The following is a 72,089-nucleotide window of genomic DNA, read 5'->3' on the forward strand; positions in this document are numbered from 1 at the left end:
ATTTATTTAATATTTTTACATTATCTTATCTACTCTTGGATCTCTGCCGACGTCCTCAAAGAACGGACCCCGAGCAGAGGAGCGTCTTCAGTCGCCTCGGCGCAAGGACGCACACGGTACAAGGTACCCATTTACTTAATGTTTCTACATTATCTTATCTGTTTTGGATTTCTCTGCCGACGTCCTCAAAGAGTGGACTCCGAGCAGAGTGTTTTAGTCGCCTCGGCGTGAAACACTCACGATACCAACAAACTTGGTATAAACAGTCTGTTGAATCCCCGTCATGAGCTGACGAGCATTCGACCCATTCGCTGGAAAAGAATCCGACCCGCCCCGGCAATGTGGGGCTCGGACCCAAAGTTTACTAACTTTGCTAAAAAGTTGTCCCAGTGACCGCTTTAGGGCTTGGTCGAAATCTGGGCTAGGCTCGGAAAGACTCTCCGAGCCCAAATCCCTTAAGCACAAGCGTTGCTATACCACTGGTCGAAAGGCCGAGCAATGGAGCTCGGCTAGCCAAACCTAAAACCAAACCCTGTGGTGGGTAAAGCTGAGGCCCTAGAGCCCATGTCCTCGGAACCTAAAATGGATCCGAGCAGAGAAACTTGGACTACAACAGACGAGTTTCCAAAAAAGTATATTCATTTCAAAAAGCCCGTAGGCTGAGTACAAAAATTCGGGTTTAGCCCCTACAAGTATGGGGGGCCATCCCGACTTTACAAAAAAAAAATATAACAAAAATTATACTAAGGCTCGAGCTCGACCACTTCGGCTTCGGCAGTATCGGGAGCGGTAGGCTCAGCAGTCGGGGATTCAGTAGCCTCGGCAGCAATGGGAGTAGCCTCAGGGGCGGCTTCGGGGCGGCTTCGGTCGCCTCGGCTGGACCTCCCTGGTCGGCCCCCGGAGCTTCTGCCTCCGCCTCCGACCTCTCGACCCCTGCTCCCGGTTGGAGCAGGTTTACGTCAAAATCCGGGAGGAGCTGCCGCAATTGATTGCGGAAATCCCGGAAGCCTTGGATTAGCCCATTCACGCCCTCCTCTGCTAGGAGGTCGTGAAACTCCTCCGACTCGCGGAAGAGCCTTACCGCGTTCTGGGCTTGCTCCCGAGCCTCGAGCTCCCGAGCCTCGTGGTATGTGGCCTTCCGCTCGAGAGTTTTTATTTCCCACTCGAGCTCCAAGTGTCGGAGGCGGGCATTCCCCACCTCCTGCTCGCGGAAGGCCAACGCCAGCTCGGCTGTGGCCAAACGAGCCTCGGCGGCGCGCACTTCGAACCTTGTTAGTGTATGCGCGCCCTTCTCTTCATCGAGCTCGGCGGTCAGAGCTCGAATTCCTTCCTCGGATGCTCCAATTCTCTCTTGGAGCACCTGACGTTCGGCCTCGGAGGCCTGGTACCTCGCCTCGGCGGCCAGGTACCTCGCCTGGGCCTCCTCGTAACCGCGCTGGCACCTCCGGGCCCGCTCCCGGTAGTCTTGGACTATGTGCATCAGCATTTCCGTCTCGTGCAAGTGCTGTAAAAGAGACGAAAAGAAAGACATAAGGCGCTGCGAGTAAAATTTTTTTACAAATTACACAGACGAAAATTTTACTTACCCGGACGGCGTTGCAGCGGGTAGCGTCCATGAAGGCATTGAAGCTCATGGACTGTATCATGGCCCGGTCGGCCGGGAGCAGCGCGACCCGGAATATTTCGCACGCCACTCGAGGATTTTCGAGGGCTGAATCGCCCTCGAATACCGACCAGGTGAGTGCAAGAGGCACTCGCTCCCCCGAGCCTGATGGGCCCGGAAGGCCAGCATCGGCTGGCCTCGGCGGAGCCGACCCCGAGGCTCCCTGACTGCTCCCCGGCTCGGAGCTAGGGGGCTGGGGTCGGACAAGCGGCCGATCTGACTGCCGCACGACTGAGGCGGGGCGCGCAAGCGCGGGACCCGCGGAACTCCTCCCCTGGTCGGCAACTGAAGCATCCTGCCGACCAGGGATTTGTGCCAAGGGCACCGGGCATGGAAGCACTGCTGAAGCTCCCCGGGAGCCCGAGCCCATGGAATCCGCGTCCTCCCTCTGACCCGCATCGGAATGCGCGAGGCGAGAAGGACCCGCCTCGGCCACTGCTGTCGCCGGGGTCGCTGAGGTCGCCGAGACCTTCTGCTTCTTCCTCGGCTCGGCGGGCTCGCCCGAGAGCTCGGCTGCCCTCTTCTGGAAGCGAGCATAGAGGACTTCGCTTTTAGTCACCATCTTTGCGATATCTACAAAGGCGAACAGGATTAGAACATTAGAACAGTGAGGAAATAAAAAGAGACACTGTAACTATCCTTACCATGGGGACGTGCCGAGCTCAAGCCCACGTTCACCAAAGCGTCCTCACATATGAGGCCGTTCAGTAAGATGCCGTCCCCGAGGCTGCGGATGGCGTCGAGGATCCCCTGCTCACGTAGAGAAAGTCTGGGAGATTTGTTGATGGACTTGAGCTGAGCCGGTCCCCACCTGGGGTCAAACCCCCAGGACTGTGCAGAACCAAGGAAGAAGAATTTCTCCTTCCAGCCATGAATGGATGAGGGGGCACCATGAAAAAGTGGCCGACCCGCCCGAAGGGCAATGTAGAGCCACTCACCGTCTCCCGGATTCGACTTAAAAATAAAAAGTCGCCGGAAAACGTTGACAGAGGTCGGAATCCCGTGCAGTAAGCACAGTGACAGGAAACCGATCACTGTCCTCCAGGCATTCGGAGCGAGCTGCGCCGGAACCAGCCGGCATACCATCAGCAACTCATTCACGAAGCCGTGAAGAGGAAATCGGAGACCGGCCCAGAGTGACTCTAAGTACACTCCAATCCGGCCTACCGGAGGATCGGTTACCCGATCCCCACGCCTGGCGGGTTCCAAACGGAACCCGTGAAGAGGGAAGAACCACTCTTCGGTCATTTCGACCTCCAGGATGCTCATGGTAGATACAACCTCACTGGGAAGAGAACCCATTGAGAGAGAGAGATTAAAAAGAAAAAGGGGGGACCTGGGGAAGACGCCGGAGAAAAGAACTTCGGACTGTAAAAAGCTGGGGGAAGAAAAGCTAGAAGCAGAAGGCAATAGGAAGGGGACGGAGGGCCAGGGGAGAGTTTATATAAACCTCCCCAACGGCCCCGATCGGCAAAAGAAAAGCCGCACCCCGTTGAGATGACCACACGTGTCGGTCCAAAAGACAGAACGACGCATTTAATTAGGGCTAACGCTTCGAACGCCGAAGCGCCCCATCGGATCGTGCGGCCCCATCATGAGCCCACGGCGCGAGGACGCCTCGCAAAAGGTGTCCCAATAATGAGGATTTTCGGGAAAGAAGAGACGTCGCCTATTAAAGGCATTTCGAAGCGTCCGATAATTCAAAATGCGCAATAAATTAAAATTTTCGGAATCCGTAACGGCCCAACCAAAGCTACTTCCCGCGCTCCAGCTGGTAGCCAACTGGAACTCGGAAGTCGGGGGGTAGTGTTGGGGAGAAAACCCCAAGTCATACCGCCACGGAGGCGCTCGGCCAAAAAGCACCGACCGGAAAGGCGCTCGGCCGAAGAGTGCCGACCAAAGAGCACCAACCAGAGGGGTGCTCGGCTAGAGAGCGCCGATCTGAAAAGATGCTCGGCCCAAGAGTGCCGACCGGAGCGCCAAGAGGCGCTCGGACCAACCAACGACCAAGTAGGGATGCTCGGCTAGAAAGAGCCGACCAGAGGACGCCGACCAGAAAAGCGCTCGATTAGAAGGCGCTGACTAGAGAGGAAAGCGCGCGAAATAAAGGCGCTCGGCTAGAAGGCGCTCGACCAAAGAGCGCCGACCAGGAGCATTAGCAGCGACCCCGCCACAGGGCGCCCCATTGGGCGACCAGCTCGGCTCGGCACTCCTGCCGAGCCGATTGCCTTGACCAGATGTTCAACTCCTACCTAACCCCCTGAGGGACTTGACAACTCCACTACAACCTGCCGCTATCTCCAAGCCATCAAGGCATAAGATCTCCGCAGGTATTTGGCACGACCTGCCATTAATGCATGAGACCCCCTCAAGTCTCCGATGCGCTCAGTCATTTAATGAACACGGCTCAAGACGATCTCTGGATCACTGAACCATCAAAGCGTATGGCTCTCCCTGACCGCCGGTTCATTCGGTAATAAATGCGCTTACCATCCATGGACCCCGGGCCTACCACGGCCGGCGGTTCAACCACTCCAACAGGTCCGATCGACCGTGACAACTCCCTGGTTCCGGTCTGAGTCGGCCTTATTTTCCACTATGCCATTAATGGGCCAAATCGTGCCCAATTATTACAAAAGAGGACAAACTCCATGTCACCTCCCGGGCAACATAAAATCCCTCTATAAAAGGGAGCCTGGGAGGAAAGAGGGGGGGGGACCGAAACACAATAGCACAGACAATTAAGCACCAATATCCTCTTCATCTTCTTCACCCTCTGGCTTGCTCTCTCCACATATTTGCCCCCTCTGACTTAAGCATCGGAGGGCTGGCGCCGGGGAGCCCGGCCACCGGCTTCTTTTTTGCAGGACGGGACAGGACAGGACGCACTCTCCTCTCCGCTCTCTCACACACCCCAGGAGGGCACAGGAGGATGCAGCCGGCCGGCGCACCGCCGTCCGCCCTCCCCGCGGCGGAGCTCCTCCTTCCCCGGCTTCGCGGCGGCCCCCGGGTCCAATTTCCAGCAACAATATATATATATATATATATATAATTAGTAGAAATAAATTTGAAAAAATTAATTTTTCTAAAATATATATAACTAGTAAAAATAAACTAAAAAAAGCCAAAATTCTTAAAAAAAAATAGATCTCGACTTCTGTTCCAACTTTACCTTTTATGGCTCTACTTGATTCTTCTCAAATTAGGAGATACACCTAGTCAAAGTTTTTCTCTAAACGGATATTTTCGGTCAGACCGGCTCGTTTTAGAGCCTAAATGATAAAATTTAAGTTTAATCACTACAGACGTAGGGTGATACTACATCGTAAATCTTGAAAAGTTACTAATTTTCTTTTTAAAAAAAAGAGCATCTCAGTCGGACATCATATGAACAGATCATGGCCTCCAAAAATTTGGCTCGTAACTCGACTTTTCGATGTGGCGAAATGCGGTCCTAAATCCTGTTCAGCCTTATGCAAAATGGCTAAAGTAGTTGCATCAAGTCTGACGATCCTCTTGGATTACATAATTTTAATAATAACTTATTATACTTACAAATTATATATGGTTGCTACTATGTAGACTTATTTATAGTAGGTTGTGATATTTCAAGCCAATATCTTTTTCTTCCATCAACAAAAATATTAGGCAACAAGATTTACTTCACATTCAATAAAATGACCATTTGAGTTTTGAGCTTTCATTTCTTAAACATCGTTATTACATCTGCAAGCATTTATGAATCTCAATGAGATGGCATGTAATTCTCCAAAGCCTGATTAGATACTAGAAGGTTTCATAATGATAAATTATGATTTATAAATTGCATACAATCAAACAATTGAGGAGGAACTTTGGGCACTTTTTCGTCAACATAGCACAATCTTTGTAGTAAATGTAACATTTAATCATTGCAGCTAAAGAGACCAAATAAATTTGTCACCATAAACATATTACTAATTTTATTTATGGACCCAATTATACAATTGAATGATTAATACACAAAGTTTCTCATTATTTTGAGAATATAAAGATGGTTCTTATGAGAGTATAAAGTTGTATCGTCTTTATTTGAAGACATAAAGTTGTGCATAAAGATTTTATACGTGTAATTAAGAGATCTGTTCAGAAATAAATATAATTGATCATTATGAAGAACTAATTTCATATTTATTCGGATATGTATAAAGATTTCAACAATACTAGCACCCTATGATCCTCAAATACTCGTTTATTATAAAGTAAACTGGCTTCAATAATCTAGTATATATTAGTGGCGTTGATTGGACCAAAGAAGGAATTTACTTGGGTATTTGCATTTTGACTGAACTGAGTTATCTAAAGTTATTTTCAAAATAGTGGCTCTTTGACAAAGACTTTATTTTATTTTAAATTTATAATCTAGGAAATTACTTTTAAATTTAATTTTTAAAAATAATTTAAGTTGTTGCAAGGTGGGGAGAATGTTAGGCTTTATGTGGTCCGGCAACATGTCACATTTTATGAAACCTGCATTGTAGGACACGGTCATAAGGTACAGGAAATTAAGCCAGATCATTTGAGAAAAATAGAATTTATTAAGACCCATAAACCTGGTTGGCCTATATAGGAATGTAAGCCTAGCATATAGGATAAACATATAGTTTAGAGTTCTACAATGTGGCGGAGTCGTGCAGAGAACATTAAACTATATAGGATCACTTCCCTGAAATTGAAGCTATTGATGCCTTGCTTGATATTAGCATTGCTGTAACACAAGAAGAGAAATTGGACGTGCTTCTTGCCACCTACGTGTAGCATCTTAGTTTCCTAGACCCCAACTCCGAGCAATCCCAACAGGGAAGAGCCTCACAAACGCTCTTGGATGAGTTGGGGATCAAATTTATAGAGTATCCCTTTATAATGCCTCACCCATTGGAGACAGTTACGGAGATTAAGATGGATATTATCTCTACTATGATTAGGTAGAAATTATTCCTTATCACAGCCACCACAAAATATATCTCATCGCCGTATCGAAAGCTTTTAGCTTAAATATCAACCCATATTAAATAAATAAATAAATAAAACAAATCCCAATGTGTATTGAAGTGGGCCACATCGGAATGTGCTTATATCGTATCAAGTCGAACAAAGAAATCTATATATACCGGTTTCTGTCTCCCTCTTCTTACAATTGCACGACTCTTAATCTACGCCCTTTCTTGAAAAGAAGAGAAGGGTCTGACCATCTTTGTTAGGTTCCAGCATCATCGAGATTCTTTAATGTCAATATGTATTGATGCGGAAAATATGGGACACCTCGAACTCAGGTCAGATCGACCCCCTCGACCTCGGATATGAACTGAGGTGAACGACTTTAGATCCAATCGAGAAGTCGCCAGTCGAGGAGAAACATCAGCATGCGTCTATCAAGGCTGACAGCTCTAACAGCCGACAACTTTGGCAGCTTGCAGTCGTGGCAGCCCTACGTCCCGTGTTAGACCTGCATTGCACTCTGTCCACGCGAACTAACCCCTGCGTCACAGTTGTACCACTGGCCACTACCTGGCATTATTGTACATCGCATCGGCCCAGATAACGACAAAACTAGCTCTCTTATATAAATGGGGCAACCAGGAAACTTGAGGTACGTGCATAGTAAGCATTCACTATCACTTATAGAGACCACCCTTTGCTGAGATCTCTTTCTTCCGCATCGGCTTGGCGTGCCAACCGACCTTTTCCGGTCTAGAATAGCCCGGGTAGGAGAACTGACCGTCGTGTTAAAGGCTTGGCATGCCAACCGACCCTCCTTAGGTCGAGAATGATCCGAGCAAGAAAACCGACTGCCACACCGAAAGATTGGTGTGCCAAACCACCTCTTCAAGTCAAGAATAGCCCGAGCAAGAGAGCCGACCGCTACATCGAAGGCTTGGCGTGCCAACTAATCTTTCAGGTCAGAAAGGCCCAAGCAGAAGACCAAGACTGAGCCCATGCAAAATTCCTCAAGAGCCAAACTTTGGGACAATCAACCGACGAGCCCAAGACAAACTAAAGCTCCACAACCAGGAGGATTCGGTGAAACGACCTGAACTCGAATAAATAAATTAACGACAATAAGCAAAAACTGAAGCCAAGAACTTTAAAAAGTTCTTTATTCACGTTATCTTCTAGTAGGTGCATTAATCTCGACAAAAACCAGACAAAAAGAATTACAATGAAAGGTCGAGGCTTGGTGCAAAGTCAAACAAAGAGCAAACAACAACACAACACAAACTAGGACCAGAGTCAGGTACATGGAAAACACTTTGTTTTTAATAAAGTTGTAATTTTTTTACACTGATCTCAATAGAGGCTAAATAAAAAGAAGATTACATTAAACTCGGTTCATTCAAGCGAAAAGAAAAGGCAAAAGCGATAAGGTAAAGGATTTCATTCCTCGCCTTCACCGCCTATGACGCTGCCAAGGTACCTAGTTTTTTTCGGTTGAAACAATGCAGCTCTTCATGGAGAGCCCAGCCAGCCAGGATGTTGCTTGGGGGTTCGGGTCCTCGGACCCGATCCGCAACATTAAGGCCAAGATCCAGGACAAGGAAGGCATCCCCCCGGATCAACTCCATTCCCCTCCCCTCATTGCCACCACCATCGTCGGCCTCAACGTCTCCACAAACTTTGAGGTTGTCGCCTTCACCGACGTCGCCGTCTTCACTGACGTCGTTGTCATCATCATCAAGGATGGAGAAGTCCATCCCCAGAAAAAGCTGCTGAGCTTGAGCTCGGCATTCCTCGAAGCCCTTCCCAAAGGCGTCAATTGTAGTCTCCAATGCCTCCTCTCAAAACTCCTTCGAAGCGCGGTACTCTTCGACCACTTTCACAAACCTTGCGTCGGCACGAAGGGCCCGCTTGCTGGCCTAGACAACTCGAAGGTCTTGCCCTCAATTGAGATAACTGCTTGACTTCCATCGCTCGATCTGGAATATAGCTCGGCCTCAGAAGTGGGGGGCAAGTGATGGAAAAAATATGGGACATCTCAATCTTAGGCCAGACCAACCCCTCCTAACCTTGGACATGAACCGAGGTGAATGACTTTAGCTCCAATCGAGAAGAACTATCAGCACGTATCAACTAGGACTGATAGTTCCAACAACCGACAGTCCTAACAGTCTACAGTCGTGGTAGCCCCATGTCCCGTGTGAGACCTGCGCCGCACTCTACCTATGTAGACTGACCCTCGCATCGCAGCCGTAACTCCGGCTACTGTCTGGCAACATTGCACGTCACATCAGCCTAGGTAACGATAAGACTGGCTCCCCTATATAAAGGAGGCAACCCAAGGGACTTGAGGTTCGCGCATGATAAGCATTCACTATCACTCACAGAGACCACCCTTTGCTGAGATCTCTCCGTTCCACGCTGTTGACTCGTTATTTTGACTTAGGCATTGGAGGATTCTCCACCGGAAACTCTCAAGCAAGTTTACTTCTTACAAGCCACTCAGCAAAGGAGACCAGTGCCCAACGCCTTAACTAGCCTTCTCAGCTCACCTCTAGCCGATATCAGGGTCGTCCGAGCTGCGCTCCCACCTCGGTCTGAATTCAGCGGTAATATGTATATTATAAACTTTATTTTGTTCTCCTATTAATTATCATGAGCGATCCTGGCAATATAGTTTAAAGTCAACAATATTTCAAATCACGACAAAGATTTTGAAGTTTCATAGTGATATCTGATTAGATCCTTACAAATGTAAGATGATATGATGGACTCTGATTGATTCAAGTACAGAGATTCAAGAATCTCTTGGTAGAAGCTACAATGTCTCTGATCACATTGATTCCTAAGAATTTTTAGGTGGTAGGTCTGCATATCTTCTTCTTCTTCGTTTTCTTCTTTAAAGAGGAAGGAAGGAGGCCAGCCATCCATATCATAGTTAGGTTTATATATTTGGAGATATACTCCAAGAATCGAATCCAGAACGTTTGGCGGCTAAGTAAAGACGTGTGACCACTAGGGCAAGACCAAGACTAGACTCTGCATTGTCGTGTGGCTTTATTTTGCTGAGAAGCACTACGACTTTTTATCTCTTCAGTATTTTGTGATTTCCCTTTTTTTTCAGTAAAAATTAAATATTATGGACCTTTTATTTAATTGATGTTTCCTTTTTGTTATTGGTGAATACTTGACGCATTGGAAGGCAAACATTGGAAGAGAAGTGGAATCTGAGGAAGTTCCATCTTATGCTTAACCTGATAAGGAGCGAGATTTGGATACAGAAATCAATTTGCCTACAGCACCTACAGGGTAGCAATACCTCTTAACAGGCAGAATGTCCAGGTTTATTTAAAATCTACTTGAAACACTAAAATCATACATGATATTTACCCATCTGCGATGCTCTGTTGCTCCTTTTGAATGGTAATACAAGGAACAAGGCTGGTTATAATTCTCTTTAATTTGGAATATGCCGTCAGAAATGAGAAAACCATTTGTTTGATACCAAAAAATATATTCAGTTCATATATTAGCAAATATTATTCTTAAGAAGTATGTTCTCTCACAAAATTTTATTGAAGGATCAATGAGTATTGTTGCTGAGGGTCCAAACCGAGAACGATTGGCACAGCGGTGTGAACGGGATTCCCTTTGAATTGCTTTGGTTGCGCTCCACCTTCCGCCGGGAAACCTGCAAGCAAGCCTCGCACCACCACTGGGGTAGTGGGGGCCCTCCGACGATCAAGTTAGAGGGAATCGAAGGAGAAGGAGAGGTAGCAGGTAAGATGATGCTATGGAGAATCTTGCTTACCCTCCCCCTTCCCCCCCAGCCCCATATATATCAGGCTGGGGGGTTTTTCTGGGGATTCGTCATCGTGTGGCACGATGGGGTTGCCACTGACGTGGCCGTTACAGGGCGTCGTGGGGCAGCGCCGGGTACGGCCATGGCAGGGCGTAGTGGAGCTCCGCTTTGTACGGTTGTTACAGGGGATCGTGGGGCAGCGCCGGATTCGGCCGTTGCAGGGAGTAGTGGAGCAGGGGGCCGCGGCGTGCCTCAGGAGAACAGTCTGTTGTTGTCAAGAGATTGCCGACCCGAGGTCGGATTGCTGGATCCAGGGGGCAGCTGACTCGGGGTCGGACTGCGGAGCCGAAGATATCCGACCCGAGGTCGGATTGCTGGATCAAGGGGCAGCCGACTCGGGGTCGGGCTGCGGAGCCGAAGATATCCGACCCGAGGTCGGATTGCTGGATCAAGGGGCAGCCGTAGTCTTCCTGGGCGCGCGTGCCGGTCACGTGGGGCATGGTGGCTAAGTTCCCCCGTAACAAGTATATATATCATTATTTGCATAGTTGGAAACCTCATCTTAGAGTGACCATCACATTATTTTTTAAAAGTACAGTATTAAGACAAGGGAAAAAAGAGTGAACATTATGTCTAAAATAAGATTTAAGGCCAATCAAGGTTCGTAAGACATGTCTAATGGTATGTCTAAATTGAAGCAATCAAATTTGACGAACTCAAAATTGGTCTGATCTAAGGATTTTGACACCACACTCGGATTCCCCTTTTTTGGACAAAATGAGCAAATGCGTCGTGATCTTTTCAAGGCACCCCACATTGTATAGTGGATGACACGTCCAAGAATGGAGCATAAAGTCGCTAACCAGAAGGTTCCGATCCATAGAATTTTCTATACGATTATTGAGTCAAAATTTAGTTTTCATGGTTACCAGCAGGGATTTGGCCATGCCATACTAGACTTGCCCATAATCTATAAAGGTGAGTACGTGACCCACTTGATCTTTATGTTGAATGTTGGATGTCAAATTTGTTTGAGTGCAGTTAGGCATCGTGTTATGCCAGCTTAGAAAACAAACATCACCTTATAAATATATTACATGATTATGTTAGGCACTGTCAAATTCCACATGGACCATTCTGATACTTTTTGCAATGACTTAAAACTTCAACCAAAAAAAAAAAAAAAGCCAAAAGGTATTATTTGAGTTTCATGACCTTTTATATGTATCTAAAGCCTTTCCAATGTACAGCAAAAAAAATAGCCGAACATGCAATAATATTATGTATGATTTTAATAAAAATAAAAAATATGATTAGACGCAACAATATGGAGATACTATATGCTTTTGGTTATTTATTATCTTCAGGATGAAACAAACTACAGTTTCAAGTTTCAACATCCCAGATCAAGAGAAACATAAAAAAAAGGACTTTGGATCACAAAATGTGATAAAATGGGTAAAAAAATGTAGAATTATTAATTTTGTTCATTAATTGGTTATCAATCTGTGTTAATCTCCATGAAGCAGAGATTCTATCACATTAAATTTGAACCAAATATAACAGCCATTTACAACTGAACATTTCAAAGTGAAATAAGCCTTGTGCCAATCTCTTTCTATTTACGCCATTTCCAAAGAAACTGACCAAATTTTTGGTAACCGCAACAGAATCACCACGGTGATCTAAAATCTTCAGTGATCCGAATACTGGGGTGATTTGATCCCCAATGATCTAAGATCAATGTGTTTGGTAGGCCATGGTCCAGTGATTAAAAATTTTCAGATATCCATGAATAACTTGCTTGATATGGTACGGAGATCCAAGATCACCGACCACATAATACCACAAATACTCTTAATATATCTTAGATGAATTTTTTATATATTTTTTATTCTCATGAATCAAAAATATAAGTCAATATGCTAATTCCAATAATAGCTCCATAATTTTGTCACATATTCTACTTTTAGTAGCCCTTATCATATATTTATTAATCATATAAAATATATTATCATAAAATATTAAAATATTTATCAATATATTAATTATTAATATATTCTATAAAAATATATTTATTACTCCTATAAATTATTAATCCTATAAAATTATGTTATTTTTCATTATAGAATTAATATTTTTATTTATACTTATAATAGATTTTTTTAATATAAAATATTTTCATTAAATAAGAGTAATATATTAAATATTTTCATTATATAAATATAAAATGTAATAATATATTTCTACTATAATTTAAAATTATCTTTCAATAATAATAGGATAATAATATGATTAGTAATATATTATATTATCATTAATATAATATATAATATTAATATAATATAATATTATATATATATATAACATTGACATAATATATTGATGGTATATGGATATATCAATTTTTTTGCTAAATTGAGGGGTATTTTTGTCTTTAACTTTCAACCCAGGATCATTGTCCTGAGGTGATCTTGAATTTCTGACCTCAAAGACGGATATCCCATCACCGAGTTGGACGGTGATTTGAGGAGTGGAGGTGATGTAGGATTACCACCACATAGAATCACCATAGTGCAACCAAACGCGGTGATCTTATCACTCCACCCATATCATCCTTCATTCTGGGACGATCACCCCATATCAAACGCCCCTAAAAAGACTTCCATCCATCACCGCACCCACATAATGGATATAAGATAGCATTGGCATGAGGCATCTAGCTTCATCCACAATGAATAATTACAGAACAAAACTGAAAAATCACATTGATGCAAGCATGAAATCTCTCGAAAGATATCTATCTACAAGGACTGAAAATTAAGAGAAGGATTTGCTACAAGGAAAATTACAAACAAGCAAATGATACCGAGTATATTCACCGGCCATCTGCAGAAGTGAAGGACTCCGCAAATCCAGCAGGCCTGGCTGGAATGCTTCCCTTACTGTTATCAAGGCTTAATGAAGTGACATCTGAGGTACCATCAGCAGCTTGCCATCCTTTTACCATTTGCAGGAGGGGCTGGCGAAAGTCAATGCCCAAATATTCTTCTTGATCATCATTCAGGGGTTTCCAATTCTCAACCAGTGAGGCGAGCACATTAACTGCATGGCCCATGTTAGGCCGTTGTTGAGGTTCTTGTGCAGCACAATGGCCTGCAAGTTCTGCAATGATTGATATACTTTCAAAAGTCTCATCTGTGACATCAAGCGATGGGTCAATGGCAGCCTTGAGCTTCTCCTTACTAGTTTTCATGTAACAAAACCAAGAAGCTAGGTATCGGCTTTCCTCGGGCCGATCCTCATCAAGTGCCCTCAAACCAGTCAGTAGCTCCATTAGCACTACTCCAAAACTGAAGACATCAGCTTTCGTTGTGATTTTTCCAGTCACTATTATAACCAAGAAAAATTTTGAATTAATAATAGTTGGTTGCATAAAAGAATTTGCTAAAACCAAAAAAGCGGAATAAAGAATGGTTTCAGCATTAAGTTAGAAACGTAGCATGTTCGCTACTTTGTATGTGGAGGAGTCCTCAAAAAGATTAATAGCAGACATGTTACAAGTAGTTCCAGATATCATGACACAATTATATACTTGTATATGACAAGAACTACGTAGCAAAGATTAGAAGACTGAATCTTTTAAAAAATATATATATTAGCATTAGAGTATGCATAATATCACTGTCAAACTTTCCTTCTGACACAATCCAAAAACATTCATGATGGGCATAGTTACATGAATTAATGAGGATTAGATACCTACATTTTAGGCTAGAGAACTGTTTAATTCAATTACTCCCAGATCGTCATCAGATTGTTTCTAGACAAATAACAAGTATGTCATAAGCTCTTAACAGCAAATCAAGCGCTTATGCAAAATAACCACACCAATCCTGATAGCCAGATTGTCTTTTACACAAATGAGCACAGAGAGAAATAGACAACAAAAATATGCAGGGGAACTATATACAACATTTAAGAAACACAAACTGCACATAACGGTGCTCCAGATTTGAATCTTCATTTTTTTTTATTTTCTGAATTATCATTACCAAAATCATATGTCTATTCATATTTAGGATAAAAAAAATATGGGTGAGAAGCCCTTACCAGCATATTCAGGAGCTAGATATCCAAATGTTCCTGCAAGCCTAGTTGCCACAGAATTTTTTCCATCAGGTGCGAGCTTGACAAGCCCAAAATCTGCAACTTTTGCCCTGTAGTCATCACCAAGGAGTATATTCGATGACTTAAGGTCTCTATGGATGAAGCAATGGTGAGCCAAGTTATGAAGATACTCCATCCCCCGTGCAACATCCAATGCAATATTAAGCCTCTTTTTCCAAGACAATGGATCCAAACGAGGCTGCTTCCACTGAAAAAGATGCTTGCTCAAAGCTCCTTGGGGCATGTACTCGTAAACAAGAAGCCTCTCATTGCCTTCCACAGAATAACCCAATATGGATACCAAATTTCGGTGTCGGACCTTTGTAAGAACAGCAATTTCTGCCTGGAATTCATCTAATGCCTTATTACTCAAGACCGCAGCCTCCATTCTCTTAACTGCAATCATCGTTCCATCATGCAATTCTCCTTTATAAACTACCCCAAATCCACCCCTTCCAAGCACATTTTCTGGAGCAAAATTTCGTGTGGCGTCACAAAGAACTTGAAATGATATTACAAAGTTCCCTCCGTCGATCGCATAAACATCGCTTGTACGAGTACTCTTTCCACCCTGAAGATCACTACCAGATATGCTGTTGCCGGCATTATCTGCAACCACAAGTTTTAGCATGTTGTCCGGATCAGATGCATCTGTAGGGTGGATAACAACTGAACTTGGTGCTGTAAAAGCACTCTTTTTTCTCTTCCGACGGCAGCACAGGAATAGAGAGACTAGTGCTATGATCGAAACACCAACCGCAATCGGGATAACAATTATCAGAACATTCACCTTCCGAGAACTTCTTGGGCTATTATCTGATTCAGATCCCCCACCACTAGGAAAGGAAGATGAACCAGTGGGAGCTGGCGGCGAGTTACTGCTAGAAGGAGATCCTGGAGAATTAGAAGGTTCGAACAATGGATTTTCATGAACGAGGACTGTCACACCATTACTGAACTCTGGAGCAGGAGGAGAGAGGTTGTTTGAAGAAAGATTCAACAATTTTAAGGATTTCAAGCTCGTTAAATTTTGAGGAATCGCGCCTGTAAGATTGTTTCCGTCGAGTCTAATTTGGGTGAGCGAATCAAAATTACCAAGGGAAGGACTGATTGTGCCATTCAATTGAAAGTTAGGCAGATTGATGACAGACACCTTATTGCTAGAGCAGGATATCCCTAACCAGTGAGAGCAAGGATCATTACCAAGCCATGATCTCGCCAGCTTCAGCGGGTAGTTCAAGCCGTCGAGGAAATCCAAAAGCGCAGTGACTTCTGGCGAGCAAGGAACGCCGGCGGCAGCCTGGCAAAAGGAGTTATGAGAATAGCTGAAATTGCGGAAGCTCATATTCGGAATGGGGCCCATGAGAAGATTATTATCCAGCTGCAGCGACCGGAGCTCCGGCAGGGTGGTCAAATTCTCCGGGATAAGGCCGACGAGCTGGTTGGTGTTGAGCCACAGGCGCATCAGAGAAGTGCAGGCCCCGATCCTGCTTGGGATCGGGCCGGTGAAGCCATTCCCGTGAAGCCAGACATCGATGAGCATCGTCATGGAGGCGATGACATCGATAGAGCCGCCGAACCCAGGCCCGTTCTGGTTGTTGAGCCACAGAATTTGGACATTCGAGCCCGCAAAAGTCGCGGGAATCTCGCCTGAGAGATTGTTGTAAGACAGCTCCAAGACTTTCAGCGAAGACATCCTCCCCAAGAAATCGGGCAGCGGGCCGACAAGATTGCAACTTATCAGTGAAAGATTCATCAGCTGAGCCGAATTCTCCAACTCCTGAGGCAGCATCCACCCGGTGCTCTGATTCAAAGGGTTCCAATCCAGAGAGAGGACCTGCAAATCATGGAGGCCGACAAAGAAATCCGAGGGGATGGTGTCGAACCGATTGCCGCCGAGATAGGCGTACTGCAAATTGGAGAGCCCGCTGAAAGACGGCAACTCTCCGCTGAAATTGTTTCGCTGGAGGCCGAGATTGTTGAGCATCTCCAGCTTGTTAAAATCTTTGGGGAGAGAGCCACTAAGTCCAAGCTCCGCTACTTGGATCTGGGTGACCCGGGAGTCGACACAGAAGACATGCTTCCACCTCTCACCGCAGGGGTCCCCGCCGCCGGCCGGCCACTGCAAGAGCTCCGGATTGTCCAATCCCTTCCGGAATTCCTCGAGGATGGTGAGGTCATTCTCCTCGGTCTCGCCGAAAACTGCCGAATTGGAGCATAAAATAGCAGAGACAACAAGGAGACCGATCCACGCCCTCATGGCTAAGACTCTGGCATTCAAAATCCAATGGCAGAAACCAACTGGACATGGGATAACAAGCAAAACAGACTCATGGATTGGATTTGAGGGATTTTTTTTTCCCCAACCCCTTTTGCTTTAATTTAGAGACCCAAATCACATACAAGCCCCTTCTTAATGGAATCTAGCCCAAAGGATTTTTTTTCTTTTTTTTTCGAATGAAGATGAACGAGGGGATACTCACAGTGTGAGGAGGAAGACAAAAGCAAAAGCTCGATAAATTGGGATTTTCCTCCCAATACAATCCCTTTCGCTTTCAGGTAGTAAAAAGAGACGGCAGTCGGCAGGCGGCATAGATGCCTACCGACCTATAAGAACGTACAAAAGGAGAAGGCTTCCCTTGGACTCCAGTACCTCTGCAGGTGCAGCCCACATCAACGCCTCGCCTTTCTAATCTGGGGTGTGGCGACCGGCGGTGGTGTGAAGAGGACGTTTTGTGCCGTTTACAAATTTATTAAACTTCAGCAGGGAGAACAGAACGAATGTGTGAGTTTTGCAATCAGAGACCATCCTAATACATTGGTTGCAGTCCGAAAACACCACATGCCAGGACTTACTATAGTTGGAGCAGAGCTACGGGCAGCTTGAAAAGGTATATCCTATGCGAGATAGACTGTTGGCACCGAGCAGGTGTATCTCAAGGAGACTTATCAGTAGTGATCGATTGGATCATGGGTGCGAATAGGTATGGAGATGGTCATTCTTTTATTCATGAAACTCGTAGGCTGGTTATTGAGTTGGAGAGTTACAGGCGGCACATGTGTTCTGGGAGGCGAATAGGACAGCAGACTGGGTCGCCTTATATATTGCGCGGCATTCCAAAGAGATTCTTTGGAAGTCCGTAGTAGATTTATCGCCTTCATTGTACTTTTTACTTTTTTGTGACTTGATCAGATGTACCCACGTTAGAGTTATATGAATTGCTATTTTTTTTAGGGAAAAAAAAGAAAGAAGGAAAGAAGAAGAAGAAGAAAGAAAAGCAAAGAAGAGGAGGTAGATATATATATGTTTTAAATTTTATTTTTAAATTTTTATAGGTTCCAAGGATAGATAAAAGAAGGTTTGATTCTTGATAAATTCTTATGGTGATTTAATGCTGATAATTATGTCTTAATACTCACTAAGAAGAATATAAAATTGTAAAGAAATTTTTTTTATTGGTTATAGCCCCTCCAATTGCATCTAATCACAGCAGACCCTTTGATTTTCTTATTAATTAATTACTGTTTTGATTTTTTAATTAATTAATTACTGTTTCAAGTCTGTACATATATAGATTAGATAGGCTAATTAAGTTCACATTGAAATTTCTGTGCGGTGTTGAATCTGACATTGTTGGTTTATGTTTATGTTACTACGCCCCGATTAGGATGCGTGCTTTGCAAATTGGCCAAATTGGCCAAAAATGGCCATGGATGCCAATGAAATTATTGGTTTAAACAAGAGAAAATCATGCATTAAGACTTGAGGTCGATTGGATGAAATCAGAGGGGTCTGATTTCATTATTATCCCTTCTTTTGAGTTATTCAATCCACACAAGGTTTAGAGTAGCCCTCTTGTATTAGGTGTCTACACATGGTCATGATGGTAATATTGTTGGGCTAGCCACTTATGCAAATAATCAATAGATTTTGCATTTGATTTTGCTCCCTAATTTCACTTGATTTCGACCAACCACGTTGAAATAAAATTCTCTTCCAATAGTTCGATTAACCTCAAATGTTCTATGTAGCAGGCTAACACTCCAACCTCCACTACGATCGGTAAAGCAAGAAGAAGTGGAAATGTGATTGGGAGATAAGGAGCTATCAACTCCATCAAAGATGAATAATTTAGAATAATTGGTGGCATTCGTTATGCTATAAAGAGATGCCTAGAAAACAAACCTTGTCCTATCAGATTAGAATGATGTATGGTATGAATTTGTCAGCCTAGTCCTCTAAAATGGATGACTTATCACTCATCTCTTCCTACTTCCTCATTGATCTTTTCCTACTTTCACCCAATCTTCGATACAATTATGGATAATATTTACAATTTTTTTGAATAAAAATTATTTTTTTCTTTTTTATTTATATTAAGAAAAATGTTTCAATAAATAAAACAAAATCTTGCCACATGTCATCAGGTGCTTACCATTTACCTCACCATGCCTGGTGCCCGCAATTACAATTTAACCGTACAACCATAAAAAAAAATAATTAATTTTTTTTGCGTCAAAATAGATTTTATATAGCTCTAATGTGCATACAAACTGCAAGATCTAAAAAAAAATAAACAGATAGGATGTAGAATACTAATTAAACTTGTCTAAAGGACCCAATATACATGATCTATCGGAAAGAAAGTTGACTCCCTCACCAATGTATCGATGTCTGTCTCAATGAATGATCTTCGTATCTATCCATTTTTCTGATTCAGTCAATTGTTATAAATAAATTATCAGGAATAAGCTGTCGGCCCCAATTAAGTTTTTTATTAATTTAATCTATCAGTCTGAATATTTTTTACCATATATTCACAAAGTAGTATAGGGAAGTGACTTCGAGCTTCTCCTCTGACTACCGTCTTTTCCGGTCAAAAGCCAAAAGCCAGAGAGCCAGAATAGAAGTCAGCGGACACCTGGCAGTCACGAAGCAGCGGAATCCCGTCCAACGGTCACCATTTCCACCGGGTCCACGCGGAGGTGTTCTACTTGGTAGCGTTTGGCGCGAGCCACCCACCAGGCCAAGACAACGGGGAACACGCTGGACCACCATTTCGTTTTGTCACTGTTTGGGTTGTGGGGCTCAGTACTTTTCTTTATCTCCAATATGGTATATATATATATATATATATATATATATATATATATATATATATATATATATATATATATATATATATATATATATATATATATATATAATATTTTGTTGTAGTTTTCAGGAAAAAAATTATAAAAATAATTTTTTTATATTTTATGAAAAAAATTATATGGTATATAAAAGTTAATTTTTATCTACTAAAAATTAGAATAATTTTATTTTTAAAAATATTCTTAAATTTTAGGTAGAATGGAAGAAAATTTTATTTTTATTAAAAGCACAACAGATATTTTACATAATATTTTCAAAAAAATAGTGCTCAACTAAAATAGAATATATCATTTTTTATGATTAATTAAATATATAAAAATTAATTTTTTAAGCATTATATATCGAGATACTAATTTTTCAAAAAATATATTTTAGTAAAAAAATAATCACAATCCTACCTCAACTGCTATGCTCATACCAAGTTTATTAGTCATGAACTACAACCATTTTATTTGATCTAATTAATTCAGAAACATCCGTAAGTCTTTAGGTTGGCAACCGACGCGATTAGTTTCTCAATCATTGGTTTGTTATCTATCTATATATGGATCATATATATAGTTCTGAATGATTGTTATAGGGTGAGCCTGTGGCAAAGAGAAGCATCCGTAACAATCATGCATATCCGAATGGCCATCCGCTGTGCTTGTGGAGCCAAAGTCACGAGCTTCATTAGGGGAAAAATCTGAAAATATTTTAACGTTTCTTAGTTTTTAAATGGAATAATTTTGTATGAGACTATCATTTGTTCTATAGGATACCTAATCCAGTCACATGCATCAAATGGTAACAGTTGATAAATATGTAGAGGATTATGTCTGCCTATTTATGGAAGACGTAAAATATCATGGTAAAATGGTTAAAATTTACTAGTATTGTCATATTTCATTGATTCTACTGGAATCATATGTTTCAAGATGAGGAAATTAATATTTTTATTTAAGAAAATACTATGAAAGTAATTATTGAAAATTAGAAAATATTACTTTTCTTCTTCACATATTTTAGTCATTGGGATATTTTTAAAAAATATCAGGTGATTTTCAATAATGTGGAGAGTTTTCTTACATAGACCCAAAATGTAATAGACAATAGTTTTCTTTTGGTACAATGGTTGCTCATGCTACTCTAGTGAGCACGTAACCAGCAAAATCAAAAGAGAGAAAATGACAAAGCAATGAAGAGGCGACCCCTTGGTGTGGCTAGAAGACCTCTCTGAAGTGTTGGGCAGCATAGGTGGCAACCCTGTTCACCTTCCAGTACATATGTGTAGCCCGAAAGGCGCTACAGTCCCCCACCATCCATCGGGTATCATAGAGCAGAGGATCTCCATCTCCCCTCCGCCCCTCATCCCGTATCCAGTCGATCACCGTCGTTGAGTCTCCATCAAGAATGATATGCTCAGCTTTCAACACCCGTCTCGCATAGGTGATGCCCTCCCACGCTAACCTGAGCTCTACTTCTACGGCTGTCAATCCGACGGTGCTTCGTCCCTAGTAGCAATCAGCTTAGAGTCATGACTCCGGATCACAAAACCTACATCTGCTTTGCCTCCATCACCGAAAGCACTACTATTAAAGTTCGCCTTGAGATGCTCGAAGGGTGGGGCTCCCAAGAGATATAGACAAGTATAGGCGTTGTAACAGCAGAGAAAGGGTCCCAGATGTCCCTAGCCATCCTAGATGAAGTCGTCGTGGTAGTGTTAGTAATCTCCATTGCCCGAAGGAGAGCACGATCCACTACACACCTCGGTAGAGTCTGCTTGTCTTCAAAAATTCGGGCATTTTTGTCCAACCATATGTGATATGCCAGACAAGCACAAGTGACACCCCACTCAATTGTCCTCGGGCTGTGCATAGCCTTCCTCATCTGCCGTAGAAGATCGTCAGCATATCGGACGACCTGGGGCAGTGGTAATGAGGCCCTCCTCCAAATCTATGCTGCCCTCGGGCATCCAATCAAGACATGGCTGATAAACTCCTCCACATCAAGACAATTACTACAGCTTAGGGAGATCCTGACACCCCTCCTCGCTAACACACTCTTGGTCGGAAGACAACTCTAGGCCACCTTCCACAAGAACATGACCATGAGGGAATGGACACCTATCCTCCAGATCCATCTACCATCCATCTACCTAGCAGCGCCCCCGCCCAACACCTTCTGTAGGTCCGCAGCCCGCACCTTGGACATCCCTATGGCCGCCCAAACCAATATGTCTGCCATCTCCCCTGAAGGTACTGGAATAGCCGAAATTCTCTCCGTCGGCTACTCCCCAAATTAAGGATTCCCTAATGAGTGCCTCGTTCCACCTTCTCTCTCACGGAACAATCAGATCGCTGACCCTACAACCCTCCAATCTCGTTGAGTCGATCAAGGTCGGTATTCGACAAAGCGGTTGCTCGGACATCCAACTATCCTCCAGGACATTAATAGACTGGCAATCCCCAACAGCCCACCTGATCTCCGCACACACCACCGGAGCATGTGAACAAATTTCCTTCCAAATGAAGGAGCATTGATGCCCAGCCTGAAATCCGCCGCCTCCGTGTGAGCTCTATACTTGGCTCTCAGTAAGGCACTCCACAAGCCATCCGGTTTCAGGATATATCTGGCCGTAAGGCTCGCCACCAGCACCTCCTACCTCTCCACCAGAGAAAGAATCCCAAGCCACTCTGTTTGATAGGCTGACAAACTACCTCCCTTGCCACCAGGTGAATTCTCCCTCTGCCCTCTTCTCTGCTCTAGATGAAGTTCCTGAATAGCTGCTCCAAAAATCTCAACAACGACACTAGAATAATGGTGTTTGATAACAATGGTATTTTTCTCTTTCCATAAGCATCACTTATTCCATTTAACATTAAAAGAAAAAGATTTTGTAGGTATGCAACTAGCTTAATCAAGGTACGAATGGTAAAATAACATCACTATCATATTCGCTTTATCAGGCACAACTAATAGCTAAAGAATTTTAAATTCATCTAGTGGGAAATAAGGGGTTTGGCAGATCGCTGCCAGGTTATTAGTAAGAAAACAAAAGTTAGAGGAAATGCCTATCTATATCTGAAATTAACAGATGAATATTGTCGTATGATGAAAAAGATCAAATTATTCAATAAATATGGAGTGCTCATGGGGTTATACATCGTATAAAGTTATTCTATAACACATTGCAATATATTTTTTGTCCCAAAATAGAGATTCTTACATCTAGATATGGTCCTACAAGATTTTTATCTGTTTAGTTGCTAAATTTTCATAGCTGCAGGGAGTAAAGAAAACACCATCATGGTTCAGTTGAAAAAGAGAAAATGGTGCAAAAATACATTATGTTGCTACGAAAAATAGATGTGAATTAAAGTTCTACCTTATTTATTTTAAATCTTATTTTATCTGATTTCTGAGTAAACTAGCAAAACCCCCATCACATTCATTGAAAATTGGAAATAATCAGAGATGAAGAGTTGAGGACATAGGAGGGTATCAAAAGGAAGCCAAAAGAAAGCCTGCATACATGCATGCTTCAATATATGTATTACATAGCTTCATGTAATTATACTTCACTTTTTTCCATAAATCTATTTTGTTAGGTGCTTAAAATTAAATTGTTATTCAAACTTATAGCTTTTTAGTTCGTAAACATAAAAAATATGAACCCAAGGATCATCAGAGCTATAATATTATATGATACATGTGTCCCGTTTTGTTTCCCTTTTTCTATATATTTTCCTCCATTTTTTTTCCTCTAATTTTTCAGCTAGAGCTCAAGATGGAGCCAAGTTTCTGAATTGTGTTTTGGATAAAAGTATACTATAAGAAGGTTTAAAGGAGAAAATATTGTCCAGTCTACATCTTGGTTTGATGCAAGCATATTTAGAGAATACCCCATATAGCTAGAATATCAATAAAATGATAAGCATAATTAACAAATTCCTCTTATACCCTATAAGAGAGGTGCAATAGAAGTCATTTGAAATAGGCTCCCTATCCTAGAAATACTCTTTCCAACAATTGCTTAGATCCTAGAAATGATGAGCATAATATGATACTCCAATCATCATGAGATGATACATGCAAACCTATCTTCCACAAGCATGGAAAAAATATCCAGGTTCTATAGATCACAAGGTTGCACTACAGAGTATTCTTATTTTCAGAGTTGGCATAAAACCTAGATTACTAGAACGTGTTAACTTTGTAAGAAAATGCAAAGGCTCATTCGATTACAACATCCAAGGATTTTTCAAGCAAGCAAAAGATTTAATTCTAATTGTCTGTTGAGATTTAACAACTGTTATAGGTTTCTAAGCATCATATGCTTGAGCATGCTTATAGCACTTGGATGCGTCATGCAATGTCTCGTTTAGAAGAGTAACAACTATTACAGTGGGAAAACAAGTCCTGTTTAGAAATCCCAAATCAATAAAAAATTGAAAACAAATAGTTTTGACAGCCTGAACTGCAGCGCAACTAAGATAATATTATGTTTGACAAACTACAAAACAGTCAATATCAGGTATATGTTTGGATCAAGCAGGTAGGATAATTGGTTACAGCCATAGGATACCCATTACACAGATGTCTAATGTAACAATTCAATATCTGCAAGGTAATAATCTAGAATTAGTAGTCATAAGACCATATTAATCTATATTTATGCGTGCATATGTGATAGTCCTACAGTGAAGATTATTTCCTTGAAAAACTAATGCATATGAATTAGAAAATCAAAACCAAACATTGAATTTTCGCCGAAAACAATCTATTGCAGCTGAAACTGACTAGTTCAGGCAAAATTAGACTAAAACTAACCCCCAATTTGAAGTTTTGGTTAGTTTTGGTAAAACTGACTACAATTACACTTATATAATTTTTTAAATATTTATTTTGGTCTTTAATATCATATTATGATCATTTATTATTTGTTTAAGTACATAGGATGTATACTTCTAATTCTCAATAATTTATCTCTTCTTTTCTTGAGTTAAAAAGGAATTATATAATAAAAGAAACCCTTGATAGGCTGATGCCTTTGAAAAGACACCTATTACAGCATTTTATACAGATTACTGTGAACAATTAAATATAATAATCTTAGAAGAATAACATTTTTTTATATAACATACGACATTTCATAATTATATATATTTGATCAAGTAGCCTCTTAATCTCAAATATATGAGAAAGAAATGCCTTAATTCAATATCTATATAAGCTCTACTGAAAGTTTTTTAAAAAAGAAAGGATTTGAACATTGGAGGCGCTGAAAAGCTTCGTAGTACAAAATACAATGAATTTTTCAAAAAATTAAAATTTAATAAGTAATATATATATATGTGTGTGTGTGTGTGTGTGTGTGTGTGTGTGTGTGTTTATAGTACAAATTATCAGCATAGTTAATGAATTTCACTTATATAAACCATCAAACTTCAGCTGAATATTACTGAAATTACACAATTGAAGAACTTATATAATGCTTAATATTCTGAAATGTTATGTAACTTTTCTTGGCTTCTTTATTTTCCTTTGAATTTTTTATCGCAACTCTGAAATTTGTTGTGAAAATTGTCCAATTGTCCAGACGGTTGAAGCCAAAACTTCGCAAACCCGGCCGAAATCGAGTTGGTAAACCTCGATGGAAATCCACATAAAATCTGTACATGTACGTGCAGTGCAAGATATTGAGCGGAAAACTAAGGAAATGTGGGAGATAAGTGGCACGTGGCATGCAAAAGGGCAAAAAAATCAGAAGCACGCAGCACGACATTTGTTTCCCGATGGAATGTAGGGGGCTCTCAAAGACCCACCAATAAATAGAAATTCAGCTTTAAGCCTATCTATATTAGGCAGCTCAGCGCATATATATATATATATATATATATATATATATATATATATATATATATATATATATATATATATAGACACACACATACGTATACATACATACATACACACACATGCATGCATGAATACATACATGTGTATATACATACATACATGCATGCATGCAACATATTTGTACGTACATGCTTATATGCTCATATATTTATGTATATGCATGCATATTGATGGAAAAAATATGGGACACCTCGACCTCAGGTCAGACTGACCCTCCCGAACCTTGGATATGAACCAAGGTGATATACTTTAGCTCCAACCAAAGAGTCGCTAGTCGACAAGAACCATCAGCACACGTCGACTAGGACTGACAGCTCTAACAATCGACAGCCCTAGCAGTCCGTAGTCGTGGTAGCCCTACGTCCCGCATTAGACCTACACTACACTCTGCCCATACAGACCGACCTCCACACTGCGGTCATACCATTGGCCGCTGCCTAGCATCATTGCACGCCACATCGGCTCAGGTAACAACAAAACTGGCTCTCCTATATAAATGAGGCAACCTGAGAGACTTAAAGTATGCGTATAATAAGCACTCAATATCACTCATAGAGACCACCCTCTATTGAAATCTCTCTTTTCAACACTGTTGCCTCATTATTTTAACTTAGGCATCGAGGTCCCTCACTTGAAACCTTCCGATAAGTAGAATTTTTGCAAGCCACCCGACGGAGGAGACTAGCGCTCGATGCCTCAACCAACCTGTTCAGCTCGCCTCCAGCCGATTTCAGGGTCGCCTCCAACCGGGATAGAAATCCCTCTAAAAGATAAAGGAGAAAGAAGGCTCCATAGGGCAAGGGCTTAGATAGTTTTACTTTTCCCATCCCACCGAAAACTCAAAATTAAAATTGCAATCTTTTAGCCATGTAATGTAAAGCCGACCATTTGTTGTTAACATTATTTCAAGTTTTCTAGACACATTTTAACCATCTATCTTATTATCAATTCCGGTCATCTATTTCACTATTAAAAGCAAACTTCCAAACAGCCTTGTTGAGGCTTATCTCTAGAGCCATCTCACCCCACTCATATTGGCAGCAATGTCAAACTCACTCTTTTTTTCATGGTCATTGCGACACTTACCAAGAACCTCTCCTAAATAGGTGTAAGCCTAGTTTTTTATGTGAGATACATTATTTTGATACTTAATTCAGAACCAAAATACTAAATTTGTCCTCAATAGTTCATACAGGGTCGGCCCAATTTTTAGGCGACCGAGGCATTCACCTAAGGTCCCGGCTTAAAGAAGGCCCACCATAGGAAAAGCCTCAAAGATAAAATAGAAAGGAAAAATACCCTCTTAGTGAGTTCTTCTTAGGCCGGCCCACTTCAGGAAAGACCTCAAAGACAAAACGGAAAGAAAAAAAGGCTCCTCTTAGTGAGTCTGTTATAGGCCTCCAAATGCATTCGCTGCTCCAGGGTTCATAAAAATAAAATAGTTTCCTACCTTTATTGATATTGTTTCTATGGATTATATTCGTAGAAGATGGCGTATGTTAAAAAAGGTCTGACAAAATGCGCCAAAAAAAAAGAGGTCTTACGAGCAGGCGACTCACATATGAAGATACCTCTGCTCTAATTGCAAAGATAATATCAACTACCCATACAACCCTGAATACCTAAAAATCTGAAACAAAAATATCAAGATCTAGAAAGTGAAATAGCATAAGGAGTGTCATTGCATGAGATACTTGAGGTTTCAACATTTAGTGCTAACCTACATGAGAAAAAACTAAAAGTTAGAGAGCTGTGCGGTTGCATTCCTTGGCGATGGTGTGGCAAGTCAAATACTTCGATTGTATATTTGCCTCTAGTTACGTAACGATGAGTACAATTGGTCATGTTTAAATATGATTATCATGTTAGCGACTTTGCCCACTCTAGAAGCAGACTTCCGGTCAAAAAAAAAAAAAAAAAAAAAAATCTGATCAAAGGAAATCTGATAAAACTTTTTAGAATCACATTCCAGCAAATTGAAGAATTTTCCTTTTAAGAACGGGACAAAGATATCAGAAAATTTGCGCGAGCCATTTATAAAATTTTCCTATTGGGGAATAACAAAACAACAAGACAGACAAGTTTTTCTCAAGCTTCCTGAATCCTTTCTTTTTGGGGGGAGTATTTTGTCGGTCATATTATCTAGCAACAACAAAATTGTGCCTTTCCATTATGGCATGTCTCTGTGCAAGGAATCCTTGTTTAATCTCCTACCCATGAAAGCCAATTAATATTATATGGATGGAATATAATTAACACTTGAGAAAATTTATTCTATCTACTTAAGCATGATCTTCACAATTCATTCAAATTGGTTCACAAAGAAAGTGAGCTAAGAGGATCTCCAAACATGTTATAAATATTTTTGGCTACTATGAGTAGTACTGGACAGAATCCAGGAGCAAAATTAATAATATCGGAAAGCCGAGGCGCAGGCCAAACTTTCGGAGGCCATAACTTGGTCAAATAACCCCCGATTGTGATGATCTTTTTTTTTTTTTAAATTGGGCAATTTTTTGAAATCTAGGAGGTGGTGGCGTTAGCAATTAAGCCCAAATTCTATAATTTGGGGCCTAAAACGGGCCAATCAAAATAAAAGTTTTCTTTTTTGATAAGACTTCGACAAAGCGTAGCTCTCTATCTGAAAAAAAATAGGCAGAGTGACAGAAGTCAAAATTGATATATAAGTCGAGATCTACCTCCTCGAGAATTTTTTTTTAAGAATATTTCTACTAGTGATCTTTAATTTAGGAAAGAAAGTTCTATTAAAATTAGAAAAAAAAATCTGACCTAAATTGTGTAAGGACAGACCTTACCATTATAAATAAAGGCTATATACCTTGGTATTTTGATCATCAATGAAAAAAAAGGAGAGTTAAGCCCTACTTTTGCAATTTTTCTATTTCTTCTAGTTTTGTTTTGAGAGATTCGAGTTGACCGGGTTAAAAAAAATCTTTCTTTTTCCCAATTAGACCAGAAAGTCATTTTAAATTCTTATTACAACATTGGTAATAAAAAAAAAGCTCCATCTTGTTCTAAGCATAGAAGGATGGCATGTATAGTAGCCAAACACCCCTGCGATGCACATGGTGCAACTTGGTAAACAAAGTTCATTTTTTAGTTTGTAATTGAAACTTTGAGAAAATAAGGATTGGTTTTATTAGATGCAACCAATCTAATAATATTGCACAAATCCAATATTATCAGTGACTATATTTAGAAGTGCCTAACACCGGCTTCCAACTTGACAGAACAAGGGGAATGAACGCAGCTGGTAAAAAAGAAAATGCTAGAACTAATATATTATCAAACCTGCCACCAACTAAATTGAAAGAGAATTTGAAAGAGAAACATTGAATTTAAATGTATACATATGTATGTTTGCATAGTATGAACATATATCGTACATGTCTAGGTACGTATGTCTGTGTGAAGATGTTCAGTCATCTATAGGGAGGAGGCAATTTACTGAAAAACTTTCAATGTTATGTGATGACAGGGATCGGTGTAGTTTATATAAATGAGCAGTAACATGGTAATCCAGCTAAGTTTTTAAGTTTCAAAAGAGACTGTTGTTTGAATTTTTGTTGAAAGCAGATCTTCTGCTACTGAAAGAGAAATATGTCAAGCCTGATGCTCAACAGGTTGGAAGGACAAAATAAAACAACATGTTATATATAAACAGTATTTCTACAAGCAAACAAACCTCCTATGAAGTTCAGACTTTTCAGAACAAGCTATTTGATGAGGGACTTCTCTTCAATCAAATGCAGACATGTCCTCCAATTAAAGTTAAAAAGTCAACTACTGAAATGCAAGAATGCTGCTTCAAATGTTTAATATGGTGGACTAAATTAAAGGGAAAATACAAACTTACAGGAACACCAATAATATCTCCAATGGCGAAAATATTCTTTTGGCCTTTGACACTCGATTGCTCATCAACCATCAATCTTCCATTCGTATCGAGGCAATCTTGGAACAGATTTTTTGAGACATGACGAACTCACTGGTCTGTCCACACAATAGAAGTAGCAATCAGCTGTTATGATTTCTCCAGTCCAAGTTCTAAACATTCTTTGATTCCAGAATAAATTCCAGAAAAAAGTGCCTTGTTGGTAGTTCTCTGCCCTATAAATTCCAGAAATCTTGGTCCACTGTGAACTAGAGTGACTTCTTCTCTGGGTAGTCAACTGCAATTTTGGCAGCAAGTTCCATGCCTGTTCGTCCACCTTCAATGTTCTGAAATTTAAGTTTAGATCATAAAAATCGCTTTGTATCAAGTACACCAGATCTAATTATACATATGCAAGCTGATTTGATTGCAATTCGATCATCCGATCCATTCTATATCAAGGCAAGAATCTAAGATTGTCTAGAGTCAACTATTAAAAGAATTTCAAACTTCTATACCAACCAACTTAAAGGATCAGAAGCTTCCCTCTTGAAGTAGATACTCAACTAGTATTTAGCTAAAGATAAGTGTACATTATAAATAAATCTCAAAAATATATGGGTTTCACAGGACATATATACATCATTCCGTACATGCAAAAATACATGAAGATAATGCATTTGTAAGGTGGATAAAACCTCAGTAAACAAATTCAAAACCTGTAGACTTGTTTGGAATCTATCCTAATCAAAGAATTTGACATAGGTGCTGTAGTTTTCAGAGGGAAATTTACAATGTGTGTGTTTGTGTGTGTGTGAGAGAGAGAGAGTACCTAGGTATTTATTTAAAAATATTTCTATCATATGGGAACAAGCTCACTTATGACCAAGTGCATTTGAAGAAGAGGCTTATCATATTATAATTATAATAGTGGTTAAAATACATGTGTTTATGCACATGTAATAAGGAAAATAATGGTTCATGTATATGCAACTCTAAAAGACAGAGAAGGGATGTATAAGAAAAATTTGCCTTGATTTTCATTGTTAATCTGTGGGTTTTGAAATTTACATCTGATGTGCATTTTTTTCAATTGTTGATTCTCAAGGTAGAAAAGGTATTTTCGATATAAAAATTCCATGTAGAAGAAATATTGGTAAATTTCTAAAAAAACTGTTTTTCTTATTTTTGTGGAGTCAAAGAGCCTAATCATTGTTTAGTTGAGTGAAGAGGCAGATCTTTGAAACAGGGCAATGCTATGCAGTGGCACTCTATTCACCATCCAGCATAGCAGGACTGAATAGGTGCAATTCATGAGGGTTGCAATCATCAAGTGCCACATCAATGCCATGTTGGATGGCGAATAGAGCGGCAATTTATACCATTTTTTTCATGCAGCTTGGCTAACTCCATGTCACTAGTGCCGACAATAACAAACTCGATGCTGCATGGAGAGGATGTTGATCAGAACCATTTTTTTCATGCAGCTTAGCCCTTCTCTTTTGTGCATACATAAGATGATATTTGAAGTATCTGATCAATCCAGGTGGCCGCTAAATGTATTGGTTGTTGAGGACTATCAGCAATAGTTTGTAGATTGTTTATAGGCAATCTAGGAACTAGATGGCCAGACTTCATAGCCGCTGATATTGTGTTTGGAAGTTGTTTGTGATGAGAAAGATGCACAACTCAACTTTGGAATGGAAAGCCAGATCTAGTAAGCCAATATGGAGGGGACCTCCCAAGGGAAGTATACAAGGTGCAGTTTGTTCTATGGATGCCAGATCTTTTGATGCTTCAGTGTGACCAATGGACCTGAAAGTATGAATTTGTTTTTTCATGTGGAGTCCATTGACAGAGAGACCTGCATCTTTTGCAATGTTTATGACGATATCTTTTGCAATGTTTATGACGATCTTTTGACGATGTTTAGTCCTACATCAGGTGTTCGTAAAGGGATGAAATCTAAATTCGTAACACTACTCTAAATGTACATGTTCCTACTCAACATCCAGTCTTGGTGAGAAAGTAGGACCCGTGATTTAAGGGGGAAATTTAATTTATGAATAGTTTTACTAGAGTTACATCGTCCTATCATGGTAAGACAGCGGGGCCCATGGTTTATTGGGAAAATCTAGTTAAATTAGTGTGATACCCAGGAAAAAAAAAAAAAAAAGAGAGAGGTGGACGGGCCGGCCCGAAAAGACCGGGCCCATCCACCATATACGATCGTGCCTAGGGCACGATCGTAGAAGAAACACACACATACACAAAAAAAAAAAAGGGGGGGGGGGGGGGGGGGCAGCGTTGGAGAGGGCTCGCCGGAGGGATTTGAGCGCCGGGGAGAGGCGACCAAGAGCCGGCCGGCCGTGGAGGAAGCCGGAAAACTTCAAGAAGATCCTTCCGAATCTAGTGAAGAGCTCTTGGATCCGTGGGTTTACTCACGGATTTCTCCACCAATTCTCGCCGGAAAGGCCGCCGGAGCACCCATTAGACCGAGGTAAGCGTGGATCCTTCTCTTGTGTTTCCTTTGGTAGGGATAGGGTTGTGTTGGATCGAGGTTTTGGCCGGTGAATCGTCGGAGAAGAGCCCGAAACAGGGTACCCCTGTTTCGGCTTCTTCTTTCCGGTTTTTGGCCGCCGCCGGCCGCCGGGATGGGCCGGGATCCATGGCATTGGGGGGTTGATCGAGTTTGTGGGAGGATTTGGGAGGGATTACAGGTTGTTTGGAGATGAGGGATGGCGGATCCGAGGCCTTCTTCCTCGTGATCCCATCCTCTCCTCCTCTTCCCCTCGTCGGTTGGCCACCGGCGGCGGCGACGGCGGCTGGGTGTCGTCGGTTGGGGGCCGAGCCACCATCACGGTGGCCTTTCCGTGGAAGAAATGGAGGAAGGGGGAGGGGTCTGTGTCGGCTGGAAAGAAGAAGAAGGAGAAGAAGAAGAAGAAGAAAAAGAAGGAGGGAGATGTACTCCCAACCATGAAGAGAGAGGAATCATTCCTTTATGTTGGTCTCTTTACCGGGACCGGCCATCATCGCCGGCGTGGCAGCGGCCACGGCTGGCGACGACGTAGGCCGGTGGTACAAGATGGGAGTCGGGCTATCCCGACTGCCCTAGATCTGGGAGGGTTGAGATGTTTGGGGACCTGATGATGGACCCCATAACAGATGAGAATTATGGTTTAGAATATTTAAATATTGAATAATTTAATTTGTGATTTGTAATTGATGTTGTAGACGAAGGGTCGGTGGAGCCAGGAGGTTTTGATCAGGGGACTCAGCACCCCAGCGCGTAGGTTGTGATTTGGACTGTGTTTGAGTCAGTCTACAATTTCTGTAAGAATCCCTACATCTGAGCACTTCTATGCATATATTGATTTATCGTTGGATTTATTACGGTTTTGATGTTATTGCTTGTGAGTTGATATGATACATATGAGACGAATTTTTATCAACATATTTTCATTATTATGTTGTTATTGTTTATGAGTTGATGCGGCACCTATGAGGCGTGCATGTTGTTTATAATGAAAATATTGAGATAAATTCATTTGGGAAGAAATAACATATTTTTTTAAAAATTTATGAAAATATGTGATGTGATGGGAATGTGATTGAACATGTAAAACTAGACATGTAATATGGGTTGGACTAACCTTGTCATGAGATAGCCTCTACGAGCTTATGCGTAGGATAGCGGCCGCGAGCTGATGCGTGGGATAGCCTCCACGGGCTTACGCGTGGGATAGCCTCTACGAGCTTATGCGTAGGATAGCCTCCACGGGCTTACGCGTGGGATAGCCTCTACGAGCTTATGCGTAGGATAGCCTCCACGGGCTTACGCGTGGGATAGCTGCCACGAGCTTATGCGTGGGATTTGTGCAGTCTTGGACTGGGACATGATCTTGGTTAGTCCAACGCCAGAAATGAAAAGTTTGAAAACTTTGGAATTTGAGTAATACGGGAATGGATCACATAATGTGAAAAAGAATTTGTGTATATGTACTGATTACATATATTTGTTGTTTGTTGAGCTTTTGAAATGATGAAATGATATATATATTTTGATACTTGATTATTTTATGATTTTGTTGTGTGTGGCTGTTGGGATTCTTACTGGGCTGGAAAAGCTCATACTATACTTCTATTTTTTTTCAGAGGCACTGGATTCGTAGAATCTGTCGGATGGGACAAGAAGTGAGCTCGATCTGGAGTCAGACTGCTAGATAGTTAGAAATCAATTTATCTTTTATTTATGGACATTTGAAATTATGTAATAAATCAGTACATTGTAGCTGGATTTGATTGAATTACATCAATCTTTGATTTTGGCATTTATGGAATTATTGGAATTATTGGAATTGTTGTTTATCTTAGGCCTTGCATGATCTTTAGGGCCTTGCTCTAGGGCTCATGCGGCCGGTCGCGTGCCGGACCCGGGTGATGGGTTCGGGGCGTGACAGAGTGGTATCAGAGCTTAAGGTTAAGGTATCCTAGGGTTTATGTTCAGGTAAGTATCAGTGGAGAATTATGATAGAAAAACTATCAGAAATTTGGTTTATAATCACTTGAGATTGTAACAAGAATAATATTATGATCTAAGGTTTAAGACCACTAGGGACTGTGGCCTTAGTGGCATTAAAGTTTGAGGTTTAAGACTATTGGAAAATGTGACCAGTTGGAATCTGAGCATATGTTTAAGATCACTAGGGATCGTGACAGAAATATATCATAGCTTAAAGTTATGATCACTTAGGACATGACAATGAAATTCAATGCTTAAGCTGTAAGATCACTGGGCATTGTGATAAAATGTATGCATCGGTTTGGTCTTCGATGCATGCAGAAGGAAAGTATAAATTGTCTTTGATCATGATAAGAGAGGTTTGACCTAAGATAAGTGTAGGTCAACAATGGCATATCGAGTATGCCATGTTCAGATATTATTTAAATGATTTGAAAGTTCAAATTTGATGTGGGTTTTGATGTGATCATACTTTTGGTTTTGCTGCTAATTATTAGAGTGGGATTTGTACGTTGATTTAGTATTGGAGTAAGCTAAGGAGATTTCATAATATTGAAAGGAACGTTCTTCGAAGTTGAAAATGTATGTGGATTATATCTGGTGTTGGCATGTTGGATATTGCAAATAGGTCTATTTCCTATTGATGTATTTGATTATTTTGAGGCCATAGAGTATGCATATTGATGGGAGAATTCTAATTATTTGAATTCTCATGTTTGGATTGGGCTACTGGATTTTACTTATAATTGTAGAAGACTATTTGATGTGTTAATTTAAAACTCAAGCCTAGATTTAAGATTTGAGCAGGAATCTTGTCATTGTTGATGAAGCCACTAATAAATGTCATATTGAGTAGAGACTTCGGTCATGAGATGCTTACATGAATTATCATATATAGCATTGTTGATGGATGTTAAGAATCTTGGTGAAGAAAGATCTGGAGGTTGATAGAGTTAATTCCTACTCATAGTGATATTGACTCAACAGTTCTAACCTATTGAATTTGAAGTAAATTCTGTTGGAAGAAAAATCAATGTAGATTTTTTGATTAAATTGCTAAGGGAATACAAGAATTACCCCTTTAAATTAAACCTAGATATTTTGGATTCTAAAAAGGTTGTGGAGATCACATAGTGACCTTAAACTTGACTAAAGGATCGGGGGTTAGTTATGGTAAGTATACTCTATATAAATCGAGAACAAAAAGATCTAGAGATTTTGCTCTAGTTCTACTTGAAAATTTGAAATTTGGAGTTTCTTAGTCTCAATGCAAAGTGATACTTTAGTCAGAAATCATTTTGTGACTTTAGAGAATTAAATGAATTAAATCAGAGAGTGCAGCGGAAGTGTGGTGGTTTGACTTATTTTGACACTGGTTAAGATCATTAATATTTGATCTAAAAGGCATTATGATGAAATACTTGAGTTAGTTTTAGGAGAATGTTGTTGATTCTATAGATCTCTTATTTGTTGGAATGATGTGGGAGAAAGAAAAGAAAAATGATTATAGAATATTAAGAGTATTTGATACTAAAGATTTCTCCTATTTCTGTCAAGTCAATTATGATCTCTGTGTAGAATCAAGAGAAATTAATTTCTTGGGATATAATTATGGCATTTTAATCCAAGGTTGGGAGTTTGGAATTCTTTTGAAGGATACCAAAAGAACTTACTACGTGTGGTAAATAGAAAGGATCAAGTTTTGAGATGCTATGATTTTTGTATGTCAAAATCTTGTAAGTAGGTACTCCGAGAGGGAGACTACTTGAGATCTCGGGGATGATATAACGGATGCATATTTTTAAAGTTTGAGGCTTCAAGTAAGTTAATTTCGAGGACGAAATTTTTTAAGGGGGAGAGTATGTGATACCCAGGAAAAAAAAAAAAGAGAGAGGTGGACGGGCCGGCCCGAAAAGACCGGGCCCATCCACCATATACGATCGTGCCTAGGGCACGATCGTGGGAGAAGAAACACACACACACAAAAAAAAAAGGGGGGGGGGGGGGCAGCAGCGGCGTTGGAGAGGGCTCGCCGGAGGGATTTGAGCGCCGGGGAGAGGCGACCAAGAGCCGGCCGGCCGTGGAGGAAGCCGGAAAACTTCAAGAAGATCCTTCCGAATCTAGTGAAGAGCTCTTGGATCCGTGGGTTTACTCACGGATTTCTCCACCAATTCTCGCCGGAAAGGCCGCCGGAGCACCCATTAGACCGAGGTAAGCGTGGATCCTTCTCTTGTGTTTCCTTTGGTAGGGATAGGGTTGTGTTGGATCGAGGTTTTGGCCGGTGAATCGTCGGAGAAGAGCCCGAAACAGGGTACCCCTGTTTCGGCTTCTTCTTTCCGGTTTTTGGCCGCCGCCGGCCGCCGGGATGGGCCGGGATCCATGGCATTGGGGGGTTGATCGAGTTTGTGGGAGGATTTGGGAGGGATTACAGGTTGTTTGGAGATGAGGGATGGCGGATCCGAGGCCTTCTTCCTCGTGATCCCATCCTCTCCTCCTCTTCCCCTCGTCGGTTGGCCACCGGCGGCGGCGACGGCGGCTGGGTGTCGTCGGTTGGGGGCCGAGCCACCATCACGGTGGCCTTTCCGTGGAAGAAATGGAGGAAGGGGGAGGGGTCTGTGTCGGCTGGAAAGAAGAAGAAGGAGAAGAAGAAGAAGAAGAAAAAGAAGGAGGGAGATGTACTCCCAACCATGAAGAGAGAGGAATCATTCCTTTATGTTGGTCTCTTTACCGGGACCGGCCATCATCGCCGGCGTGGCAGCGGCCACGGCTGGCGACGACATAGGCCGGTGGTACAAGATGGGAGTCGGGCTATCCCGACTGCCCTAGATCTGGGAGGGTTGAGATGTTTGGGGACCTGATGATGGACCCCATAACAGATGAGAATTATGGTTTAGAATATTTAAATATTGAATAATTTAATTTGTGATTTGTAATTGATGTTGTAGAGGAAGGGTCGGTGGAGCCAGGAGGTTTTGATCAGGGGACTCAGCACCCCAGCGCGTAGGTTGTGATTTGGACTGTGTTTGAGTCAGTCTACAATTTCTGTAAGAATCCCTACATCTGAGCACTTCTATGCATATATTGATTTATCGTTGGATTTATTACGGTTTTGATGTTATTGCTTGTGAGTTGATATGATACATATGAGACGAATTTTTATCAACATATTTTCATTATTATGTTGTTATTGTTTATGAGTTGATGCGGCACCTATGAGGCGTGCATGTTGTTTATAATGAAAATATTGAGATAAATTCATTTGGGAAGAAATAACATATTTTTTTAAAAATTTATGAAAATATGTGATGTGATGGAAATGTGATTGAACATGTAAAACTAGACATGTAATATGGGTTGGACTAACCTTGTCATGAGATAGCCTCTACGAGCTTATGCGTAGGATAGCGGCCACGAGCTGATGCGTGGGATAGCCTCCACGGGCTTACGCGTGGGATAGCCTCTACGAGCTTATGCGTAGGATAGCCTCCACGGGCTTACGCGTGGGATAGCCTCTACGAGCTTATGCGTAGGATAGCCTCCACGGGCTTACGCGTGGGATAGCTGCCACGAGCTTATGCGTGGGATTTGTGCAGTCTTGGACTGGGACATGATCTTGGTTAGTCCAACGCCAGAAATGAAAAGTTTGAAAACTTTGGAATTTGAGTAATACGGGAATGGATCACATAATGTGAAAAAGAATTTGTGTATATGTACTGATTACATATATTTGTTGTTTGTTGAGCTTTTGAAATGATGAAATGATATATATATTTTGATACTTGATTATTTTATGATTTTGTTGTGTGTGGCTGTTGGGATTCTTATTGGGCTGGAAAAGCTCATACTACACTTCTATTTTTTTTCAGAGGCACTGGATTCGTAGAATCTGTCGGATGGGACAAGAAGTGAGCTCGATCTGGAGTCAGACTGCTAGATAGTTAGAAGTCAATTTATCTTTTATTTATGGACATTTGAAATTATGTAATAAATCAGTACATTGTAGCTGGATTTGATTGAATTACATCAATCTTTGATTTTGGCATTTATGGAATTATTGGAATTATTGGAATTGTTGTTTATCTTAGGCCTTGCATGATCTTTAGGGCCTTGCTCTAGGGCTCATGCGGCCGGTCGCGTGCCGGACCCGGGTGATGGGTTTGGGGCGTGACAATTAGTACTGAATTGAATTAGATAAAGTTCATCAGAACAAATAAGGATATTCTGAGATTAAAATATTTGGGAAATAGTGGCACTTTTATATAGTGTTTGGATTTTGTGGAAAAAAAAGAAGGTTGGGAGTTATTGGCATTCTATGTAGTGTTACGATAGGCTATCTAGCAGACAGAATCAGGATGAAAGGGGGAAATATGCTTTTCTGTGAATGAAATCTTCGATCAAAGATGTCTCCTTGAAGCATGATAAATTAGAATCATGCATGTAAAGAAAGTAGTCAATGTAACAAGATATTCATATGCCACCTTATGATCCTCTGCAGTTACCACTTCAGTTTCAGTAACGTTAACTACAGAGGATGTGATTATTTTTCCATTAACTAAGTAATCAGAATGGTTGGTTATCATCCTCTTTGCAATTGATGGATCTACCTTTAATCTCAAGTTTACCCAGGGGATCTCAAAATATTCCTTTCTAACATCAGAGGAACAAAGGAAGATGATTAAATACATTGATGTAAGACAGAAGCGAAATACTCATATACAAGATAATTTTCACATATTTAACTTATGGCAATGTGTTATAATTTGCTCTCGGTGGTGGAAAAAGTGGAACACAGAAGAGGAATACAAAGCATCCAGCAATTCTCAAATGGGAAGAGGCTCCATAAAGCCATATCCAGTTAAATGGAAAAGCTTGTTAGAAAAATGAGCATGTTTTAACTCTTTATAAAAAACTAAGCATGTTTTAATTATTTATCAAATGAGAAGGGAACTCAGCATAAAGGATACAACATGGTTTCTCAGTAGAAGTTAATCCAATTACATAGCAAAAATTTACAATTATTTCAACTTCACAGATATCTCCCTATAAGAGAAACCTTAATAACATATTGTTTACACATTTGCCAAAATACTTGTGGTTTCAAAGAAATGTATGCTATCCAGATGAGCCATCAAAAGAAACCAAAAATAAAGATCAAGTAAATACATTATTGTGTTGTTGCTCAAAAAAGAACACTACCATATCTCCTCAGGAAGAAGAATCCAAAATTACATTACTGTACCCTTGCCTACCATTTTCCAATAATGTCCACAGAAAAAGAAAAGATTAATAACACAAAAATTGCGACAACATATGGTTTTCAAGCACAAACAAGCTGCATTTTTTCTTCTTTTTTTTTTTTGCAAATCTATGTAAAACTCATTAATCTTTGATGGTGAGCTTTTATTCATTGGTTGGCCTTGTTAATAGAGGTTGATTCTAAGGTGTATCACTTGCCCCTTACTTCTAAGGACAAGGTGATCTCATTGGCTCGAGCGAAGGAAGTAGCTTTCCTCGGACAAAATTGATCAATCAAGATGACCTGCGAAGTTGGGCAGCTGGGGCTATCTTGTTAAGTTTATGATTGCATTTAGAAGACTACATTTATGATTGCATGTTCTTTTCCAAAGTGGCATCGGGAGTGGCTTTTAGAACCATCAGGGATGAGGATTAAACATTAGAAGCAACCATCAAAGTGGATAATTATTGTATTTGAGGGCATATATTATGTATTAGTATAAATAAGTGGAATTGTACTCTGTATGCTCTTCAACAATCAATCTAGTCAATTAGGTTATCTTTATCTTTACCTTAGTCATTTATCCTAAAAGTAGGTATAACTTAGTTTTCTAACATAGTCTCACACTATATCCTTACCATAACCCAGTGCTACAACTCGACTGTAACCCAATGCTACACTCTTTTTTTTTGGTACAACAGCCACTCACATACGACGGGGTAAATGCGCAACAAAATTAGAAAACAAAAGACTACATAAGGGCTCCGACACTGAGCTGCGATCCATCCAAACGAAACCTCTAGAGTGGTGAGTCGCAAAGGAATCAACCCAGTCGACAACACCGTTTGCCTCCCTGTAGACGTGCATGGCCTGGTGGGAATCACACTCCCCCAGTAATCTGCGAATGTCGTGGAGCAGTGGCCGGTCCTCTTCTGTGCGTCTCCGACTCCGGATCTATTCGATCACCATGGCCTAATCTCCTAGCATAGAAAATGCCCTCCCAAGTAGCTCTAAGCTCGGCACACACCACAGACTAGTCGAAGATCCGTTGACCCCTCGCCACCACTAAGCTGGCGTTGTGATCCTTGATGACGAAGCCTATACCTCTGTATATCCCATCTTCAACCATATTGTCATACGAGCACAGTACTAAATGCCGCAAGAGCAAAATGGAGGCCCCACATGTCCCTAGCCAATCCAGTAAGTGATGCCTCAGTGGTGCCAATGATCTCTGCCGCGTGCAGTAGTACTCTAGTTGCCACCACTCTCGGGTGAGGGTTCCCGTCTTTAAAGACTCGGGCATTCCTATTCAGCCACCACTCTCGAGTAGGTCATGCAGGCAGCACGAGTTTCTCTCTCCTCAAATCTAGACTCTCCTGCAGAGGTCTTCAGAAAGTGCAGGAAGTCCCCCTACACTTTTTTTCAATGTAGCTCAGCGCTACATCTTTTCCACCGTAGCCTAATGCTATACATTCATTTATTTTCTATCCTTTCAAATGATAGTGTGACGATAGCGAGAGTTCTTAAAAATTAAGATATTTGGACCTATATTATTTTTTATCCTCTATTTAACTCATATTCTTTTGACTAGTTCTATGTGAGTAGCATGTTCGTGCACGTATCTAAATCTCATCCAAACTGTCCTCTATCTCGACTATCCGAATTTTCTGGGGATCTCAAATTTTCTGGCCATCCGAAATGAGGTGAAAAAAGCGGCAGCACTTGGACAAAAGTTGCTCACTAAATGGATCGCTTTATTATATGGACTTCGACTCACTATATTGCAAACATAAACTAGAAAGCGTAACAAAAAAAAAAAAAAATAGTAGTAACCAGTAAATGATGCCTTTAGGTTGATATAACAGCCTATTAATAGAGGAGAGGAAGCTACAGAATTGAACTGGCAGTCCACGTCTCCGAATGGGTTGACCATTATTGAGAATCTATGTATGGATCTCTTCTAGATGTCCTTTATTTTGGCATTCATCACTTTTTGTCCAATCAATTGGAGAATCAAGTGGAGAGTAATAATTTACTTGGCTAAATGACATGAATTGTCCAATCAATATTTAATACCCTTTGGAAATAATTTCACTAAGTGATGAATCTTGGCAATTACGATAGAGATTGTGGATGCCTTGATTGCCTGCTGTGCTAAGTAGCTGAGGACAATCTAAAATATAATTTTCCAAACATCTATTTAAATATCATTTACAGATAATTTAAAATTTTTATTTTTGTATTTGTAATATAAACCATTATGTTCTTGATGACATTTTTAGCCTATTGGTATTCTTAAATAATTAATTTTTTATTAAACATATTTTCTCTCTTCATATATATTTTTTCAATAAAAAAGTGAAAAGCGATCATTTTTTTTATTGAGCTCCCATTTGAGGATCATGGCAACCCTAGTCTAATGTAGAATCCTATTAGGTTCATTATGAGGATAGTTTCAAGAATGTTTTTGAAAGCTCTATTAATTGTAGATATTTGATCATATTTTATTTTGAATTTCAAGGATTAAATATCAGTTGGGAATAGTTTCATTTTATTAGCAAAGATAATTAACTCATTTGTTGAAGTTACTTTATGAAAAAAATTTAGATGTTTCCAATGATTATTTATATTTTTAAAAATATTCAAACATCGTAAATATATACAACTATAAAATCAGCGGACAAAGATCTCATTCATGACTTTTTTTGGAATTTAGAATATGTACTCTTTATCCAAATGGCATGACATTACATTCATGGTATTCAAAAGGTGTAGTAAAAGCAATCTTATATCTATCCTTTTCTTTTGCTTATATTTGCCAAAAGCTAGATTTCATATCAAATTTAAAGTAAATTCTAGATCCTTGAATTCTTTGTATCAAGTTTTGCTTATTTGGGATCAAATATCTTAAATATTATAGCACCTTATTTAATGGCTTATAATTTATTACGAGTCTTGGTACTATTCTTTCTCTTTCAATTGTCAACATAGAAAATTACGACAATTAAAGGAACAAACATCCTCCATTGCATGCACTAGAGAAGATTGCATGGAGCAATTTTTTTTCCACAAATCCCATTATATTCATCTTAAAGTATAAATCAAGGAGACAAAGCAGGACGCGAGTCCTTCTATTAATGGAGATTGTGCATCCCATAACTTATATATATACAAACACACACACGCACATGCGGAAAGCATTATACATGAAGCCATTTGTTTTTTCCTATTTTCTTCTTCCTAAGCCATCCTTCTCTCTCCATCCATCCATGGCTATGGATTATGTTCACTAATACAGAGTACATGGCTAGGTGATACCCACTTAGTAACTTAGTCATCTAATGATTCATACAGACATCCAAACAAATTTATATATAGTTTTTAAAATATCATTTTTCATCAGTACACAGTATATATCTAGGTGATATACGTTTGACGGACTTTTGATATATATACCTTAAGCTTCTTTAATACATATTCAGCAGCCACCCAATACACATATCAAGAAAAATCGATACGCATTTAAACAAATTAATATACACCTTTCAAAATATTATGTTCACTAGTACACAATACATATCCAAGTAATACACACCCGATAGGTTTTTGATACATACTTAGCAATGACCTAATTATACATACTTTTAGAGAAATCAATATATAGTTTTCGAAATATGGTGTTCATCAATACATGGTCCATAGCCATATAATACACACTTGTGACAGATGCTTTCATGAGGAAGAAGATTTGGAGAAAGAGAAAGAGATGGAGAGGAAGAGGAACTCCTCACGAACAGATGAAGAGGAAAAGATATCTTGACAAGGAAGAAGAGAGGGACACTAGTAGACGGCCTCAAGGTTATCTTCACGTATTCTCTTTTTTATTTTTTTTTAGGTCATGAGATGGATGAACTCTATTAGTATGAAGAGTCTCATCCTACTTTGACTCTTCAATTTTCACCTTAAAATGGATGTGATAGGATATGTGGCCAAAAAAAAAAAAAAAACCACTCCATACAATCTCCTATAGTATGCATATTGGAGGATTTTTTCCCAAATAAAGAAGAGGAGCATTTTCAATTTAATTATTTCTCTAATAAAGTTTTGATTCTTCTTTTCAAAATTTAATAATCTTTTATCCATTTCGATGAGCCTAGCTTTTGTAGCGATCTTTTGTTCATTAAACGATATACGCTGGGCTAACAACATACATTTTCTTATAATAGAGAGCTTTGAGACTTATCTTTTGATCAGAAGGAAGTTTATAATAGTTTTCACTTTTAGACTTATCTTTGAGAGCTTTTATTTTTATTTAAATTAGGCGTGGAATTTTATCAATCCTAGAGTCTTGAATTTCATAAGAAAACTTATGTAAAAATTTGTCTATATTATATTAATCCTTTTGATTTCTTAGGTTTATTATAGAATCTAAAAATTATTTATTTCTCATCAGCCTGTGCAAAAATTCCTTGTCCAGTGACTTTGAAGGGTCTAATTGTTAGATGTATGCCCTAGAAGCCAATCTGGCATACACATTATTTATTCTGGAACATAAATTTGTACTTGACTTTATTATTATTGAATAATAAATGGGCATCTTTTTCATTCATATTGTTTATGTGTCTATGAATCGTCCAAGGAATTAATAAGATGATGATACATATTCTCAAGAGTTGAGAATTTGAGCCATGTATCATTGGTGATTAATTTCTAAATGCTCTTGATCAATGGATCATCACGAGGACGGTGATCGATCCGATCAGTGCACAGATCACTTTTCTTCTGGATGGACGAGACTCGAGTCCACAGTGTAGGGACACTGAAGTGATAGTGCAGGTGCTTGTTAGAGAACAAGGGTACTGAGCGTGACCAAGACAAGAAGTCACTTGGATGTCTATCCACTCGTCAATGACTTGCTTGATGTTGCAGTAGTATGACTGGTCCTTTGACCTGCATTGCTTCGGCTACTCACAGTGAGGTTATTGTAGTTTGACTACACGTATACATGGTCTCTAGCCATATGGGTCCTTGTAGTGTAGATTGGCTGCAGTAAGTTCACTGTAGGAGTAGGGTATGTACTTACATGGAATCTATCGACCTTGATAGAAGAGGAGTGATCCTATGTGATTTGTTAGACTGAGTTCTAAGACCTTGGCCAGGGCAGAAATATAAAGTGGAGAAAGAGTTTTTCACTATCGAACTCAAGTCAAATAAATCTAGACATATGACAGACGACGGGGTTTGACGAGTTATCCATGACCTCCGGTCTGTAGGGATCCACGATAGAAGGACTGTATCATACGATAACTGCACCTAGAGGTTCATCATTCTATTCTGCTGGGTGGCCACTACATACTGCTAGGTGTCACTGGTGGATGGTGAGACTCACAGGGATCATCTTGATGGTCGATAAATCCTGATGAGTTGAGTTGAAATTGTTTCAACCCATTGAAAGAAGTTTTCAATGATATTGTGATAGAGATCGCAATATATCTCACTACCAGTCAGAATAGAACCTAGGGGGTCACACACATTAGAAGTATTGATCGATCCAATGGTTGAATTGTGATTAAGAATCACAAATAATCAATTAGATTGATAAATGAAAATCCGCTAAGAGTTAGTGGTTAGAAGAAGGAATAATTGCAATCAGATTGTAATTTAATTTAATTAATTGGATTTAATTAATTGGACTTGATCATGAGTCCTACTTGGAGTGGAAATCATGGAGTCCTAATTGGATTAGGATTTCAAATTAAATTAGAGTCCTACTTGGAATAGGATTTCTAATGTCCTAATTGTCTTAGGGCTGAAATTTGAACAAGTCCTGATTAGATTAGGATTTTCTTAAGTCCTAATTAATTTTAAATTTAATCTAATTAATTTCATGACTCCTAATTGGATTAGGATTGAAGAGTTCAATAGAGTCATGGTTCAATTAAGTCCTAATTAGATTAGGATTGGGAGGAAATTGAAATAGGTCCATACAAGTCCTATTTTGACTAGGATTGGACTCATGCACTAGACCCAAATTAAATCACCCATTAATTTGATTAAGTGGCAGATTTAAATGGATAAGAGGGAGGGGAATATGCCCCTCCCTTTGAGCCATGCGTGGGAGAAAAAAGAGGGGCGCATGCCCCTCCTAGGTGGCATGAAATAGAGATAAGGATGAGCTCCTAAAAAATAGGAGCTCATCTTTATCCCTTTGCAATTAAAAAGGGAGCATGGAATTTCGGCCAAAAGGAATGTTTTTCTCCTCATTCCGGCCATGAGCACCCTCCTCCATCTTCCTCCTTTGAGCCACAATCAAGAGAAGAAAAAGAAAAGCTTGGGACGCCCTCTTCCTTCTTCATCTTGGTTCCAAAAAGGAAGAAAAAGAGAAAGGCTGCGGGTCTTGTTTTCTTCTTCCTAAATCCATCCTTCTTCTTCTTCCTCTCAAGCCAATCAAAGGTTGATTCAAAGGAGAGGACTTCAGCCATCCATAGCCATCTCTGCAAGGGAGCTAGCACCCCGGTGAGATCCAAAGGCTTCGATCGAGTCAGTACTTCGTGTGGATACCTGTAGAGGCCGGACGCGTGTGCGGCTTCCACTGAGCCTTGATCAAATACCACGTAAATCAGATTTGCGGAGACCATCTACCCGCACAAGGTGAAGATCTGATCTTCTTAATGATTTTAAAATGGTTTAAAATAATTTAATTCTAATCTATCTACAAACGAATGGTTTTAAAATACGTTCATGCGATGAACGGATCCCGCATATGTTTTTCCGCTGCAATCTGAAAATTATTTCGAAATTTTCATGGCATATGAGGGATGATAACAGTGGTATCAGAGCCATGGTTATGTAGATTAAGATTAGAATTAAATTTTTCAAGGCATTTTAGATCTGAAATTTAAGGGATTATGCTTGCTGAAAATTAAGTATGCAGAATTTTCAGCTTGCTGTTTTTTTTTCTGCATACTAATTAATAGATGCTTAGATTAATGATTCTAATGCATTAATAATGTGATTACAAATGTTTAGAGTCAAATCTAGCATGATCAGCAAGTCATGAGATGGAATAATCAATTAAATTACAGATCTGAAAATATTTTTTTATGCATGTGATGCGTATGGTGATGATCATGGATGAACCCTTTGAATGTGCTGAAATGTTCTGCGATGTTCTGTGATGCATGTAATTTTAATTTTCAGATGCCTGCGTGCATCTTAAATTTATGTATTAGAGACCTGCGTGTCTCAATGAAAAGGGTTGTAAATTTTATTTTTATTTTTATTTAATTTTTAAAGCAATCTGGGATGTAATCTGTGATGTGTGTTGCACGTCGATGGTTGATCGATATGTACATCAACAAGCTCAACATGCGCGGATCAAGATCAAGAGTTAATTGAAGATGGATCAAGGAGTTGATCACAATTGGACCTAGAGGATCAAGATCGAGTCAAGAGTTGAAGACGATCAAACCAATTGACGTGCATGTGCTTGTAAAATGACCCCATCCTGGATCCATGATCATCACCATTTAATTTTATTTTTGATAAATGCCTGGATGTTTAATGCTTATGATTATGCGGGTAGACTTATATTTGCATGAGATGTGAATACGCGATCGAGTGAGACCTAAATCGAAACCTCCCTAATCAGTCGAGGGTGAACCAACATGAGTTAGTCATATTAGATTAATTGATCTAATTGGTGTCTAGGCAAGCCTATAAGGTGGTTACTTAATTAGGACCTTACTCTCTGAGTAAGGGGAGCCTCCTACCTGCTTACCTGGCCAATTGTTCGATTACCTCTTATGAAGAACTCAAGTTGCAAACACTAAGACTTGATTATGCAATATTAAGTCCATAGGTCTTCCACCGTAGTAGAGCTGCTAAGGTCTTTCCGGCGTTGATTTGTCTCGGCTGGACACAGTGGGCAAGTTGCATCGGGGGACTGGACCTCTCTATTAGACATGAGATGTTGTGGGGTAAAGGTGGGGTTGGGCACCAATAACTATTAGGTGAGGACCCAATGACGACTTTATTTCTGCGGTTATATGGTGGGTCTGACTTAACTAAGTAATGGGGCCAATAACTGTTAGGTGAGGTCTTCATGACTTAGAGACCAAGTATCACTGCAATTTGCTAGAGAAGCATTGTACAAAAGTTGTACACTCATCCATTTATATGTCACCAATAACTGTTAGGTGAGGCGGCATGTAAATCGGTGAGACTGCAGTACCCACTAAAAATCCTAGTCGCGTAGGATTTTCGTTTCTCCATCAGGGAAGTATGAGGGATTCGATAAAATAGTGGGAGCATATTTGTTTTAAAAGTCCCTAGAACAAATTAAGTTCAAGTGCAAAGTCTAACTAGAATCTTTACTCTCTACAGATCACAATGTCAGCATCAAACCCTTTGACCCGAATCCTTGAGACCAACAGACTGACCGGAACCAACTATAAAGATTGGCTTAGGAACCTGAAAATTGTTCTGAATTGTGAGAAAATAGGGTATGTGCTCGAGAATGATATCCTTAGGCTACCAGCACGTCCTACTGATGATCAGCGTGAGACGCATCAGAAGTGGACTGATGACGACATTAGGGTCAAGTGCTATATCATGGCATCCATGACTAACGAACTTCAATGCCAGCATGAGAACATGAAGACTGCTAGGAAAATACTGGCTCATCTGCAAGAGTTGTATGGTGAGCAGAGCCGCACTGCACGCTTTGAAGTGTCCAAGAGGCTCTTCAAGGCAAAGATGCGCGAGGGGCAGTCTGTCCATGATCATTGTCTGACTATGATCAAGGACCTCGAGGAGCTTGAGAAGCCCGGTATGTCCATGCATAAGGAACTGCAGATAGATCTGATCCTGCAATCCCTTCCTGATTCATTTGGTCAGTTTATAGTAAACTACCATATGAATAAAATTGAATGCATGAAGACCGAGTTGTTAAACATGTTGGTAACTGCTGAAGGGGCCTTGAAAAGTTCAAGGAGCTCTGTTCTGGCTGCTGAGCTGACTTCTGGTTCCAAGAGAAAGTCTACTTGGAAGAAAAAGAAGTCTGCAAAGAAGCACAAGAAAGACAAAAAGCCTAAGAAGGAAGTTCATAAGAAAAAGGCTAATGACAAAGGAAAATATTTCCACTGCAACGTCAACGGCCACTGGAAAAGGAACTGCCCTTCATACCTCGAGAGCCTGAAGAACAAAAAGGACACACCTTCTGAAGGTATGTTAGATTTGCTCGTAATTGAAACTAACCTTACGGTTTCTTCTACTTCTAGTTGGGTTATAGATTCTGGTTCTAGTGCTCATCTGTGCACTACTATGCAGGGTCTAAAGGAAAGTAGGAGGCTGGCGGAAGGTGCAGTGACCCTTCGGGTTGGCAACGGGGCAAGAGTTGTTGCTGTAGCTGTGGGCACCTACCCTCTGCGATTACCGTCTGAATTTAGTTTATTGCTTAGAGACTGTTATTATGTCCCTGCTGCTAGCAGGAATTTGATTTCTGTTTCGTGTTTAGCACAGGATGGTCATGTTTTGACCTTTGACAAAGACTGCTGTTCAATTTATTTCAGAAATAAATTAGTTGCACGTGGTTTCATGATTGATAGTCTCTATCACTTGCATATTGATGTGTCTGTGAATGTGTTTGAGCAAGTAGTGAGTGCCATAGGATCTAAAAGATCCAGAGATGAGATAAACCAGAAGTATTTGTGGCACCTCAGGCTTGGCCATATTGGAGAGGACAGAATGAACAAAATGGAGAAAGATGGGCTTCTTGGCCCATTGACTTCCGAGTCATATCCAGTTTGTGAGTCCTGTCTTCAAGAAAAAATGGCTAGATTACCCTTTGTAGGACATGGGGAGAGGACCACTGAAATACTTACCCTGGTACACACTGATGTGTGTGGCCCATTCGATGTGCTAGCCAGGGGTCGTTATTCATACTTCATTACCTTTACCGATGACTATTCAAGATATGGGTATGTGTATCTTATGAGATACAAATCTGAGTCTTTTGAAAAGTTCAAAGAGTTCAGAAATGAAGTAGAAAAACAGACAGGAAAAACCCTTAAGGTTCTTCGATCAGATCGAGGAGGAGAATACCTTAGTGGGGAATTCCGGGACTATCTCAAGGAGAATGGCATAGTCTCACAATGGACACCTCCGGATACACCTCAACTCAACGGGGTGTCAGAAAGGAGGAATCGGACTCTATTGGATATGGTTCGATCCATGATGAGCTTCACTGATCTACCTATGTTTCTTTGGGGAGATGCCTTATTATCCGCAATTTATTTATTGAATAGAGTTCCCTCTAAATCCGTTCCTACCACACCGTATGAGATATGGCATGGTAAGAAGCCGAGTCTTGGTCATCTCAAGATTTGGGGATGTCCGGCCCACGTCAAGCGACTACAGGCGGACAAGTTAGAGTCTAGGACCATAAGTGCTCGTTTCATTGGATATCCTAAAGAGTCATTAGGATACAATTTTTACGTCTCAGAGGATCACAATGTGTTTGTGAGCCGACATGCCGTCTTCTTGGAAAAACAGTTTATCCTTGATAGAGGCAGTGGGAGAAAAATTGAGCTTGAAGAGAGAGAGTCTCTGAAAAGCAACGAGTCATGGATCCTATAGAACCTATTCATACAGAGCCAGTACACGTAGTACCTCCTCCACCTCGTAGATCTAGTAGGGTCTCCCATCCTCCCGATAGATACTTAGTGTGGAGTGATTGATTAAAACCCCATTTGATTTTGATGAGCTCAAAGCATTTGAGTATATCTTGTGATTACTAATGAATTCAATTGAGTGTTTCAGTGAAAATCCTGTCCAAGTGTCTCTAGATTTTGGTTCATAGTATTTTGGATAAGTTAAGAAGTCTGCTGAACCAAAGTCTGAGACTCGAGTCGACTCCCGAGTATCACGAGTCGACTCCAAGCGTATCAAGTTCACTGGCACGAGCTCGAGTCGACTCCAGACTAGTACGAGTCGACTCCGACTGAGAACAGAAAGAAGAACAGAAAGCCTCATCTCAGAACCTGTCAACGAGTCGACTCCTGAAGTGCGCGAGTCGACTCCAATGTTCAACGAGTCGACTCCAGGGTAGTAAGAGTCGACTCCAAGAGGTACACAAAGAAAAGTCAGAGAGCAGTTTTCGAGTCTGAGATTCGAGTCGACTCCAGTGGAACGCGAGTCGACTCCGATGGTTCGCAAGTCGACTCCAGACAAAGCAAGAGTCGACTCTCAGCGGTGCACAAAGAAAAGGTCAGAGAGCATTTTATGGACTCTGAGATTCGAGTCGACTCCCGCAATACGCGAGTCGACTCCGAGACTGTGCGACCATCGACAGACAGAAAACCACGTTACTGCCTCTGAGATTCGAGTCGACTCCCAGACAGCTCGAGTCGACTCCAAGACAAGCTTCACGTCAAAAGGCAGAAGACCAACTTTCGGAAACTGAGAGCCGAGTCGACTCCAAGGAAGTTCGAGTCGACTCCAAGACTGGATGAGCCAAAAGACAGAGAATCGGGAGTTCGGGCTCTGAGATTCGAGTCGACTCCAAGGACAGTCGAGTCGACTCGAGTGGACAAAATTCAAAATTGGATCCACGGACTTCAGTGGATGAGCCGACTCCAAAATTGCCAGGTCAGCTCCAGAAGTTGGCGAGTCGACTCCGGGTCAAGACGAGTCGACTCCCAGTCGTGACGGCAACTTTAATTCAAATTTGGAACAGTTGCCGAGTCGACTCCGGAAAAGCTTGAGTCGACTCCCGCTACAGCCGAGTCGACTCCTGATCGCGCGAGTCGACTCCAACCCACCAACGGTCATATTGTCAGGCTGCGCAGAGTGTGCAGAACGGATAGAAAAAGCAGTGTAACGGCTAGTTTCCGTGGGGGTTGGCTTAAATAGCCACAGAAGACTGTAGCAAGGCAGGGAACAACCATTCCACTCCAAGCATTCAAGCTTTCAAGCTCTGCAACGTGCTCTTCAACGAAAAAGGGGAAGATCAGCATTTACTGCAACCAACTACATCTTCCCAGCAATTAAAGCCTCCTCCTCCTGCATTCAAGTCGACTACTCATTCGAGAGGAGACCGGAGTTCAAGAAGCCATTCCTCTACTTCAGCTTAAAAGCGTTTGAGGGCTTCTAAACTCCTCTTTTGATTATATTGTTTTACATCTGCTTTTGAGAAGCTTATTTTCCTTTCTTTCTATAACTTGTATTTACTTGGTTCAATCGGGGGATTGAATCAAGAGGATTAAGGTTGGTTGGTGAGCCAAGTTAAAAACCAACGTGTGTAAGGGTTTGATTGTGAGCCCGGGAAAACAATCGGGGTTGGTTCTAGTCGGTGAGCCTGGGAAAACCGACCGAGTTCGTTGTGAGCTCGTAAAACAACAAGTTTGGTTGTGAGCTTGCAAAACAACCGGCTGTAATCCAAGGGGGTTATAGTGAATTCCCAAGAGAGACTTGGGGAGTGGACGTAGGAGCAAGGGGTAGCTCCGAACCACTATAAAACTCTGTGTTTGCATTGGATTGTCTCTTCTCTTCTTCCTCTCACATCACTCACAGCACTTAGCATTAATTAAATAACTTGCAATAGTTTTTAATTAATCATCCATAACGTTTTAATTATCCAAATTAATTTAAAACCCAATTCACCCCCCCCCCTCTTGGGTTGTCTATCTGGGCAACAAGTGGTATCAGAGCCAAAAACTCTTCCACTCAAGAGTTAAAAGATCAAAATGACAACCCCATTTGGATCTTCTCACATTGAGGGTCAGTCCACCCAAAGACCCCCTTTCTTTAATGGATCCGACTACTCATACTGGAAGGCTAGGATGAGAATATTCATCCAAGCCCAAGACTATGAGATGTGGACCATTGTAGTAAATGGCCCATACATCCCATCCATATATGTAGATGGTGTCAAGGTACCCAAACTAGAAACGGATTGGGATGAACATGACATGAGGAAGGCACAACTAAACTCTAAAGCTATGAATGTGTTTTATTGTGCCTTAGATAGAAATGAATTCAATAGGGTCTCTACTTGCAACTCTGCAAAAGAGATCTGGGATAGACTTGAAGTGACCCATGAGGGCACGAATCAAGTTAAAGAATCCAAAATTAATATATTGGTTCATAAGTATGAACTATTTAAAATGGATTCTAATGAGACAATCACTAGCATGTTCACTAGGTTTACTGACATTGTCAATGGCCTAAAAAGCCTTGGCAAGAGCTATACTAACAGTGATCTTGTCAGGAAAATACTTCGCTGTCTACCAAGGGCATGGGAAGCCAAGGTGACGGCAATCCAAGAAGCTAAAGACTTGAACAAGCTTCCACTCGAAGAGCTCCTTGGATCCCTAATGACTCACGAGCTAACCATGAAGCAACACAGCGAAGAAGAGTCCTCCCATAAGAAAAAGGTAATAGCACTTAAATCTACTTCATCTAACAAGGACCTGTCTTGCAGTAGCAGCAGTGAAGAAGAAGAACATGAGGAAGATGATGGTGAGGCTCTTCTTGTGCGCAAGTTCAAGAGATTCATCAACCACAAGAAGTCCTATCATCAAAGGAGAGGCCCCTCAAATTTCTACCGCAAGGACAAAGGTAAGGAAAGGGAAAACGAGGGGATTGGGTGTTACGAGTGCAAGAAGCCGGGTCACATAAGAGCAGAGTGCCCCTTACTGAAGAAGGGGAGTAAGTACAAGAAGAAGAAGGCTCTTGTCACTACACTATCCGACTCCGACTCATCATCCTCCTCATCAGATGATGAACAAGAAGAGAAGGCCAATTTCTGCTTCATGGCCAACGAAAACGAGGTAACTTCCGATACGCATCTTGATTTCTCTTTTGATGAATTTTATGATGCATTTAATGAGTTAATGGTAGAATATAAGGCTATAAATCTTAAGAATAAAGAACTGAAAATAGCTAATCAATCATACCTACATAAATACGATAAATTAGTTAAGGATAAGGACTTAATCACCAAAGAAAATATTGAACTTAAAACAAGCAACCAACTTTTAACTCAAAAGACTAACACCTTAACTAAAGATAATGAAAAACTAACTAAGGAATTTTCAGAACTTAAAAAATATAAACAAACCTTAGATAAGGATCTTACAAAAGAACTTAATGATCTAAAAGCAGAAAATCAAACACTAACTAAAGAACTTAACAAATACAAACCCTTAGTTGAAAAATTTACATATAGTTCTGAAAAATTAAACATGATACTAAATAGTCAACGAGCAGTATTTAATAAAGCGGGTTTAGGGTATAAACCAAGAAATAAACAAAAACTTCTTAGTAACTTCTTTGTTAAAGCTGGAGAAACTAAAACTAAGAAAATAACCTACTTTTGTTGTGGAACTATAGGACATAAGGCAAATGCATGTGACTATAGGAAAAGTAAAACAAAAAGAAAAATTAAAAGGGTATGGGTTCCAAAAAGAACCAACTTGACTAACCATGAAGGACCCAAGAAAACTTGGGTACCTAAGATGACATGATTTGCTTGTGTAGGAGTGTCTTGCAGCCAAGGTCAACAAAAACCGCTGGTATTTGGATAGTGGCTGCTCAAGGCATATGACAGGTGATAAAGATCAATTTTTCACCCTTGAAGCTAAGAAGGGAGGTGCTGTGACTTTTGGAGACAACAACCAAGGTCATATCATTGGTATTGGTAAAGTTCAAATCACCCCTTCTACTTTTATAGATAATGTTAGATATGTTGATGGTCTTAAGCATAACTTGTTAAGCATTAGTCAATTATGTGATATAGGATATGATGTTATGTTTAAACCATCACTATGCATTATAACAAATCCTAATGATAATAGTTTAGTTTTTAAAGGAATTAGACGTGGAAATGTATATGTTGTAGACCTAGAAGATCTTGCAAAACATAACCAATGTCTAGTTGTAAATGAAACTAAAGATAATGATGCTAGTTGGTTATGGCACCGTAAGTTAGGTCATGCAAGCATGGACACAATAACTAAACTAGTTAAAAGAGACTCCGTGATAGGTTTGCCAAAATTAAAATTTGAAAAGAACAAAATATGTGAAGCATGTCAATTTGGCAAACAATCTAGGAACTCTTTTAAATCCATAAAATGTGTCTCTACTTCTAGGCCTCTAGAATTACTACACATGGACCTATTTGGTCCAACTAGAACAACAAGCCTAGGTGGAAATAAATATGGTCTAGTTATAGTAGATGATTACTCTAGGTACACATGGGTCATGTTTCTAGCGCATAAGGATCAAGCATTTTCTATGTTTAAGAAGTTCCATAAGGAAGTAACAAATGCTAGAGAGTCTTCAGTCATAGCCATTAGAAGTGACCATGGTACCGAATTCGAAAATCAATCATTTGATGAATTTTGTAGTAAAAAGGGGATAACCCATAATTTCTCAGCACCTAGGACACCACAACAAAATGGAGTTGTGGAAAGGAAGAATAGAACACTAGAGGAAATGGCTAGGACTATGTTATGTGAAAGTAACCTCCCTAAGTACTTTTGGGGAGAAGCCATTAATACCTCTTGTCACATATTAAATAGAGTTTTATTAAGACCCATTATAAAGAAAACACCTTATGAACTTTGGAAAAACAGAAAACCAAAAATTAATTACTTTCATGCCTTTGGATGTAGGTGTTTTGTACATAATAATGGGAAAGATAATCTAGGAAAATTTGATCCTAAATCTGATGAAGGAATATTCTTAGGTTATTCTACAACTAGTAAAGCCTATAGAGTCTTTAATAAAAGAACCTTAGTCATAGAAGAATCTATACATGTAGTATTTGATGACTCTAGTGACATCTCCTCTAGTAAGAAAGTTAATTTTGATGATGATGTTGAAATACTTGAAGAAAAGATAGATGAGATGGGATTACAAGATGATAATCAAAAATTGATTGAAGAAGCATCATCAAGTCAAGAGCCTATTGTGGATCATGGGCTAACAAAAGCTTGGAGGTATGCTCACGGGCATCCCAAGAAACTCATTCTAGATGATCCATCTCAACCGGTTAGGACTAGAGCTTCACTTAGAAATCTAAATAACCATCTAGCTTTTGTCTCACACTTTGAGCCCAAACATATAGAAGAAGCCGAAAATGATGTAAATTGGATAAATGCAATGCAAGAAGAACTAAACCAATTTACTAGAAACAAAGTGTGGGATCTAGTAGAGAGACCTTCTAAATATCCAATTATAGGTACAAAATGGATATATAAAAATAAGCTAGATGAAAATGGAATTGTTATAAGGAATAAGGCTAGACTAGTGGCAAAGGGTTATAATCAAGAAGAAGGCATAGATTTTGATGAAACCTTTGCTCCCGTAGCTAGACTTGAGGCTATTAGACTATTATTAGCATATGCATGCTCTAAGGATTTCAAACTATTTCAAATGGATGTAAAAAGTGCATTTTTAAATGGGTATATTAATGAGGAAGTGTATGTAGAACAACCTCCTGGTTTTGAAAATCATCAATACCCTAATCATGTGTATAAACTGAACAAAGCACTTTATGGATTAAAACAAGCACCTAGAGCATGGTATGAGAGACTTAGTAAATTCCTATTAGAACATGAATTCTCTAGGAGAAATGTAGACACAACATTATTTCTGAAAAAGCAAAATAAGGAGATGCTATTAGTACAGATTTATGTTGATGATATCATTTTCGGTGCTACTAACAATCGCCTCTGCGAAGAGTTTGCTGATTTGATGCAGAGTGAGTTTGAGATGAGCATGATGGGAGAGCTGAACTACTTCCTCGGGCTTCAAATCAAACAATCTGAAGGAGACATCTTCATCAATCAAGCAAAATATGTCAAGGAGATGCTCAAGAAGTTTGATATGGAAGGAAACAAAACAATCAGCACCCCCATGAGCTCATCATGCAAATTAGATCAAGACGAATCAGGTAAATCTGTAGATCAAAAACTTTATAGAGGTATGATAGGATCTTTACTATATCTTACTGCAAGTAGACCTGATATTATGTTTAGTGTTTGCATGTGTGCTAGATATCAGGCTAATCCTAAAGAATCACACCTAGCTGCAGTTAAGAGAATTTTTAAATACTTAATAGGAACTAAGAACATAGGGCTATGGTACTCTAAAGAATCTAGCCTAAACTTAATAGGGTACACAGATTCAGACTTCGCTGGATGTAAGCTTGATAGAAAAAGTACCAGTGGGTCGTGTCAGTTTCTAGGAGAAAACCTAATCTCATGGTTTAGCAAGAAACAAAACACGGTTGCATTATCCACTGCAGAAGCTGAATATGTGGCAGCCGGAAGTTGTTGTGCTCAAATCTTGTGGATTAAACAACAATTAGAAGATTATGGCAGTAAACAAGATAAAATCCCCATTAATTGTGATAATACAAGTGCCATAAATCTAACTAAAAATCCAATTCAACATTCAAGAACTAAACACATTGAGATAAGACATCACTTCATAAGAGATCATGTATTGAATGGTGATGTGTCACTCCAATTTGTTTGTACTGATAATCAATTAGCAGATATTTTTACAAAACCCCTAAGTGAAGAGAGGTTTAGCGTGCTTAGGAGGGGATTAGGAGTGATTGATCCATCCTAGTGGGAGTTTCCACTAGATTAATTGATTTTGATGATTAGAATGCGGTTAAAATAGAGTTTCTATTCAATGATCATCAAATCAGATTCCAATTAGGTGATTTTCCCTCATTTGGCACGGTTATAGCATGACTTTTAGGTGCGTGCCAAGGTTAGAGACGACTCGAGTAAGTTTCAGAGCCGGCTCCTAAGGGGGAGTCGACTCGCGCATTTGCGGGAGTCGACTCGCAAAGATGGCAGCTGAGGGGGAGTCGACTCGCACATTGTCGGGAGTCGACTCGAAGTCTACAGGCGCATAAGGAGAGTCGACTCGCGCATATTCTGGAGTCGACTCGAGGTCGAGTCGACTCGCGATTCAGGGGAGTCGACTCGCAGTCGGGATCCGACTTTTTAACCCTAGGTTTGTCGTTTCGCAAACACTTTTCTTTCAAGCCGCCACTATTCAAAAAGCCCTAGAGCCGACTCCTAGGTCGTCCCCGATCGTCTCCAACCTCTGTTCGGTCGATTTTTCACCGGTTCTTAGGATTTTCGTCCGTTCCTAGGTCGTCTCCGGTCCGTCCCGAGTCTCCTCCGTCGACCTTTCTCCGTCCTTTAGGTGTTTCTTCCCGTTTAGGTCAAGATGCCTCGTAAGACCGTGGTTAGGAAGAGGTCCCGTCCCGAGGCCGGTCCCGAGCGGCGCTCCAAGGCGCGGCACGATCCCGCGAGGCAACCACCTCCGGCTCGTTCCCCGCCTAGGGCGGTTCCCGCAAGGCCGTTGGCCGGGAAGGCCGTCACCACCGGGAGGTATGTCGACTTTGACTATCTCTCCCGGGAAGGGTTCACCATAGGTGATAGGCTTAGAGCCCAGGGCCTAGAGTACTTCCTCACTTTGGACCTTCCCACTTACCCTGGCCTTGTTCAAGAGTTTTATAGTACCGTCCATCGGGGAGATGGAGGTATCGAGGGCACAGTAGTAGGTGTCCCTGTGCGTGTCACGGAGGATCTCATTGCCCACATCCTCCACCTTCCATTAGTAGGGATGGCTCCCGCACACCCTGAGGATAGAGTTGAGGCCCTTACGGTCGTCTTAGGGCATCCACCTCAGTCCCCTCTAGACGAGGTATCTGCTAGCTCACTTCCTATTGAAGTGAGAATCCTTTTGAGTATTCTGTCCAGATCCATCTTCCCTAAGACAGGAAGATTTGATTTTGTAAATGAGAGGGACCTAGCTGTTATGTCTTACATTCTTCAGGACACCCCGGTCAACTTCCCCAAACTCATCTATAGGTATATGTGTGAGCCCCTAGATAGACCTAGGCTCACCCTCCCATACGGCATGATTTTTACTCTTCTCTTTAGGGAGTACGAGATTCCCATTCCTGAGAGGGAACCCTCTCGTGCATTGCGATGGACAGATCACTTGTGTACGGGGACCATGCACAGGATGGGGTTTCGGAAGAGAGAAGGGATCTGGGTTAGGAAGTCTACCCTCACCGCTCAGACCACCAGACCTTCACCTAGTCCTGAGCCCGATTCAGACTACCCAGACCTTCCAGACCATCCAGACCTCCCATCCACTCCTCCTGCTCCTACCACCTCCGCCGGACCTTCCTCCTCGGCACCACCCTCTATGGCGGTCCGGATTGATCCTGAGCAGCTCCGGGAGCTGCGACAGGAGATAGTCAGAGAGGTGAGGGATGAGTTGCTTCGGGAGCTCCGAGGTGCGGTGCCTGCTCCCACTCCTGCACCCATATCTTCTCAGTTGGTCCCTTCCTTGACAGCCGTGACTGACATGACAGCTCATGTACGGGAAGAGATCTACAATGTCCGGAGTTTGGTCCAGGCCCAGTTCCACAGCATGAGTGAGGTCACGAGCTCCACTCGACAGATGCGAGAGGAGATAGGTCGTGACATGCACACCACCACCGAGGGGGCCGAGCGCTTGGCGAATGTACTCATCGACAAGCTGGACGCACTTCAGACATCGGTGACTGGGCTTCAGGCGTCGGTGACAGAGCTCTCCACTACACATAGCAGAGCCACCACGTCTATCATCACACAGCTTGGCCATGTCACAGATGCAGTCACCCTCCTCATGGAGCAGAGCCGATTGAGAGGAGGAGCCACATCCTCCAGAGGAGGAGATGCATCCTCGAGAGGGGGAGCTTCATCCTCGAGGAGGACATAGATGTGTTTGAGTTCTGTTTTGTATTGTTTTACTTTACTTATTGTATGCTCAAATCTACTTCAATTCATATCAATACAATGAGTAGACATCTTATCTTCAATTATGTGCCATTTGATGATTGTTTGTGCCATTGATTGTTGTTGATTACCTCCTTTTTGGTATGATGACAAAAAGGGGGAGAAATATGTATAAAATGTGTAAAGGGGAGAAAAATAAAAAATATATGTAAAAGAAATCAATGGAAATAAATAAAAAGATAAACTCTTAAAAACACACACAAATTTGTTCTAAGTGGATTCGGTACCTCGAGGCTCATTATCTCTCTTTTGGGGCTCCTAATGGAGTAATCTCCAGAATCTATTCAAGGGATATTCGGAGATTAGCTGAATCCTACTCAAGAACAAATTGACAGATTTTCCCTCTAAAAACAAAAAATTCAGTTCAAAAACTTCAAAGCATTAAAAGGAAATTCAGAGAATCAAAACATAGTTGAATGCATATGTTGAGGGGGAGAATCTGAATTTTAATCAAGCTAAATTATTAATGACATATAAGCCAAACAATTGATTGCATAATATGAAGGCTTATATAATTCCAAATGAAAGGGGGAGCTTTAACTCCGAAATTTGTTGTTTCACTCCTTTCAAACTTGGATAAATTAAATTATCAGACATTTGAATTCATTTATGAATTTTATTTCATTATTTATTGAGCAAGTCATTTTACATATACTCAAAGTTTTGTCATCATCAAAAAGGGGGAGATTGTGGAGTGATTGATTAAAACCCCATTTGATTTTGATGAGCTCAAAGCATTTGAGTATATCTTGTGATTACTAATGAATTCAATTGAGTGTTTCAGTGAAAATCCTGTCCAAGTGTCTCTAGATTTTGGTTCATAGTATTTTGGATAAGTTAAGAAGTCTGCTGAACCAAAGTCTGAGACTCGAGTCGACTCCCGAGTATCACGAGTCAACTCCAAGCGTATCAAGTTCACTGGCACGAGCTCGAGTCGACTCCAGACTAGTACGAGTCGACTCCGACTGAGAACAGAAAGAAGAACAGAAAGCCTCATCTCAGAACCTGTCAACGAGTCGACTCCTGAAGTGCGCGAGTCGACTCCAATGTTCAACGAGTCGACTCCAGGGTAGTAAGAGTCGACTCCAAGAGGTACACAAAGAAAAGTCAGAGAGCAGTTTTCGAGTCTGAGATTCGAGTCGACTCCAGTGGAACGCGAGTCGACTCCGATGGTTGGCAAGTCGACTCCAGAGAAAGCAAGAGTCGACTCTCAGCGGTACACAAAGAAAAGGTCAGAGAGCATTTTATGGACTCTGAGATTCGAGTCGACTCCCGCAATACGCGAGTCAACTCCGAGACTGTGCGACCATCGACAGGAAGAAAACCATGTTACTGCCTCTGAGATTCGAGTCAACTCCCAGACAGCTCGAGTCGACTCCAAGACAAGCTTCACGTCAAAAGGCAGAAGACCAACTTTCGGAAACTGAGAGCCGAGTCAACTCCAAGGAAGTTCGAGTCGACTCCAAGACTGGATGAGCCAAAAGACAGAGAATCGAGAGTTCGGGCTCTGAGATTCGAGTCGACTCCAAGGACAGTCGAGTCGACTCGAGTGGACAAAATTCAAAATTGGATCCACGGACTTCAGTGGATGAGCCGACTCCAAAATTGCCAGGTCAGCTCCAGAAGTTGGCGAGTCGACTCCGGGTCAAGACGAGTCGACTCCCAGTCGTGACGGCAACTTTAATTCAAATTTGGAACAGTTGCCGAGTCGACTCCGGAAAAGCTTGAGTCGACTCCCGCTACAGCCGAGTCGACTCCTGATCGCGCGAGTCGACTCCAACCCACCAACGGTCATATTGTCAGGCTGCGCAGAGTGTGCAGAACGGACAGAAAAAGCAGTGTAACGGCTAGTTTCCGTGGGGGTTGGCTTAAATAGCCACAGAAGACTGTAGCAAGGCAGGGAACAACCATTCCACTCCAAGCATTCAAGCTTTCAAGCTCTGCAACGTGCTCTTCAACGAAAAAGGGGAAGATCAGCATTTACTGCAACCAACTACATCTTCCCAGCAATTAAAGCCTCCTCCTCCTGCATTCAAGTCGACTACTCATTCGAGAGGAGACCGGAGTTCAAGAAGCCATTCCTCTACTTCAGCTTAAAAGCGTTTGAGGGCTTCTAAACTCCTCTTTTGATTATATTGTTTTACATCTGCTTTTGAGAAGCTTATTTTCCTTTCTTTCTATAACTTGTATTTACTTGGTTCAATCGGGGGATTGAATCAAGGGGATTAAGGTTGGTTGGTGAGCCAAGTTAAAAACCAACGTGTGTAAGGGTTTGATTGTGAGCCCGAGAAAACAATCGGGGTTGGTTCTAGTCGGTGAGCCTGGAAAAACCGACCGAGTTCGTTGTGAGCTCGTAAAACAACAAGTTTGGTTGTGAGCTTGCAAAACAACCGGCTGTAATCCAAGGGGGTTATAGTGAATTCCCAAGAGAGACTTGGGGAGTGGACGTAGGAGCAAGGGGTAGCTCCGAACCACTATAAAACTCTGTGTTTGCATTGGATTGTCTCTTCTCTTCTTCCTCTCACATCACTCACAGCACTTAGCATTAATTAAATAACTTGCAATAGTTTTTAATTAATCATCCATAACGTTTTAATTATCCAAATTAATTTAAAACCCAATTCACCCCCCCCTCTTGGGTTGTCTATCTGGGCAACACTTAGGTATACTAGTAGAGGACACCGAGAAAATGTTCCTCATGGGAGATAGGGAACATGTACAGGATCCCAATACCTACGACGAGGCGATATCTGACATCGATTCCAAGAAATGGCTGGAAGCCATGAAGTCAGAGATAGACTCCATGTATTCCAACCAAGTCTGGACCTTAGTAGATCCACCAGAAGGTATAGTACCTATTGGATGCAAATGGATCTACAAAAGGAAGATAGGTTCGGATGGAAAGGTAGAGACCTATAAGGCAAGGCTAGTGGCGAAAGGGTATAGTCAGCGCGAAGGCATTGACTATCAGGAGACTTTTTCACCTGTAGCTATGCTAAAATCCATTCGAACATTGCTTGCCATTGCAGCGTTTCATGATTATGAAATATGGCAGATGGATGTGAAAACTGCTTTCCTGAATGGATATCTTGATGAAGATATCTATATGGAGCAGCCTTTGGGTTTCACTTCCAGTGATAGAGATCACAAGGTCTGCAAGCTGCAAAGGTCCATCTATGGACTAAAGCAAGCATCTCGGAGCTGGAATACTCGTTTCAATGATGCAATCAAATCGATTGATTTCATCAAGAATGAAGAGGAACCGTGTGTTTACAAGAAGGTTAGTGGGAGTGCTGTCGTGTTCCTCGTACTGTACGTGGATGACATCCTCTTGATTGGGAATGATGTTCCCATACTAACCTCGATCAAGGTCTGGTTGTCAAAAGAGTTCTCCATGAAAGACCTTGGGGAAGCATCCTACATTTTGGGGATTAAGATCTATAGAGATAGATCTAAGAGGTTGCTTGGCCTATCACAGAAGATGTATATAGAGGAGGTACTGAAGAGGTTCAGTATGGAAAACTCCAAGAGGGGTCTATTACCCCTTAAGCATGGGATTCATCTCTCCAAAAAGATGTGCCCCAACATATCTGAAGAGATTCAACGCATGAGCAGGATTCCTTATGCTTCTGCAATAAGGAGCCTCATGTATGCCATGCTATGTACACGACCTGATATAGCCCTTGCTGTGAGTGTCACTAGCAGATATCAGTCGAATCCAGACGAAGAGCACTGGACAGCTGTGAAGAACATTCTTAAGTACTTAAGAAGAACTAAAGATTTGTTCTTAGTCTTTGGAGGAGCATCGGAGTTAAAGGTAGAAGGATACACAGATTCAGACTTTATGACTGATATTGATGATAGAAAGTCTACATCTGGATATGTATTCTTGTGCAATGGTGGTACGGTAAATTGGAAGAGTTCCAAACAACTGATCATTGCTGATTCTACCATGAAAGCTGAGTATATCGCCGCCTCTGAAGCTGCAAAGGAAGCCTTCTGGTTCAAGAAATTCATTGCAGAGCTAGATGTAATGCCATCAGATGCCATCACACTCTACTGCGATAATAATGGCGCCATAGCTCTCGCTAAGGAGCCAAGGTCTCATCAGAAGTCCAAGCACATAGAGCGGCGTTTTTACCTCATACGCGAATACCTCGAAAAGAAATATGTCGAGGTGCAGAGAGTAGACTCCGCGGACAATGTGGCAGACCCGCTCACTAAGCAGTTAAATCAGCAGAAGACAGAAGCCCACCTTGAGAAGATGGGACTTAGATATATGTCTGATTGGCTTTAGTGCAAGTGGGAGATTGTTAGATGTATGCCCTAGAAGCCAATCTGGCAGACACATTATTTATTCTGGGACATAAATTTGTACTTGACTTTATTATTATTGAATAATAAATGGGCATCTTTTTCATTCATATTGTTTATGTGTCTATGAATCGTCCAAGGAATTAATAAGATGATGATACATATTCTCAAGAGTTGAGAATTTGAGCCATGTATCATTGGTGATTAATTTCTAAATGCTCCTGATCAATGGATCATCACGAGGACGGTGATCGATCCGATCAGTGCACAGATCACTTTTCTTCTGGATGGACGAGACTCGAGTCCACAGTGTAGGGACACTGAAGTGATAGTGCAGGTGCTTGTTAGAGAACAAGGGTACTGAGCGTGACCAAGACAAGAAGTCACTTGGATGTCTATCCACTCGTCAATGACTTGCTTGATGTTGCAGTAGTATGACTGGTCCTTTGACCTGCATTGCTTCGGCTACTCACAGTGAGGTTATTGTAGTTTGACTACACGTATACATGGTCTCTAGCCATATGGGTCCTTGTAGTGTAGATTGGCTGCAGTAAGTTCACTGTAGGAGTAGGGTATGCACTTACATGGAATCTATCGACCTTGATAGAAGAGGAGTGATCCTATGTGATTTGTTAGACTGAGTTCTAAGACCTTGGCCAGGGCAGAAATATAAAGTGGAGAAAGAGTTTTTCACTATCGAACTCAAGTCAAATAAATCTAGACATATGACAGACGACGGGGTTTGACGAGTTATCCATGACCTCCGGTCTGTAGGGATCCACGATAGAAGGACTGTATCATACGATAACTGCACCTAAAGGTTCATCATTCTATTCTGCTGGGTGGCCACTACATACTGCAGGTGTCACTGGTGGATGGTGAGACTCACAGGGATCATCTTGATGGTCGATAAATCCTGATGAGTTGAGTTGAAATTGTTTCAACCCATTGAAAGGAGTTTTCAATGATATTGTGATAGAGATCGCAATATATCTCACTACCAGTCAGAATAGAACCTATGGGGTCACACACATTAGAAGTATTGATTGATCCAATGGTTGAATTGTGATTAAGAATCACAAATAATCAATTAGATTGATAAATGAAAACCCGCTAAGAGTTAGTGGTTAGAAGAAGGAATAATTGCAATCGGATTGTAATTTAATTTAATTAATTGGATTTAATTAATTGGACTTGATCATGAGTCCTACTTGGAGTGGGAATCATGGAGTCCTAATTGGATTAGGATTTCAAATTAAATTAGAGTCCTACTTGGAATAGGATTTCTAATGTCCTAATTGTCTTAGGGCTGAAATTTGAACAAGTCCTGATTAGATTAGGATTTTCTTAAGTCCTAATTAATTTTAAATTTAATCTAATTAATTTCATGACTCCTAATTGGATTAGGATTGAAGAGTTCAATAGAGTCATGGTTCAATTAAGTCCTAATTAGATTAGGATTGGGAGAAAATTGAAATAGGTCCATACAAGTCCTATTTTGACTAGGATTGGACTCATGCACTAGACCCAAATTAAATCACCCATTAATTTGATTAAGTGGCAGATTTAAATGGATAAGAGGGAGGGGAATATGCCCCTCCCTTTGAGCCATGCGTGGGAGAAAAAGGAGGGGCGCATGCCCCTCCTAGGTGGCATGAAATAGAGATAAGGATGAGCTCCTAAAAAATAGGAGCTCATCTTTATCCCTTTGCAATTAAAAAGGGAGCATGGAATTTCGGCCAAAAGGAATGTTTTCTTCCTCATTCCAGCCGTGAGCACCCTCCTCCATCTTCCTCCTTTGAGCCACAATCAAGAGAAGAAAAAGAAAAGCTTGGGACGCCCTCTTCCTTCTTCATCTTGGTTCCAAAAAGGAAGAAAAAGAGAAAGGCTGCGGGTCTTGTTTTCTTCTTCCTAAATCTATCCTTCTTCTTCTTCCTCTCAAGCCAATCAAAGGTTGATTCAAAGGAGAGGACTTCAGCCATCCATAGCCATCTCTGCAAGGGAGCTAGCACCCCGGTGAGATCCAAAGGCTTCGATCGAGTCAGTACTTCGTGTGGATACCTGTAGAGGCCAGACGCGTGTGCGGCTTCCACTGAGCCTTGATCAAATACCACGTAAATCAGATTTGCGGAGACCATCTACCCACACAAGGTGAAGATCTGATCTTCTTAATGATTTTAAAATGGTTTAAAATAATTTAATTCTAATCTATCTACAAACGAATGGTTTTAAAATACGTTCATGCGATGAACGGATCCCGCATATGTTTTTCCGCTGCAATCTGAAAATTATTTCGAAATTTTCATGGCATATGAGGGATGATAACACTAATGAGATATAAAAATGGAGTTCCTAGAATTACTCCTTTCTTCTTTGTTTTTGCTTAAGCGGATTCTTCATACAATACATGTACGAATACACCCAATAAAGTCAAAAAACACCAACTCGCGTAGTGCCTGTGGCAGCTCCCCCTCTCCTAACCAGAGAGTGTATCCTGAGTGGTGAGCCGCATAAGTAGCCACCCAGTCGACCGCCCCATTGACTTCTCTGAATACATACTTGGCCTGAAAGGCCGCCCCATTTACTCCTTACCTAAGATTTTTCTCAAGTAAGAAAAATGTCTCTAAGCAAGTGTTGTTAACAAAATTATGAACCTCAAGAAATTTTATAGCTAACTTTAGGCTCTACATCACTAACTACTATGTATACCTTATGTATTGATATTTCAACGTAATTGATTGGAATTAGTCCTTTCCTAATACAATTTACATCTATTCCTGATTAGAGTTGCATGCCTAAACATGTATCTTTCTTTAATTTGACTGAATTTCACTATACTTTTTTTTGTTTTATAAACCTTTCTATTAAGTTTATAGATGCCGACGGCCCTTCTTCTTCTTCTTCTTCAACAATTTTTTTCATTTCCTTTACTGTCAAAAATCATTAAATTCTTCTTCTATTTCTTATTTGTGTTCTTTGCTATCTTCTAAGCCTTGTAATTCTACAAGTTGGAATTTGTTTTTAATACTTGTACTTTCTTTTTTCATATAACTGTGTTCCCTTAATGTCTTCTAGACTCGCATTATCTTTTTCTTTAGCTTGTTTAGTCTTTGGAATACCTCATCTAGCAGTTAAAGTCTTGTCTTTTCTTCGTTTTTGGGAGAGTTTTATTCTTTGATAATGGGTTCTTTAATAGTTACTGCTATAATAAATATTGTTCTTTCTTGGTTATCATATCTAGTAGTGCTTCCAACAAGAGACTTAATAAGCCTAGATATAGTTTATACCACTTGTGTTAATCTTTGAGTAGTAGCATGTCAATGGGTATTTTGGCTTAGATAAAAGTTTTAAAACATCCACTTGGTTTCATCGGTTGGATCCAGAGGAGCACGGGGGGTATGGGCGATAGCCACCCATTGTTCAGGTACATTCGGGCTATGGTACATGGGGGGATGGTCATCCAAGCTAAGCATGTATATCGTGAGGTCAACGGGGCAGGAGATTGTGTAGCCTCTTACGTGACTAACCATTCTGGGGAAACTCTTTGACTGGAGGAGTAGGACTTATCCGGAGTACTCCGGGATGCGTTATCTTTTGACTTTCTTGAGTGTATCCGTATCCTCGTGTATGATACATCCGCTTTAGTGAAAAAAAAAAGTAGAAGAAGAAAAAGAAATAGCACAACTAACATCCACGACAAAGAGATCTCGGATCTGACCCAAGAGATTCAAGATTCAATAGGCTATATGCCATTAAATATTACTATTTGATATATATACTCATAAGTATAATTGATATCTCGATTGTTATTTACTTTCAGTCTAGACTTTCAAAGATTCTAAAACAAAGTAGTGGTTGGTACATGTAATAGTAGACAACAGATATGATCTCACTTTTGATTCAGACTAATCATTAGATGGACTATTATTTTCCAAACTAATTAAGAAATTGAATAAAAGAATTATTTTAACATCATGAACAATGAAATAGGTCTTATAATAATTGTTATTTTTGTTACACGATAACCATTAGAAATTTAGAATAGAATGATGATACATAACAATACTTTTATATGAGACATGCTACACATGAATAACATAAGAAGTTTCCTTCTCTCTCTATGTCCCTCTGTGGATTAGCAACTACATGATCTTTATTTGTAATGACTTGGGAATTGAAAGAAAAAATTTATTCTTACAAAGTAAAAAAGAAAAAGTAAAACCTGATATATTAATTTAGACAAAAAAATGTAATGGTTTAATGCATAGATATAATCTATGACGGTGAGGACCACACAGACATCGCTATACTTATTAAACAAAAAGAAGAGAGAAGACTTTGCTCCTCTCCAAAATTTAGACAAATTAGAAAAAAAATATATAGAAAAATATAGAAAAATAAGCTCTTCTTAACAAAATTTTTAAATCACGTAAAAAAGAAAAAACTTTGCTAATAATTTTTTTGTCCACTAAAAAATGTTCACTTCTTAATAAATTTAGGAAGTCTTGTAGAAAAGGGGTAAAAATTCATTTCGTAATGATGTAAAAAAAGAAAAAAATATTCTATCACTAAATATTTTCCTCTTGGGACTCTTCATAATAATTTTATCTAAATATTATTTAAAGTTGGTTATGCAGATATGTAAAATAGGCGAAAAATAATTTTATCTAAATATTATTTAAATTTGAATTTGATTTTTAATGGTGATAATAATCCTCCACGTTTCACTCCATATATAAAAAAATGAAATAAATCTGAAATAAATTTGCTTCTTAATTATTTTAGGATCATATGATATCTAAATATGTTAAGATATCTAAAAGAAGGAAAGTTCAAAAAGGTCAAAAAGTACCACATGCACCAAAAAATTGAAATCATGTAAAAATATATTTCATTTAAAAAAGAAATGTTCAAAAAATAATACCACACAAACAAAAAAAATCCAAATTCAAATTAGTTCCTAATATTTTTCTCCACATGCAAAAAAAAGAGAAAAACTTAGGTCGTGTAAAAACTGGAAAAAATATTTTGTTCAAAAAGAAAAAAGTATTTCCTTCCTAATATAAGTCGTGTAAAAAAGGAAAGAAAAATATTTCATTCAAATGGATAAAATATTTCCTTCCCAATATTCTACACCACACACACAAAAAAATCATGCACAAAAAAAATTCAAATTCCTTCCTAATATATTCTTCGCACGCACAAAAAAGAAAACTCTTAAGCGCTTACAAAAATAAAAATATTTCGTTCTAAAGGATTCAAAAAGGAAAAAAAATATCATGCACAAGAAAATTCAAATTTGATTTCATTCATAATATTTTACTCCATTCATATAAAAAGGAAAATCTTAAGTCATATAAAAAGGAAAAATATTTCATTCAAAATAAGGAACGTTGAAAGAAATATCACATGTACAACAAAATCGAAAGTCATGTAAAAAAGGAAAAATATTACATTTGAAAAATAGAATGTCCAAAAAGGGAAACAATACCATATTCACAAAAAAAATGAATTTCAATTCATTCCTAATATTTTCTCCACACACACAAAAGAGGAAAATCCTAGGTCATGTAAAAAAAGAAAAAGGTAATTCATTGAAAAATGAAAAATTTTCCTTCCTAATATTTTTCTCGAGATGCATGAAAAATTCATGCACAAAAAATTTTGAATTAAAATTCATTCCTAATAATTTTTCTTCACACGTACAAAAAAAGGAAAGTCCTAAGTCGTGTCAACAAAGAAAAAATATTTCATTCAAAAAATGAAAAAATAATATTTTCTGCAACATGCAAAAAAATTTAAATAAATTAAAATTTTAGTGGAACTCTTCATAATAATTTTAAAATGTTGTGTAAAAAAAAAAAAAAAACATCCATGCACAAAAAAAGCCTTTGTCCAACTTTTCCTTATGTTTTCCTCAACATATTGAGAATTTTGAAATAAATTTGAATTTGAGCTCGATGTCTTGGCGATTGAAGGTAGTGAGAGACCAAACAAAAAAACAAACCTCACGTCTATTTCTTCTTTTACTTAAAGTGGCAGTCTATGCCACATGGATTGAAGCCATTAAGAGGGGAATATGCATAATATTCCATTATTCCTTAAATTAATAAATTATTTTATTTATAATATTTATTTTTATTTTATTTTTGAAAATTTTATTTATTTTTATTATACAAAATTATATCAAATATTTTATTATTTTTCTATGTACACAACAAACTAAAATTTATACAGTTATGTGTGATAGAAGTGAGAAATCTATTAAATCTTTTATATTAGCTAGGACTAGAACCGGATCAAATACGAATACCGGTACATTCATATTCGAGTTTGTTTTGTTTAACAAATACGTATACAAATATTAGTCAAATGTAAAAGTTCATATGCGTATTCATGTAAATGGATATGGATACAAATTGGATCCTGAAAGTATGAATATAAATATGGATATAAGTCGGATGTTTTAATTTATGATCACAAAATCAAAAATATTAATAACTAAATGGTAAATTAAGTTAATAATACATTAATATTATTATATTTTAAAAAAAATTGATGATTACCATATAAAATTAAATAGAGTTATAAATAGAATTAGATATTTAGATATGGATCGAGTAGTTATCTATCCACTATTGTTGAAAATGGAAAGGATACGGATCGGATATTTATATATCCATATTTGTTTCATAATTTTCAACGAATTCAAATATGGATACGGATGTTAAATGAATATTAAAATTAATATCTATATTTGTTCTAGAGCGATATGGATATAAATCGAATATTAAGTATATCTATATTTGTTATAAATCAATAAGGATACAAATCGGATATTAAATATATCCATTTTTAAATCCGAATACAAGTATAAATCTAATATTTTTTTAGATATTTAATTAATTTTGAGCAAAATTCAATGATAAAAATTAGCAATAAAGACGCGATCATAAAAGAAAGATTCACTTAAAAAAATAATTTTAACAAGCATTTATCAATAATAAAAATTAATAATTTCATAAAAGATATACTGCTTAAGGTTGCTGCATTGAAGTAGATGGGATCTATAGCGCCTCCAAGGCGTCTTAGTCACCAGTTGCAAATGCTAAATGGAAACTAGTTAGTGGACGGAATTTTCGAAACTCTAGTTGCTTGAAGACAACGAAGAGGAAAGCGGGATAAAACAGATGAACAAAAGGTTTGACCTTTCAGGCATGCAGGGTGATTCGAAAAATTTTATTTGAATCGAGTATTATATATACAAGTTACTATCTTAAGTGAAGGTCATCTAATATATGAGTTTCTTTTAGTTTAGATTTAGTTAATTGCTTAATTGGTTCATTGGTTTAACTTAACTTATACTTTTTCTTTTTACTTACTCTTGTTATACAAATATTCAGATACGGATTCAAATTCAAATCCGAAAAAATTAAGTATATCCATGTCCGTATCTGTATCTAAAAAAATTTTGAACTGACTATTTAGATTCATATTCGAATTCGATCAGATCAAAAAAATAGTATCCAAATCTGATACGAAAATGAATATGATCGAATATGATCCGACTCACTTTCAATTTTACTATTCATATATTTATCTATTTTTTTATTTTTATTGGATACTCCAATTTTTATTTATATCTATTTAAAAAATAAATATGGATAAATATTCTGCGATCGATTTTTATCGCTAATATCAGCCATGCTGGCTAGGTAGATTGTTTCACAAAATAACTATTTACTGAAAGGGCAATTTAACCCAGTAGGGTAAGTTTGGAAGTCAGGGACACATGGATTTGCTGGCGGTGACTTGTTTCCCAAGCAATTCTTTGTTTCCACTATCCTAAGAAGTTATTTTAGATAGCCATACGCCCATACCCCCACCGCATTAATGAAGCTACCAGACCCTCCACCGCTGAGCCCTCGTTTATAAGCCTTTTACCCCGTCGCTCCCCTCCCCTCAGAACCATTTCTCGCCTCTAGGATCCCGATGCTCCCTCCCGGTCCCTTCCCCGACTCACCGGAGCCCTATTGGAAGTGGCTGCAAGCTCTCCGGTGAGATGATGGAGCTGCCGGTCGCCGCCGCCGCCTCTTTCCCCGTCGTCTTCTTCGACGGGGAGCGGGAGGTCGAGATCGGCACCGTCGCCGTCCACCCCGTCCTCGGATTCAAGAAGTTCCAGGCCGTCATCAGCCAGAAGATCGGGATCGCCCCCCACCAGATCTCCACCTTCCTCGTCCGCCGGAAGAAGGCCCGCGCCTCGCCGGATGTCCGCCGCAAGGTCCCCATCGACGAGTCCTCCGACTTCGCCGCCATCGCCCGCGAGCGCGACTGTTTCGTCCTCGCCGTCCTCCGCCGCTCGCGCCGGGAGAGGCGTGGCCGCTCCCGCCGCGGTCACCGCCACGATGCCGCCGTTTCCGGTGGCAGGGAGGCGGACGCCGGTCAAAAGAAGGCCGTCTCCGTCGCTGCCCCCGCCGTGCCGGAGAAGACGATCCTGAGGCGGAATCCGGCGGGATCCCGCTTCGTGGATCCGGCGCTCGCGGCGCTGATGCCGGATGTCATCGCGCTGGG

General features: G+C 40.2%; 2 protein-coding genes and 1 long non-coding RNA gene across 3 annotated transcripts in view; 2 read left to right on the forward strand and 1 right to left on the reverse strand.

Annotated features, from left to right (window-relative positions):
• Window positions 1-13,181: 13,181 nt before the first annotated feature.
• LOC103711266 (receptor protein kinase TMK1-like) lies at window positions 13,182-17,435 on the reverse strand. Its single transcript, XM_088706743.2, has 2 exons — window positions 14,553-17,435; window positions 13,182-13,829 (listed from the first exon to the last, which is right to left on the reverse strand). Exons 1-2 carry the CDS (start codon window positions 16,867-16,869, stop codon window positions 13,318-13,320), a joined length of 2,829 nt encoding a protein of 942 aa, XP_088562869.2. The 5' UTR covers window positions 16,870-17,435; the 3' UTR covers window positions 13,182-13,317.
• Window positions 17,436-37,028: 19,593 nt separating this feature from the next.
• On the forward strand, window positions 37,029-38,148 carry LOC149751619 (uncharacterized). Its single transcript, XR_016397890.1, has 2 exons — window positions 37,029-37,129; window positions 37,952-38,148. It is a non-coding gene; the product is annotated as an uncharacterized LOC149751619 (long non-coding RNA).
• A 33,231-nt stretch (window positions 38,149-71,379) lies between these two features.
• Window positions 71,380-72,089, forward strand: part of LOC103711290 (uncharacterized) — a 1,581-nt gene continuing 871 nt past the window's right edge. Inside the window, exon 1 of the mRNA XM_017843821.5 lies at window positions 71,380-72,089. This exon is cut by the window's right edge and continues 871 nt beyond it. Within this exon, the coding sequence (XP_017699310.4) occupies window positions 71,581-72,089 (509 nt within the window). The 5' untranslated portion in view covers window positions 71,380-71,580.

The sequence above is a fragment of the Phoenix dactylifera genome, chromosome 11 (assembly GCF_051530095.1).
Source record: "Phoenix dactylifera cultivar Ajwa chromosome 11, Ajwa_hap1_PhDact_Kaust_v1.1, whole genome shotgun sequence".
Lineage (NCBI taxonomy): Eukaryota > Viridiplantae > Streptophyta > Magnoliopsida > Arecales > Arecaceae > Phoenix > Phoenix dactylifera.

What these genes read in the sequence shown, in the direction of transcription:
- LOC103711266 (XM_088706743.2), bottom strand. Translation starts at nt 16,869, where the DNA reads ATGAGGGCGTGGATCGGTCTCCTTGTTGTCTCTGCTATTTTATGCTCC. An exon ending in TCTAGCTCCTGAATATGCTG is followed by an intron (nt 13,830 to 14,552) that starts GTAAGGGCTTCT and finishes TGGTTATAATAG; the next exon opens with TGACTGGAAAAATCACAACG.